The sequence below is a fragment of the Nomascus leucogenys genome, chromosome 14, assembly GCF_006542625.1.
Source record: "Nomascus leucogenys isolate Asia chromosome 14, Asia_NLE_v1, whole genome shotgun sequence".
Taxonomy (NCBI): Eukaryota; Metazoa; Chordata; class Mammalia; order Primates; family Hylobatidae; genus Nomascus; species Nomascus leucogenys.
In genome coordinates, this window is record NC_044394.1 from 76,078,917 (window position 1) to 76,151,005 (window position 72,089).

General features: G+C 39.4%; 2 protein-coding genes and 1 pseudogene across 2 annotated transcripts in view; 1 reads left to right on the forward strand and 2 right to left on the reverse strand.

Moving 5' to 3' along the window:
- The window catches only part of LOC100601602 (uncharacterized protein C2orf78), a 12,603-nt gene extending 9,799 nt beyond the window's left edge, over positions 1-2,804 (reverse strand). Inside the window, exon 1 of the mRNA XM_003282229.3 lies at positions 2,118-2,804. Coding sequence (XP_003282277.2) covers positions 2,118-2,214 — 97 coding nt within the window. The 5' untranslated portion in view covers positions 2,215-2,804. The remainder of the gene's footprint in view (positions 1-2,117) is intronic.
- Positions 2,805-6,418: 3,614 nt separating this feature from the next.
- On the forward strand, positions 6,419-26,490 carry LOC100601947 (annotated as a pseudogene).
- An 11,076-nt stretch (positions 26,491-37,566) lies between these two features.
- On the reverse strand, positions 37,567-44,521 carry LOC100602282 (sulfotransferase 1C1-like). Its single transcript, XM_012503964.2, is given in 5 exon segments — positions 37,567-37,948; positions 38,182-38,362; positions 39,530-39,624; positions 40,575-40,701; positions 44,398-44,521. Coding segments are annotated over 5 exon segments (594 nt in total). The 5' UTR covers positions 44,476-44,521; the 3' UTR covers positions 37,567-37,835.
- Positions 44,522-72,089: the final 27,568 nt, after the last annotated feature.

The following is a 72,089-nucleotide window of genomic DNA, read 5'->3' on the forward strand; positions in this document are numbered from 1 at the left end:
TGCAAATTACATGTCCTCCAGCTCTCTAGGTAACCACTTATTAGTTTCTTGTTTGTAGGAAGCATCATTTCTTTTCTTTTCTTTTGAGATGGAGTCTTGCTCTGTCACACAGACTGGAGTGCAGTGGCAAGATCTCGGCTCACTGCAACCTCTGCCTCCCAGATTCCAGAGATTCTCCTGCCTAAGCCTCCTGAGTAGCTGGGATTACAGGTGCCTGTCACCACACCCAGCTAGTTTTTGTATTTTTAGTAGAGATGGGGTTTCACCATGTTGGCCAGGCTGATCTCGAACTCCTGACCTCAGGTGATCCACCCGCCTCAGTCTCCCAAAGTGCTGGGATTATAGGCGTGAGCCACCGAGCTCAGCCTGGAGGCATCATTTCTAAAACATTATATATATATATATAATATACAAATATATATATATATATAATATATATATTTTATATATATATATTTTATATATATATATATATATATATATATATTCTTTTTGAGACACAGTTTTGCTCTTGTTGCCCATGCTGGAGTGCAATGGCATGATCTAGGCTCACTGCAACCTACATCTCCCAGGTTCAAATGATTCTCCTGCCTCAGCCTCCCAAGTAGCTGGGATTACAGGCAGGTGCCAACATGCCCGGCTAATTTTGTATTTTTAGTAGAGACAGGGTTTCTCCATGTTGGTCAGGCTGGTCTCCAACTGACCTCAGGTGATCAGCCCACCTCGGCCTCCCAAAGTGCTGGGATTACAGGTGTGAGTCATCCTGCCTGGGCTCTAAAGCATATTTCTAAAATGTTTATATTAAAAACTGTCAAGTGTCATCTATGTTCAAAAAGGCAACAGAAAAAAGTAACTGCATGTGACTTCTGATAAGCTGCTTTTCCTAGGGATACTGTATTCTAGCCTGTTTCCTTCCTAGTCCATTGATCTAAGCATTTGCTAAAACCAACTTCATTTTGCCCTATTCTGAATAGATTTCACTCTGTTGTCCTCCTGCTTTTTTTTTTTTCAAATTTAAAATATATTTTTTTCTTTTAAAGTCATTTGGTCATTCTCCTTGGCATATCCCAAGGGGAAGAGGAGGGGACCCTGTCTTTGTGCTTTAATTAAAATACCAAATTCCTTACCCTAGAATACCAGCCTCCTTATAACCCAGAACTCTCTATTTTCTCTTTCCACCTAGTTTAGATAGGAATGTCCAAAATGTGAATATTACTTTTCTTTGCTTGTTTGTTTGTGACAGGGTCTCACTTTGTCACCCAGGCTGAAGTCCAGTGGTGTGAACATGACTCACTGCAGCCTCAACCTCCTGGGCTCAAGCAGTCCTCTGATCCTCCCACCTCAGCCTCCTGAGTAGCTGGCATACCCCCAACCCTGGCTGAGTTTTAAAAAGTTTTTGTAGAGATGGGGTCTTGCCATGTTGCCCAGACTGCCCGGGAAATCCTAGGCCCAAAGCGATCCTCCCACCTCAGGCTCCCATAGCATTGAGACTGCAGGCATGGGCTACCACGCCCAACTGAATATTAAAAACATCACTACGCATCAGTAAACATCACTAAATTTAAAATAGTAAAGTTGAAATATTAGTGAGGGAGATGGCCTCCCAAAGTGCTGAGATTACAGGTGTGAGCCACTGTGCCTGGCTGAATATTATTTAAAACATCACTAAACATCACTAAATTTAATACAGGAAAGTTGAAATATTAGTGGAGGGAGACCATTACACATGAAACATCTCAGAATATATTGCCAGTTTTCTAGGCCACTTCGGTTTTTTCTCTGTTTCGGTTGAAATGAACACTCTCAGAAAGTCTCTGATTTCATTTTCTATACGTCTACCCTTTAAGACTCAGTATTAGAAAAGAAAAGGGCCAGGGGAAATAACCAATCTATTATCCTAATGTAGCAGATGAGGAAACAGAATTTGTGAGAGAAGAAAAGTTATCTAAAGTCACACAGCTAGTAAATGTCAAAGCCAAAACTGAAACGAGGTCTCCAGATTTCTACTTCAATACTTTCCCTGTTATTCCAAGCTGTTTGGGACTATAGGGGGAAAGAAATCTAAATTTAGGGGCAAAGAAATCTCATGAAAACCGTTTTAAAAAGTCTTTCTTTACCTGACATGGTCAGAGAAGAAGAAACATCAACTGCAGATACAAGGGAAGAAGAGACGATACTAGCGGATGTCTGGGTGGCTGAGGCCAACGAGGGCATGTGTCCAGTATGAAGGCCACTGGTAACTGATTACTGGTCACTGGCCACTTGTGATGATACAAATTTACAGGCCACACCCAGGAAGCCCCAAGATGCTACCAGGTGGCGGTAGGTTAGGTGGGAGGATGATGTCACAAAGCAGGCAGTTTAAAGGTCTGCGATAGCCAATAGGGAGGTCAGATTCCCAACAAGACAGGATTGGCTGGCAGAGGTGGTAGGAAAGCTGTTACAGCACCTCTGGGGAGGTGAAATCTGCAAGACAGACATGATAGTCCCACTTTCCCCCAGGCTCTCATGTTAGGGAGATCATCTCAATGTTTGTCATAAATGTTCATTAATATAATTAACTAACATTTATATTTTATACGTTATGTTTCATATTATATAGTAGTATGCATTTATGATTATACAGTACATACACGATATCCTTGGGGAGAAAGGAAAGGGACGTCTAAGTTGAGCAATTACAGTTGTTCTGAAACCATTTCAGTGAATCTGATTAATGAATTTACTGCTGCTTTTTTATTTTATTTTATTTTTTTTGAGATGGAATCTCGCTCTGTCGCCCAGGCTGGAGGGCAGTGGCGTGACCTCGGCTCACTGCAAGCTCCACCTTCCAGGTTCACGCCATTCTCCCGCCTCAGCCTCCTGAGTAGCTGGGACTACAGGTGCCCGCTACTTCAGCCAGCTAATTTTTTGTATTTTTAGTAGAGACAGGGTTTCACCCTTTTAGCCAGGATGGTCTCGATCACCTGACCTCGTGATCTGCCCGCCTCAGCCTCCCAAAGTGCTGGGATTACAGGGGTGAGCCACTGCGCCTGGCCCTACTGCCACTTTCAAGGGCCAAAGGAAGGGATTAAAGAACCCTCTTTTGTAACTTGGTTGAACAGCAAAGTTCGTTGACTGCCCCTTATAGGAGATGATGTGGTCCAAGGCTCTTCTCTTTTAGTTTCCTCTCCTTGAATCCTACCTTCTTTGGGCTGGGCCAGGTTGGACTTGGATCGCTCTGCTGCTCTCCTTTTTTTACCCTTTGATTTTAGGCATTATTTCTGGGCCAAGCCTTGATCTTGCATTTTTACATTCGTGGATATTCCTTCTTGTCAACTTTCAGAGCAGGAGTCTTCTTTCAGTGTCCCGATGTTTGGAAAACGGACTCTGCTCATGAGAAGCAAACACCAGAGAGGTAGAAGACAAGGCTGACTGCAGACCTTCCCTCTTCTAGCCTTTGGTCACAATTCTTTTGCCCACAGTTTGCTACCTCTGGCTCCTTGGGCCACACAGACACCCTGCCATCCTGCTCTTTTATACGTGAGAGGCATTCAGGATACCTTCTTTCTTCTCACATAAGAGGATCCAGTGTGGCAGTTACTGATAGCCTCCTCTCCCTTGCAAACAGCCACTATAGAATCTTGGGCCTTTAGGATTTCCTGTCAGCCATGCTTGGTTGCAAGGGCCAGGCAAAATGAAGAGTTAAAGCATTTAGTGGAGAATAGGAAACAGGCAAGGTGAGGGTACAGGAAAAAAGAGATTTGTGTGGATTTTTTGGTTTCTGTGACAAACAATTCGACACACTTATTTTGTATTAATAGAATAGATAATTTAATATTTTTTATGTAGCTCGTCCAGAACTTCCATTACTTCTGTACACTGAGGAAAATAATCATAATATTCTTTTTCCATTTAGTTTTTTGTCATATTACCTCATTTATGTTATTCACTAGTATGTGTGGTTACTTTCTATAAACCCTATTCTGCCTAGGTCTGGATTTTCTTGTGTCAACCCTAACTGAATTTGTTCTCACCCCAATGTTGTTGACTTTTAGCAAATTGAAAGTGTAAGCCCAATACAGCTTTTCTAGCTTCTGAAAGATTTATGTCACATTGTGTATCTTGTCTTGTCTATAGACATTTGTACATTTGTAGTTTTGGCTACTATACACCTATTGGAATTTTTCATAAATTCCAAAAAAACATTGTATTATTTATTTATTTATTTATTTTGTGATACAGAGTCTCACTCTGTTGCCCAGGCTGGAGTGCAGTGGCACAGTCTTGGCTCATTGCAACCTCTGCCTCCCACATTCAAGCCATTCTCCTGCCTCAGTCTCGGAAGTACCCTGGACTGCAGGTATGAGCCACCACGCCCAGCTAATTTTTGTATTTTTAGTAGAGATAGGATTTTACCATGTTGGCCAGGTTGATCTCAAACTCCTGGCCTCAAGTGACCCGCCCACCTCGGCCTCCCAAAGTGCTGGAATTACAGGCATGAGCCACCATGCCTGGCCACAATATTTTATAATTTAATGTCAAACTTGAATGTGGGCTGGGCACGGGGGCTCACGCCTGTCATCCCAGCACTTTGGGAGGCCAAAGAGGGCAGATGACTTGAGGTCAGGAGTTCAAGACCAGCCTGGACAACTTGGTGAAACCCTGTCTCTACTAAAAATACAAAAATTAGCCAGGCATGGTGGCACATGCCTGTAGTCCCAGCTACTCAAGAGGCTGAGGCAGGAGAATTGCTTGAAACCAGGAGGCAGAGGTTGCAGTGAGCCGATATCACGCACTGCACTCCAGTCTGGGTGACAGAGAGAGACTCCATCTCAACAACAACAACAACAACAAATGATTAAATGTTCCTAATTGTAGGTTTGTTATGTTCTGCTAACCTGTCTTTTTCTTTTTCCAATGAACAATTTATGAATATTGACACATTTTTAGTGATGTGGAAATTTTCAGAATTGTAAATGTTTATGTATTTAAAACTGGTTGGAAAAGTACTGTCTCAAAAATGTTAATAAAGCTAGCAGTCTAGCTTTATTAATATTCATTTATTCAATAGCTCTGACCTTTCTCATCCTTGGTTTACCAAGCTCTAAAATGGTTGCAAAGATTACCAAAAATATATGTAAGTTACTTTCATAAATTAGAAACTAAAAAGTAAAAATTACTTTCAAAAATCTGCCATTGGCCGGGTGCGGTGGCTCAAGCCTGTAATCCCAGCACTTTTGGAGGTCGAGGAGTGCTGATCATGAGGTCAAGAGATCGAGACCATCCTGGCCAACATGGAGAAACCCTGTCTCTACTAAAATACAAAAAATTGTCTGGGAGTGGTGGCATGCACCTGTAGTCCCAGCTACTCGGGAGGCTGAGGCAGGGAGAATTACTTGAACCCGGGAGGTGGAGGTTGCAGTGAGCCGAGATGGCACCACTGCACTCCAGCCTGGTGGCAGAGTGAAACTGGGTCTCAAAAAAAAAAAAAGTCTGCAATCATAATTATTTACAGTTTAATCTGGAATTTAGTACTCTATTCTATTTTCAAAGCTACTATAGGGTATGCTGTCCTTTGTAGTTCCATTTTTAGCAGAATTCAACGTTTTTCTAACGGGTATAGATCTTTATGCTTGAGACTGTGTGGAAACCTTGGACTTGAGCTCCACTCTCAGTAATTTTTGCATTTGCTGAAACTTAAATACATTCTGTCCACCTCTAGCATGATACCTGGTATGTGATAGGAACCCAATAAAAGTTTGGCTTTGATGGGAGTGTATGTTTCTACATTATTTTTGGAGGGCAATTAGGTAGTATCTTTCAAAATTTTAAGTTTGTATGTGTTTCATTCGAGACATTCTACTTCTAGGAATTTAGATATAGTTGTATATCTATATAAGGATGTTCACATTGCAGTATTGTCTGTAACAAGATTTGAAAAGAACCTGAAAACAACTAAAGGTCCATTAATACTGAACTGGCTAAATACATTATGGTACTTTTAATTATGTTACTCATAAGCAATTAAATTGCCTATAGCCATTAAAAAATAGAATCTATGTACGCATAAATTGACTGGGAAAATCAGTGTTCAAGGTATATTGTAGAATATGTACAGTTACTCCTTTTGTATAAAAATAGAGGATATACATATATGTGAAAGTAAATATGTATACACAATATGCAAAATATGAATGTAAGCACTGGTAAATATCTAGAAGAACACACAAGGAACCGGGGCTGGGGGCGGATCGGGCAGAGGGACTTCCCTGTGCCTCACTGTTTGAATTCTGAAGGGTGCATACACGCCTTTATTGATCTGTGCTACTGGCCTCTGGCTAAAGAGGGCGCTGTAGCCAACAAAGCCCTGTTTACAAATCAGGAGTCTCAGTAAGCCAGCGTGGTTACCCATCACGACAGGCGGTGGCACGTGCGCAGTAGCGAGATGCTGGAGCGCGGCGTAGGTGGCTGCCGAATCTCTTCCGGTTTAGGGTCTTATCTTGGCACTGAGGGCGCCGGACTGTCGCTTTTGGCCGGCTTGGCATTGTGTGGGCGGCTTCTTGGAACCCACATGAGCCAGTGGCATCATCCCCGCAGTGGCTGGGGCCGGAGACGCGACTTTTCAGGACGCTCCACAGCCAAGAAGGGTGGAAACCACATCCCCGAAAGGTAGTATGCCTTGGTCCCTTGGTGTGGCCTTTCCAGCTCGTGGCTTCTAGGTCTGGGCTTCATCTTTTGTGGTCTCTGCCTCTCGCTGTTGCCGTCGCAGGCTTGACCTGTCCGCCCCTTGCTTTGAGGCTTTGACCCTCTGCGCCACCCGCTGTAGCTGAAAAGGGCGATGTCTGTGATGTCCCGTGATTTCTCCATATTCTTGTAAAAGGGAGGTTCTGGCCATTGCTCTTAGGTAAAATACGGAAGGATTGCTTTAAGGTGGGACTGTTACTGTTGGGGACGCTCCTTAATTCCCAAAATGGAACCTCCTCAATTCCTTGTTACGTTGGCACGGAAAGTATAATGGTTTGAGTTAGGAACCCAGCAGTAGTAGCGCCCTGAGATCTCACATGGCAAGTTGGTTTGTATTGTTTCCAGAAATCACAAAGAGCATACTTTGTTACTTCCTAACAGGCCTCATTTGAAAGATACTCCTTTATACGTACAAATGATTAATTTTGAGACTTTGCACGTAGGTGCAGTGACTGTTTTTACTCCTTGAGACCATCCTCCACCATCTCATACCTCAATAAATCCTCTTCATTTTATCCACTATCTTTTGACTGTCACTTTCTGTCAGTACCTTAATAGAGGTCTTGCCTGACCTATTACAGTTGGGTTCTAATTAGTGAATCTCCTGTTTTCTTCCAATCCGTTTTTTTTTTTTTTTTTTTTTTGGGATGGATTTTCGCTCTTGTCCGCCAGGCTGGAGTGCAATGGTCCGATCTCGGCTCACTGCAACCTCTGCCTCCCGGATTCAAGTGATTTCTACTCCCTCAGCCTCCCAAGTTGCTGGGATAACAGGCGCCCACCACCACACCCGGCTAATTTTTTTTGTATTTTTAGTAGAGACGGGATTTCACCATGTGGGTCAGGCTGGTCTCGAACTCCTGACCTCAGGTGATCCACCTGCCTCAGCCTCCCAAAGTGCTGGGATTACAGACGTGAGCCACCGGCCTAGCATTATTAAGTGAAGTTTACAGTCCCTCTTCTAGCAGGTTTTCTCTTAAAATATGAACTTGAAGTTTCCTACTAATTGAAATTGATGGCATGAGTCGTATGAAAACTAAAACCGTGAAGTGAAATAGTTGAATTTAAATTTTTTCAGTGAATATGTTTGTATTAATGGCACTTTAGTATCGGGTACTGGGCCAAGTTTAACAGGGATACAGAAGTTCTGGGTATCTCCGGTTTTATATAGGCCTTATTTGAGTTGTACTGTTGTGTTGGCTTGTGTTCGTTTTCGTGATGGGGAAACAGGAGAGGACAGTATAGGTCGTTACTTGGTGGGGTTTAATAAGTGGAGTGGCAAAATGCAAAGCAGAGAGAAGAGAGGACATGTTGTGCGGGCTATGATTCCCATTTTCAAAAAGTCTTATTCTATGCAAGGAAACAAGGCTAACATACAATTTGGCTAATAAAAAATATATCTAATAGGTGGAAAGACTATCTCCCAGTTGGACAGCGGATGCCTGGGACTCGTTTCATTGCTTTCAAAGTTCCTTTGCAAAAGGTAAGCAAAAGTTAATTCAGTATTCTTTCAGGCATCTGAGTTCACCATGCAGAATACTGTTCTTCACTCTATCACATTCCATTTTCTCTTTTTATAGCAAATACTTTGTAATGACCCCTTTACTATCCTGAAATGAAGTTCATAGGTACATACAACCTACTTCATATTTTAAACAAAAATACCAGTGAACACCCTAACTATAATATAAAAAATAAAATAAAAGTAATTTATAATAAAATAATACTTATTGCAATATATAAATGTTTGGACATGACTGCATTAAAAGACATAGAGTAATAGTTGCCTGCGCCATGAATTCAAGAATTACAAATGTAGACTGATCTAGGTGGCTTATATTGCTTTAGTGGTAGGAGTTTCTATAATAGATTTCCAAACAGAGCAAAGTATAATCTTCATTTGGTTGATAAGGTGATTATTATCCTGGAAAATTCAATATATATTGGTATTGTACAAAAAATACTTTGTGTTTATTTGTGAAATGGAGTTAGGTTCTAAGGCCAAGCTAAATATGAACAGCTTTTTATCTATATTAATGTTGAATAGGACATCCAAAAGCCATTCAGGATGTGGGACACATTTGTAGGACTGTCTTGAATTTGGCAAGTTGTTTAGAATTTGTAACCCTTACCCACTGAATGCCAGTGGGACTCCTTTCCTTCCATGGTCACAATCAAAAATATCCCCTGGATCATCAAGGTCAGGATTTCAGTGGGGAAAATCTGAAGATTGTGTTTTTGTTTAAACTAGGAAAGGAATAGGAGCGATAGGAGGGGAACGCTTTTGACAGCCATAAAAAAGATGAGAAGGTGAAGACAAATAATTGTTTTCTAGATTCCATGTCTTTCTTATTAGACTTCCCCAGCATAGCTCAGATTAGTATCAGGAGAAGCCTACTTGAAACGTTTTGGGAATTTACTTAATTTGTGACTCATAGATCAGATTTCCTTTTTTAACTGCTGTGTCAGCTTCTCTGCATGTCTGAGCTTAAAAATGAGTCATTTCAGGCCAGGCCTGTTGGATCATGTTTGTAATCCCGTACTTTGGGAGGCAAGGTGGGTGTATTGCTTGAGCCCAGGAGTTTTAGACCAGCCTGGGCAACATTGCAAAACCGTGTCTACAAAAAATACAAAAATTAACCAGGCGTGGTGGTGTGTGCTTGTAGTCTCAGCTGCTCAGGAGGCTGAAGTGGGAGGATCGATTGAGCCCAGGAGGTCAAGGCTGCAGTGAGCCGTGGTCATGCCACTGTACTCCAGCCTGGGCAACAGAGCAAGACCCTGTCTCCAAAAAGAAGGTGTTGGAGACACAGGGAATTTTTAGGGAAGTGAAACTATTCTGTGTGATACTGTAAGGGTGGATACATGTTGTTATATATTGATCAAAACCTATAAAAGGGCTTCACATATATTAACACATTTCACAACAATCCTGTGCTGATGAAGTAGCAGTAGTACTAGTATCTCTTATTGAGTGCTTATTCTGCACTAAGCTCAGAGGATAGATGGTTACATCTAATAAATTATTTTGTAGATAATCAAACAGGCTCAGAAAAGGAAGAATCAAAACTTGAACTTAGTTCTTTCTCTCATTTTTTTTGTGGCAAAATATATATAACATAATACGTACATACAATGCATAACATAGAATGAATCATGCACACCTAACCTCTAGACTTTGGTGATAACGATGTATCAGAGTTGGTTCTTCATTTGTAACAAATGGACCACACGGGTATGGAATGTGGATAGTGGGGGAGTCTGGGTGGGGAGGGGAAGGCAAAGTACATGTGGGAACCGTCTGTCCTTTTGGCTCAGTTTTCCTGTGAACCTAAAACTGCTCTGAAAACTAGTCTGTTTTGTTTTTTTTTTGAGATGGCATCTCGCTCTGTCGCCCAGGCTGGAGTGCAGTGGTGTGATCTTGGCTCACTGTAAGCTCTCCCTCCTGGGTTCATGCCATTCTCCTTCCTCCGCCTCCTGAGTAGCTGTAACTACAGGTGCCCGCCACCACGCCTGGCTAATTTTTTTGTGTTTTTAGTAGAGACGGGGTTTCACCGTGTTAGCCAGGATGGTCTCGATCTCCTGACCTCATGATCCTCCTGCCTCGGCCTCCCAAAGTTCTGGGATTATAGGCGTGAGCCATTGCACCCAGGCAAACTAGTCTATTTTTTAAAAAGTACATTGCTGGCACCTGAGTAGCCAGACAGATTGAAGGAACAGAGCATAAAGTTCAAAAATAAACCACATACATAAAAGAATATTCAGCAATGAAAGCCATCCTTTATATGTGTAGACATGTAAGAAATGTTTATTTGTGAGGCCAAGACGGGAGGGTTGCTTGAGCTCAGGAGTTTGAGATCAGCCTGGGCTACATGGCAAGACGGCAAGACCCTATCTCTTTTTTTTTTTAATTAAAAAAAAATTTTTTTTTTGAGACAGAGTCTCGCTGTGTCACCCAGGCTGGAGTGCAGTGGTGTGATCTTGGCTCACTGCAAGCTCTGCCTGCCGGGTTCACGCCGTTCTCCTGCCTCAGCCTCCCGGTAGATGGGACTACAGGCGCCCGCCACCACCCCTGGCTAATTTTTTGTATTTTTAGTAGAGACGGGGTTTCACAGTGTTAGCCAGGATGGTCTCGATCTCCTGACCTTGTGATCTTCCCGCCTTGGCCTCCCAAAGTGCTGGGATTACAGGCGTGAACCACGGCGCCCAGCTGACCCTCTTTAAAAAAAAAAAAAAAAAAAAAAAAAACGGCCAGGTGTGGTGGTTCATGCCTGTAGTCCCAGCTACTTGGGAGGCTGAGGTGGGAGGATTGCTTGAGCCCAGGAGGTGGAGGCTGCAATGAGTCATGTTTGTGTCACTGCACTCCAGCCTGGATGACAGAGCAACACCCTGTTTCAAAAAAAAAAAAAAGAAAGAAAAGAAATATTTATAAGCACTAAATATGATAAGCACTCTACCTGGAGCTGGAGATACAGTGGTGAATAAAATCTGGGAGTTTACAGTCTGATTAGGAGACCAACATGAAACAAATACAGAAGTACATACATAGAAGTGCGCTTATTTTTTTTCTTTCTGACCACTCTGGAAGAAAGGATTGTTATAATATACCTTCTATGGTCCAGGAGAATGGAAACTTTCCTTTGAATCTCGTTGTATGTTAGCATCACAGGACTTGAATAAATGCCTAATGTAGTACAGGATTTTAAGCACATATTTGCTCTTATTTCTTTCTCTCTGACAGAGTTTTGAAAAGAAACTTGCTCCAGAAGAATGCTTTTCCCCTTTGGATCTTTTTAACAAAATCCGAGAATAAAATGAAGAACTTGGACTGATTATTGATTTAACATATACTCAACACTATTATAAACCAGAAGTAAGTGGAACCCTTCATTAAAAAGAACTTTCTTCATTCTGATCCTAAAATAATTTATAGTAATTCAGTAATCATCTTGTGCTAATATGAAGCTTGGCCTTCTTTGATGGGTAGTAAGTTTAAAAGAGAACCAAGTTATTTCTCTAATTACATGTTTTTAATTGCTGTCTTAAATGAAATCGAAGACATGAATTGAACTAAAATATTTGGCAGTAGGCTCTGTGTGTGCCTAAGAAATTCTATAAGCTTCCATCTTCTATATTTTGAAAATGAAGTAAACTTATTAATACTAGCAGTGGCTTGAAGGAAAGAAAGGAATATCCAGTATTTCTTAGCACTTATTTTAACCCGTTGCCTAAGCATGTGTAAGCATCATGTAAAAGAAAGTTCTCTAAGTTTATGATTTCTTTTCCCAGTATCTGTTGATACAATACAGAGATTCATATATTCTGTTGGCCCCATTTAGCATCTCAGTGCGAAAGAATGATCCTTCTTCTGACCAGTTCCATGGCTTTTGGAAACAGTAACACCTAATGTTTGTTAATATTTGTACAGCAGTTTGCCATTTAAAAAGTACTTTCAGCCGGGTGCAGAGACTCACACCTGTAATCCCAGCACTTTGGGAGGCCAAGGCGGGTGGATCACCTGAGGTCAGGAGTTTGAGACCAGCCTGGCCAACATGGTGAAACCCTGTCTCTATTAAAAATACAAAAAAAAGTTAGCCAGGTGTGGGTGGTGCACACCTCTAATCCCAGCTACTGGGGCGGCTGAGGAAGGAGAATCGCTTGAACCTGGGAAGCAGAGGTTGCAGTGAGCCAAGATCATGCCACTGCATGACAGCCTGGGCGTCAGAGCAAGACTCCATCTCAAAAAAAAAAAAAGTACTTTCACATGTATTAACTTAGTTAATCCTCTCAACAATCTTGTGCTGATAAAGTAGCAATTGTGCTAATATCTCCTATTGAATGCTTTTTCTTCGCTAAGCTCAGAGGATTAAATGGTTACAATTAATACATAATTTTACAGAAGATAAAACAGGCTCAAAAAAGGATGACTTAAAACTTGAATTTAGTTATTTCTCTTTTTTTTTAATTGAAGCACAAATTGAGGCCCTATCTTTGGAGAGTTGGAACTTCTTAGATGGTCCCCCGAGTCCTTTTGACACAACTCTAGTAACCTTTGATCACTCTTTTTTTGCTATTTATATGAAAAAAAATTCCAGGCTTATCTCGTACATTTCCTGCCCTTTTCCCAAGGAGCTTCGATTCCTTTCTGGTGGGAATGTTATTTAAAGATCAGAGTCTGAGTGCTAGAGGTGCTCAGTGCTCCTAGGCTCATTGTTACTAGTCTTTTTCTGTGGATGGTGCTAAGAAATATGTTTGTTTTTAAAATACATCATGAGTTCATGCTGATACTTTCCATTTGAACTCGGAACTTCAGTTCTAAAAGAACTGAAAGCAAGGATTTAAACAAATACTTGTACACCAGTGTTCACAGCAGCATTTTTCACAATGGCCAAAAGGTGTCCATCAGTAGGTGAATGGATACACAGAACATTATATGCACACAATGGAATATTATTCAGCCATAAAAAAGAATAAAATTAATACATGCTACAACACGGATGAACCTTAAAAACATGCTTAGTGAAATAAACCAGACACAGAAGGACAAATATATGATTCCACTTGTATGAACTACCCAGAATAGACAAATTCACAGAGACAGAAAACAGACTAAAGGATCTATGAGGTGGGGAGAAAAGGGAATTATGGTTTAATGGTCAGAGTCTTTTTGTCGAGGATGATGAAAAAGTTTTGGGTATAGACAGTGGTGATGGTTACACAATACTGTGAATGTAATGCCACTGAACTATACACTTATGGATGGTTAAAATGATTTTGACTTAGCCTCTTCTGTCTTTTATCTGTATCTACTTTTGTCCCACCCCAAGAATATCAGTTCTCAATAGTGCCTGGAATTCCCTCTATCTCACAATTCAAATCCAAGTTCTTCTGACTCTATTCTCTACTCTTCTACTTAAATCGTAGCTGCTTTATGAAGGCACTGGCCCTTGAATTGTAAAATATTAAATGGAACTGTTTATATAATTTATAGTTAAATATGCATTCATTCACATGGAATTTGCTTTCAGTTTTGTATACCTAGTGACTATCTATTTTGTAGTTTTATTGAAAATCAAGTGATACTTCCTGGTTGAAGCAGTGTTAGAAAAAATGGCTCTTTTATCACAATTGCATATACTGATATTGGCGTATTAAGTTTGTTATAATCTCTTGGCTTATATTCTGGGTCCCCTAATTACTCTTTAATTATTTCTCTACGAGTGAAATAATACACATCTTTTATGGTTTTGCTTTATAGGATTTGCCAGAAACTATTCCTTACTTAAAAATTTTTACGGTTGGACATCAAGTGCCTGATGATGAGACTATTTTTAAATTCAAACATGCTGTTAATGGGTTTTTGAAAGAAAATAAAGATAATGGTGAGTTTTTATTCTTACCTGAACTGTGGTGTGCATTATGAATGGGGTTGGGGATTTTTGGTATTTTTTATAGTTTTAACCTTAGACCTGTTGTATTTAATGATGCTAAGGTGATGAAAATGTCAGATGGTGCTAATAGGGTAAGATGTTTTTCCTTTTGTTGATCACAAATAATTTAACTTTGGAATGTTAAATTAGTTTTAGTGCAAAATATGAACTGAACTAGCTCATCTTTCTTTTTTAATTTGAATGGGAAATATATAATAAAATTAAAATGTTATTTTTGTCTTATATATTGGTTAAGAAGTGAGAGGTAGAAGAAAAGATTAAAAAACTCTGAGTCTTAGAGTTATGTGAAAGAGACAAGAAAGGGCAAAGATTAAGAATGGGACAGACCCCTAGAAGCAAAACAAGAAAGAGTGCACCAGTGGAATTGCCCCTTTGTCATATGTATTTAAGATACACGTATACATATGTAACAAACCTGCACATTGTGCACATGTACCCTAAAACTTAAAGTATAATAAAAAAAAAAGATATTTCTGCTGTTTTTCCGCTTTGAGTACAGATGGGGAAGGATACCACCACCTCTTATTCTTCACACGGGAGAACTTAAGCCAAAGGCTGGTGCTTTCTTGTTCCTGCTTTAAGATTTACCTTACTCTTTTGAAAATAGAACTTAACAGCTTCTTTATCTTAAGGATCCAGTTGCCTTTTTCTGGCATCTCTCTGCCAGAAAGAACATGATATTTGCCATATTTTAAGACTGAAGAAGCGGCCGGGCGTGGTGGCTCAAGCCTGTAATCCCAGCACTTTGGGAGGCCGAGGCGGGCGGATCACGAGGTCAGGAGATCGAGACCATCCTGGCTAACACGGTGAAACCCCGTCTCTACTAAAAATACAAAAAAATTAGCCGGGCGTGTTGGCGGGCGCCTGTAGTCCCAGCTACTTGGGAGGCTGAGGCAGGAGAATGGCATGAACCCGGGAGGCGGAGCTTGCAGTGAGCCGAGATCACACCACTGCACTCCAGCCTGGGGGACAGAGCAAGACTCCATCTCAAAAAAAAAAAAAGACTGAAGAAGCTTTTATCTTTGGAAAGCCGCTGACACCCACAGGACGGAGGCTTCATTTGCCTTCTTTCCAAATTTAGCTTGAGGAGTGTACACTTTATTACATAAATCTGACAGTTAATACTCCTTTTTAAAAAATGTGATGGAGTAGTGGAGAAAGAATAGAGACAGAGGTGGGAAGATAGGGAATGGAAGGTGAGAGATAGAGACTGGATCAGTGGGTTTGAAGATAAAATTTCAAATTGTAACCCACTCACTCACTTAATGTGGACACTAGCTTTTAATTATGTTAAACCTTGTACACAGATCTTCCCTTGTACTTTAACTTTAAAACTTGAGAGGTTTGGCTTTCTCATTTGTATAAGCTGTTGTCACAGAAATACTACCTTTTCAGATATGAGGGTACTGCTGATGGCCTGTTCACTGCTTCTAGGCTCTTTTGTGTAAAAGTTTTATATAGCATTTCATCTGTTCTGTGAGGGCTAGGAGGTCCTTATGAATACATGAGAACACATTTTTAAATCTTAGTTGTTCACATGTTACACTGATTGTAGTCAATTGGATAGACTGAACTCCATGTTGGTCTTCTGCCTGAGTTGTGCTGACTAAGTCTTGCAGTACTCACTGCCATTGCAGGCTTGGGACCTTGTTTGTAATCAGTTTTGGCTACCTCTGCTGTAATCCCTTCTCACAGATACCAGGCTCATTGTTAAAAGAGGACACTACACTCTCCACTCTCTCCTAGAACTAGTAGGGACTGAGAAAATAAATTGATTCAGTAAACACTGAGATCCTTTTAGATTTGTTGTTAGAGCACGAAGACACAGAGGTGATAGCAGTCTTTGTTTTTTATTATAGCAGTTCACAGTTACCTAGGAAAATAAACATGTAGTGCATGTGGTTTAAGATGTGGGTTAGGCCAGGCGTGGTGGCTCACGCCTGTAATCACAGCACTTTGGGAGGCCCAGGCGGGCGGATCACGAGGTCAGGAGATCGAGACTATCCTGGCTAACACGGTGAAACCCCATCTCTACTAAAAATACAAAAAATTAGCCGGACGTAGTGGCGGGCACCTGTAGTCCAAGCTACTCGGGAGGCTGAGGCAGGAGAATGGTGTGAACCCGGGAGGCGGAACTTTCAGTGAGCAGAGATGGCACCACTGCACTCCAGCCTGGGGGACAGAGCGAGACTCCGTCTCAAAAAAAAAAAAAAAAAAAAAGATGTGGGTTAATTATAGAACAAAAAAGCCCGGCACGGTGGCTCACGCCTGTAATCCCAGCACTTTGGGAGGCCGAGGCGGGCAGATCATGAGGTCAGGAGATCGATACCATCCTGGCTAACATGGTGAAACCCCATCTCTACTAAAAATACAAAAAAAATAAAAATAAAAATTACCCTGGCATGGTGGCGGGTGCCTGTAGTCCCAGCTACTCGGGAGGCTGCAGCAGGAGAATGGTGTGAACCTGGGAGGCGAAACTTGCAGTGAGCCGAGATTGCGCCACTGCACTCCAGCCTGGGCAACAGAGCGAGACTCTGTCTCAAAAAAAAAACAAAAAAAAACCACAAAAGACAGTGCATCATAATAAAAGAATAAATTAAGTACAGTGAGAATATAGAGGAGAGATTGAGGAAGGCCTGACAGGAGACAACATTTGAGCTGCAGGGACGAGAATTTTGCCAGGATGAGAAAAGGGCAGCCCAGTTTTGGGGATTAGGCACAAAAGGCACAGGGCCTAAAGCCATGGGGAGGCAGCCTCTTGTGTGACTAGAAGATAATGTGAAAAGGCATGGAATTCATATGTTCATTTGCAACAAATAATTATATAACCTATGTTGAAGTCACTTTTCTAGAAAGTGGAAATAGAACAAAGTCCTTGCCCTTATATACTTTACATTCTAGTGGGGGAGAGAAACAAGCAAATAAATACATGGAATATATATGGTGATAAGTGCTTTGGAGAATAACAAAACACGATAAAGGGATGAGGGAAGAGGTGAGTGATCAGGAAGGCCTCTTTATGAAGATGTCATTTGAGCAGAACCTTAAAGGAAGTAATGAACCAAGCCATTGGGTGTCTGGGGAGGAGCGTCCTAAGGCAGAGGGAACAGCAGGTGCAAAGTCCCTGAGGCATAACTATGCTAGGCATGTTTGAGGAATGTTAAAGAGCCCAGTGTGGCTGGAGTGGAGTGAGTGAGGGTAAGAGCAGGAGAAACGGGATCAGAGAGGTTGGGGTTGGGCAGAAGGGAGGTGGATCATATCAGCCCTTGTAAATCATAGTTAGGATCATTGTGGACTTAGATCGGTTGGAAAGGCAGATTGATATCAGTTTATGAAGGATTCTAAATGCCATGCTAAATTTGGGCTTCATGCTATGCTAAATTGAGATTTTTAAGCAAACCAACCCAGCCAGGCTTATGTTTTAGAAATATAACATCTGCCTTATGGAGGATCAGTTGAGATAGAGGTAGGGAGATTAGTTCTTTGTAGTAATCTAGGCTGGCAAAGATGAGTGCCTTCTTTTTTGAGATGGAGTCTCACTCTGTCGCCAAGGCTGGAGTGCAGTGGCACTATGTTGGCACACTGCAGCCTCCGTCTCCTGCGTTCAAGCAATTCTCCTGCCTCAGCCTCCCGAGTAGCTGGGATTACAGGCACCCACCACCACACCTGGCTAGTTTTTACATTTTAGTAGAGATGGGGTTTCACCATATTGGCCAGGCTGGTCTCGAACTCCTGACCTCAGGTGATCCACCCACCTCGGCCTCCCAAAGGGCTGGGATTGCAGGTGTGAGCCACCACGTCCGGCAGAGTGCCTTCTTTTTTCTTTTCTTTCTTTCTTTTTTTTTTTTTTTTGAGTAGTTGGGATTACAGGCTCCCACCACAATACCCAGCTAATTTTTTGTACTTTTAGTAGAGACGTGTTCTCACCATGTTGGCCAGGTTGGAAAGTGCTGGGATTACAGGCGTGAGCCACCACACCTGGCTGATGAGTGTCTTCTTTACCAGACGCTACCTAGTCACGGACACAGATTTTGCAAAGATAAACTACACGTTTTTTAATTTAATTCCTCATGTAATTTTTTAAAAAGATGGACTAAGAAATACTGTGATGTAATGGGAAAAATCTTAGACTTGATTCTAGTCTTGTACTGCTTGCCTGCTTTGACTTACATCCAAGCCTTGCCTTTTCATTGTAAAATGTGAATAGTGCTATTCACCTGAGTACTTCACAGGGCAAGTAGACCTGTGGTATGTGTGGAGCACCGAACAAGAGAAGGAGTAGAAGCTCTTCGGGAACTCAAGAGTACTATGGAAACTGTCCTTAATATTCAATATCAAGAGTGAAGGCCTTTTATTTGTTTCATTCAGAAACAAATTTCATTCTTCTCTTAGCCTGTTGTTGCTTTCACTCCCTTTTTGTATAATTAAATCAGTTGCTGATGGGCATTCTGTTTTAAGATAGATGGGTTTGTCTCATTGCAGTTTTAGCTGTTAGTGTCTGACCAGGCCTGCAGTTGACATCATTGAGTCTAATTAGGACTATGCAAAGTTTCCCAGAAGCAGTGAATTTTGGCTTTCTGTTAGATGATTCTTCATAGTATGTTCCTAGAAAAAACAATTCCTCTTAAGAGTTATTCATTTTCAGGGCAGTGATAATGTTATACACTTGTTTATCTACTTTAGTTACTTAATCCTGTATTTTCTTTTTATAGACAAACTTATTGGTGTCCATCGTACCCATGGTTTAAACAGGACTGGCTACCTCATTTGCAGGTAAGTTGCCAACCCCAGAGGCAGACCATTTTAAAGTTGTTTTTGTCTGTTTACAATGGTAATGTAAGCTTGTTGTAAAAAATGGAACCGGTATAGAAATACATGAAGTAGAAGGCAGTCTTGCTCCCCACCCAGAGATTACCACCATTAATAATTTAGTACACGTCTTTTCAGACTCTAAAAATGCAGATTCAAGCATACATGTTATTGAATAGTATAATAGTTAGACATTCTGTTTTTTTAATTTAATACGTGATAGACATCGTTCTTTGAAAATACTTGGACTCCTTATTCTTTTTTTTTTTTTTTTTTGAGACGGAGTCTCGCTCTGTTGCCCAGGCTGGAGTGCAGTGGCACGATCTCGGCTCACTCCAAGTTCTGCCTCCCAGGTTCACGCGGTTCTCCTGCCTCAGCCTCCCATGTAGCTGGGACTACAGGCGGCCTGCCACCATGCCCGGCTAATTTTTTGTATTTTTAGTAGAGATGGGGTTTCACCGTGTTAGCCAGGATGATCTTGATCTCCTGACCTTGTGATCCATCCGCCTCAGCCTCCCAAAGTGCTGGGATTACAGGAGTGAGCCACCGCGCCTGGCTGGACTCCTTGTTCTTTTTAAGGGCTGCATTGTTCTTTGCACACCGATGAACACAAAAGTCAGAAGTTTTTGATATTATAAAACATTGAAGTAGTGAACATTTCTATGTAAATATTTTTGAATACATATCCCATAGCCCCGGAGGTAATTTCACTCAAAATAGAATTTCTGAATCAAATAGTATGTGTCCTTATGCTTTTTATGGATGTTGCCACACTGTACTGAGTTATGTTTGTTCATTCAGAAAATATCTCCTGAGCATCTATTATGCGTAGGCCCTGTGCTGGGTGTTAGCAAAGAGACTTGAGCTGCCCTTTGTGCATCCTAACAGTCTAGGGAGGGAGTAGATATTAAAGAATCACACAAATGCCTATAGAATTACAACTCTGACAAGTGCTGAGAAGGGGAGTGACGTGATACAATGAGAGCATATAATAGGGAGGATTTGACTTCAACAAGAGGACTAGAGGTTTCTGTGGGGAGGTCTGAGCAAATATATGAAGTATGAGTGGGTGTTAACCAGGTAGGGATGTTGTGGAGAGAATTCTGAACATAAGGATCAGCAGAGACCATATAACAGGAAAACATATACTGTGTTGGAGGAACTGGCTAGGGAGACTGGGCCATGGGGGTAGTACGGCATTAAAATGGAGCTGGAAATATGGATAGGAGCTAAAACCATGCAGAGATATGTTTAAGGTTTTAGTCACTACGTTAAGAGCAATAGAAAACCATTGAATTTTTTTTGTTGGGGATGAGTGTGGGGAACATTCAAATTTGTATTTTCAACCTATCATTTTGCTGCTGAGTGGAGAATACACTGCAGAGGGAAAGAGGCAGAAGCAGGGAGACAAGTTGGGAGGTGTTTGTAGGAATTGAGGCATAATGGTGGATTGGACCAGGGCATGGTGGCCATTTTGGTAGAAAGATACAGATATACTCTATAGAAATATTTAGGTAATATTGTTGTCAGGAGTTGGTGGTGAATTGAAGATGAGAGTATGGAAGAAATGGCTGACAGTGATGGTGACTCCCAAGTTTCTGGCCCATTCTGTTGGTTATACAGTATTTTTTAGATATAATGTTAATATTTTTCCCAGTTTGTCTTTTGTTTGTTGTTGGTTTCTGATAAATACTCTGTCATATTAAGGAAGTGTCTATTTTTAGTGTATAAAGCATTTTGATAAAAAATGATTCTGCATTTTCTTTCCTTTTGTTTATTAAATTACATTAATGTAAATAAATATATAAATAGATTTTGTGGAGTTGAGTCATCCTTGCATTCTTGAAAAACGTCTTTTTGTGGTCATGGTATGTCATTCTTTAATAACTGCTGGATTTGATGTGCTGATATTTTCTTAGGATTTTTATATCTATAAGTTGAAATTGGACCTTTTTTGAAAAAACTTGATTTTTTTCTTTTCGTATATAAATGACCCAAATTATGTTGTTTTATTAGATATTTGATTGACGTAGAAGGCGTGAGGCCTGATGATGCAGTTGAATGTAAGTATGAGGGTTGTCACTATTTTTCCCTTTTTATTAAAGTTAAAGGTGGAAATGTAGAAGAATTTCTCAAATTTTGGAAAAAAAGAAGTTTGTAATTTGTTTGTTCCAATATAAGATAGTCTTGCCAAAAGTCTATAGATGTATGTGGAAGTAGTGAGATATAACAGCTTGAATAGTGAATTTCAGCTTAATTTGCTTTTTCTGGAAAGATTTGCTCTTCGTACAGTTATTTCTAACAGTTTATCCTCTCCTCCGTATTCCATAGGTGCCGGGGACATTGCTTAGAAAGACAAAACTGCATTGAAGACCTTCAGAATGGTCCTATCAGAAAGTAAGTCTTATGTTATATATGTGAGATTTGTGGATCAGGGAGATCTCTGTTTATATAATTTAAGTTGCATATGTTCATTCTTCTGGTAGCTTGTTTATTTGTTGGGAGGAGACGTAAACAAATAGGAATGGGAGAAGGAAGAAATTGTTATTTTCATATGCCAAAATATAGTCACTAAATTGACTACTAAATCTGGAAACCAGTAATATTGTGTGGAAATATTCTCTTTAAGGAATTGGAATTCCAGTGTACCCAGGTCAAGTGGTTTTGAAGACTCAGCACATCTCATGCAACCAGTCCACAATAAGCCTGTTAAACAAGGACCTAGGTATAATCTACATCAGATCCAGGGTCACTCAGCTCCTTGACATTTCCACACCCAGACCCAAAATTTGCAACAATCAGTCAGGTACCTCTCTCTGCTTTCCCTTTTCTAGAATTGAGATAGAAATTAATACTATAGTTAATGAAAACACATTATGATACTGATGAGGAATTCTGTGTTTTTGTTTTTTTTTTTGGAGACAGAGTCTTGCTCTGTCATCCAGGCTGGAGTACAATGACGCGATCTCGGCTCACTGCAACCTTCACCTCACAGGTTCAAGCAATTCTCCTGCCTTAGCCTCCCAAGTAGCTGGGACTACAGGCACCCGCCACCACGCACGGCTAATTTTTTGTATTTTTAGTAGAGATGGGGTTTCACCGTGTTAGACGGGATGGTCTTGATCTCCTGACCCTGTGATCTACCCCCTTCAGCTTCCCAAAGTGCTGGGATTATAGGCGTGAGCCACCGTGCCTGGCCGATAAGGAATTCTTGCGGTTCGGTTTGAACCAGGAGATATTATTTTGCTCTGTATTTTGCATTTAGCACTGGAAAATCAGTTACAGGACAGGGAATATGTGACTTTTCAGAGGCAATTCGGAAAGGGACTTAGAAATTTTCATTGATTTTAAACTTAAGCCAAGAGTTTGATGTGGCTATCAAAAAGGATCTTATATTCTTAGGCTACATTAATGTAGTATAGTTTTTAGAATAAGGAAGATTGTTATTTGAGGAGTTGATATGAATTATAAGAAAAATAATAAAATCCTAATAGAGAAATTGCAAAGGATCTGAACAGATAAAACAACAAAAGTATTTTCACTTGGAAAATGGGGAAAACCTCAGTATGGTTAAAGTGGTACATTAGTATGAGTTCTCCAGAATGATAGAACCAGTAGGATGGATGGATGGATGGATGGATGATGGATGGGTAGATGGGTGGGTGGATGGGAGGAGGAGCTTTTTTATTCGGGGTATCAGCTTATGCACTTATGAAAGCTGAGAAGTTTCATAGTAGGCTGTCTGCAAACTGGAGAACCAGGGAAGCTGGTAGCATTCAGTCCAACTCAGAAAGCCTCAGAACCACGGCAGCCAGTGGAGTAACTCTCAATCCAAGGCTGAAGGCCTGGGAATCTGGTAAGGGTTGGAGGACACTGGTATGAGTCCTCAAGTCCAAAGGCCGTGAAGCCTGGAGTTCTGATGTCTGAGAGTAGGAGAAGGTAAGGTATTCCAGCTCCAGGAGAGAGCACAATTTGCCTTTCCTCTGCCTTTTTGTTGTATCCAGGCCCCCAGCCTACTGGATGGTACCTACCCATCCTGAGGGTGGATCCTCCCACTCAGTCCACCCACTCACACACCAGTATCCTCTGGACACACCGTCACAGACGCTCCCAGAAATAATACTTTACCAGCTATCTATATATCTCTTAACCCAGTCAAGTTGACACCTAAAATTAACTATCACAAATAGCAAGGCATTATTCTTTGACTATTTGACTATTAATTTAGCAACAGTTTTGTTTGCTTGTTTTTTTTTTTTTTTTTGGAGATGGAGTCTTACCCTGTTGGCCAGACTGGAGTGCAGTGGTGCAGTCTTGGCTCACTGCAACCTCCACATCCCAGGTTCAAGCAATTCTCCTGCTTCAGCCTCCCGAGTAGCTGGGATTACCGGCACTGCCACCACGCCCAGCTAATTTTTGTATTTTAGTAGAAATGGGGGTTTTACCATGTTGGCCAGGCTGGTCTTGAACTCCTGACCTCAGGTGATCCGCCTGCCTCAGCCTCCCAAAGTGCTGGGATTACAGGCATGAACCATCTTGCCCAGCCAGTTTAGCAACAGTTTTTGATAAGCACTCCATTGTAGTGGTTGTCAGGCTGGACCTGGATTTGCATCTTGGCTTTGTTACTCGCCTGCTTTGTGATCTTGGATAAGATACTTAGCCTATCTACATTTCCTTTTTCCCATCAGTCAGATATTTTAATAATACATACCCCATAGTGGTTGGTATTGACAGTTAACATGAATTTAAACAGTTTAGCACATTGTAAACACTTTGAAAAATAGATTGCCATTTTTAAGCCAGGTGCATTGGCTCACACCTGTAATCCCAGCACTTAGGGAGGCTGAGGTGGGAGGACTGCTTGGGCCCAGGAGTTTGAGACCACCCTGGGCAACATGCTGGAATCCTGTTTTTATTAAAAAAGGGAAAAAAAACTTAAAAAAAATTGACATTTTTAAAAGATGTAAACAAACATTTCAAAAATATGTCGCTTGCGGCACTGAAAATTGGTATAAGCCTTTTGAAGCACAATTTCAAGAGCCATAAAAATACTTTACCTAGTAATTTCATTCTGAGACTAAGGAAATACTTCAAAATACAGAAAAAGCTATATTTACTTAATCATTTGGCACATTTCTCAAACTCCTTTCCATGTGTCAGATGCTGGGCTAGCTCAGGATACAGTAGTATATGTTTTGCATGTTAATCCCAGCATTATTTGTGGTTGTGGAAAAACTTGTAGCTGCTGTATTTCTAACAGTGGAGAATGTATCTAAATAATTACATCCATACTATAACATTTTATAAAGCCATCGAAAGTGTTAGCTCATTTATGATAAGTGAAAATAATAGGCTGTGATTCAACAGTCAGAAAAAGATGCTGGGGAAAAGAACAAAAGGAAATACTAACTAATTGAATTATAGTAAGTGGGATTGAGGGCTGTGTAGCGGGGGTTAGTTTTTCTTTTCTCAGATTTCCAAATTTTCTTTATTTTTTTTTTTCAAGACGGAGTTTCGCTATTGTTGCCCAAGCTGGAGTGTAATGGTGTGATCTTGGCTCACCACAGCCTCCACCTCCCGGGTTCAAACGATTTTCCTGCCTCAGCCTCCTGAGTAGCTGGGATTACAGGCTCCCACCACCACACCTGGCTAACTTTGTATTTTTAGTAGAGATGGGGTTTCTTCATGTTGGTCAGGCTGGTCTCAAACTCCCGACTTCAGGTGATCCGCCTGCCTTGGCCTCCCAAAGTGCTGGGATTACAGGTGTGAGCCACCACGCCCAGCCCCAAATTTTCTTTTGTATAATTACATGAGATTTTCTGGTCTTGCTTTTGAAACAAGTAAATTTAAATCCTAATTTTTCTAATTTGTTGCATATACCATCATTAAAGTTTTTCACACTTTATAATTAATTTATGTATGTTTGTTTATAAAGTGGAAGCAGCTATCTGTTTTCAGTACTAAATAGCTTATTCTGTCTTATGTCAACCCTGCCAGACTTTGGGAGAGAAAGTATTTGATTAGAATAGTATGGGCATGCACTTATCTCTGTAGGGAAAGGTGGAAAGGCTTCTGGGAATCCACGGTGTGCCAGGGCATCGTAGGTAATTGAAATGTATTTTCTTAATTTAGCTTCATAACAGCTCGTGAAGGTGAAAAGTATTATTAGCCCCATTTTATAAAGAACTTAGGGAAATAACAATGAAGTATTTTATCTACTAAGGTCACACAGGTAGGAAACAGTAGAATATATATTATTTTATAAATGTATAAATTTAAAACATTTTATGAAAATATAAATTTAAAATAAATAAAAATTATTGCATTAATCCTAGTAATGGCTTATTACTTTTTGTTTTGCTTTAAGAAAATTTTCAGAGAATCCACATGTTTACCAGAGACGCCATCTCCCTCCTCCTGGTCCCCCTGGAGAGGACTGTTCACACAGGAGGTACTCTTGGAATGTGAAGCCCAATGCCAGTCGGGCAGCCGAGGATAGAAGAAGGTGGTATCCTTACAATTACTCCAGACTCTCCTATCCAGCCTGTTGGGAATGGACCCAGTGATACAAACCTGTCCTGGAATTCTACCTGGAGACCAGAGCTGGCCTGAAGATTACTGGTATGACTTTAATTAGTTCAGGTTTAATCAGGTTTCTTTATTGTTCCCTTACGTATTCAAGCTTAAGGAAAAATTGCATTGCTGTTTACTTCTTTGCTGATAAATTTGCAGTAATTACTGTGTTGTAGGAAAAACAATCTGTTATTCCAGTCTTGAATTTTTCTAAAAGAAGACAATATTTTAGAACTGAAGCATTAAGAACTTCCCTTGCAAATTATTTTTAAAATTCTACCTTGTTTATCTATGTATTTCTTTCTGACTAGACTTGTGATATGCGTGTGTTTATGTACAGAAATTTTTAGTGTTTTTGTTATGTTCTGTTATTGACCCAAAGGCCATCTTTATTTTCTATAACTGTTCAAAATTTATATTAAAATCTGCTTAGGAGATAATTTCTTTAGAACCTAGTTACTACCTGTAATTAATTGTGGTATTTTTGTGATTAGATATTACTTTCTTTGGCAGTCAGTTGTGGGATTTGACCAACTTCCTTTGACTGAATTGTCAGATATACCGTCTCACACAGGAGTGGATGCACTTTTAGGGATTGTCAATTGAGCAAGAGAGACTGACTGATAAACCAGATTGCTGGTTTATTCAATTATAGTGAGTAATTTACCTGGCAGGGTAATTGCCATCAACTGGGTAGAACTATCCAGAAAACTTGAAAACTTTTATAAAGGTGATGAACAGAGTAGAATATGTCCATTTAAAGGCTGTGGATATCTGGCAAGACTACTGTGTTATTGCTCTGTTGTTGAATATAACCTCCTGGGATCTTTCTCCAGTTGCCTCTCCTCTTAAGTGGAGTTGTGGTTTACCTTTTTTTTTTTTTTTTTTTTTTGAGACAGGGTCTTGCTCTGTCACCCAGACTGGAGTGCAGTGGTGCCATCTAGGCTCACTGCAACCTCCGCCTCCTGGCTCAAGTGATCCTCCCACCTCAGCTTCGCTAGTAGCTGGGACTACAGGTGTGGACTACAATGCCTGGCCAATTTTTTGTATTTTTTTTTTATAGAGACCAGGTTTTGCCATGTTGCCCAGGCTGGTCTCAAACTCCCTAGCTCAAGCGAATCCACTCACCTCAGCCTCCCAAAGTGTTGGGATTATAGCCATGAGCCACTGTGCCTGGCCTACCTTCACTTTTTCCAAGTTGTCTCTCCTGCTGCTATACCTGTGGAACACGCAGACCGATCATTGGGGAGGGTAATTATTTTTAGTTGCAGAGGAAGCCAGAAACCTTTGATGGCTCAAAGAAATGTCTCATCGTCATAACACATAGTAAGCCTCAGTAAATACTTGATGAATACTTGAGCAACCTGGCTTCATTTTAAAATTATTTTTATTAATTAATTAATTAATTTTTAAATTTTTGGTAGAGATAAGGTCTCACTTTGTTACCCAGATTGGTCTTGAACTCCTGAGCTCAAGCGATCCTCCTGCCTTGGCCTCCCAAAGTGCTGGGATTACTGGCATGAGCCACCATGCCCAGCCATTGGCTTCATTTTTTAAAGCATCTGATTTTGAGGATTTGTGTCATTGAATGTCTGATGCTGCACGTGATAGTTATTTTCTCTTCTCTCATGTATGAACAACATCTGGACCCTGATCTTAAGGAGCTACTGTAGCTCAGCTGTTCTTGGCTGTACCTGATTAGCTCAGTCAGGTTGCTGTTGTAGAACCCCAAAAGTTAGGTTCATGTACCTGGTGCACAGTAAGCCAAACACTGACATATTAATGCTTAGAAAGGTTTATTCAATTTGGCCGAAGTATGAGGGCGGGAGAAGCAGATTCTCAAATATGACCTTCCTTTGCACATAATTGGGGGCTTTCCCTGATGTTCAAAGCTGCTCGTGTCCCTTGGCCAGTCAAACTTCTGGATGCCATCAAGGAGGTCAGTGTGACCTAAGGATCATTGTTCTTTAAAAGAAAAACAAGTACATTAATCTTGCAAGCAGCCCCTGGGGGTTAGGATATACAGTTAATCACTTGTTAGTGACTACCCTCTACCAAAATGACTATGTGCAAGCAATCCTGCCTGGAGGAAGCTAAGGACGGAGAAAGAAAAATAAGTAAAATAAACACCTGATGATTTTTATAATACAGGCTGGGTTACAGTATCCCCACTGACACTGTTCTTTTCCTCAATCTTGAGTTTGGGTGTTGACGCAGTTTAACTACTTCCCGCTGGCAAGGGGCATTCCTAGGGGGCTGAGGAATGGAACTTATTTACCTGCTGTTGAAAATATTCACATGTCCCGGGACTTAGGCAATTTTGTTGTAACATTGTTGAACAGGGTGTCAGGAGCTTCAGAAGGGCGATCTTGCAATCCCACATACATAGTGCCACAGCAGTATAATCCACAGGCAAGGAGTATTCCTGTTTCTATAGTCATAGCTAGAATTACTAGTAATTTTTTCCACCAAGAGGGTACTGACCGGAAGTATGAAGACAATTATTGGTTTAGTGACATCATGAGGTTGGACACAGCATTCAGTTTGTACATGTCTTGAAGGGCCAGGGTGATGTTTCCTGAATTGTCTGGAATGTATACATAGCATTCAGTTTTCATTATGGCACAAGTTCTCCTTGTGCAGCCGTGAAGACATCAAGGGCCATGTGGTTCTACAAAACTGCTTTTTTCATCATAGTCATCTGAGAGGTGACTAAAGAGATGCCTTTGAATGCATCCTTCAGCACATGCTGGGTATAATTTGTTAGGATCTCAACATGTCAGATAACATTTTCTAAACTAACTTGGGGAACAAAAATGGAGAGGGGATGGTCATACCAGTGGAAAACTGACTTGGTCCATTGGTGCAACACATTTGGGAAATTTCCAGATTGTCCGTTGGTTTTTTGCCAAATGGCCCTGGACCTGTGGGAATCCCAGAGCATATTGTCCTGTCCAGCCAACGGGTAATCAGGGCCAAAGATTAGTCCCACATAGCCATTGCACTCCATATGAAGCTAGCCATTGAATTCCTGGCCTGTGTCCCATCGGTAGCAAACCAGTCAGTTTGTTGCAGCCCTGGAGTATGTTCACATTGGTGGGGGGAGCATCCAGCCCATATTCTTAGTGATATTTGGCCAGTTATCGTAAGAATGCTGGTTTTGTTTTGTTCCCAACATAAAGGGGCAATTTGATTTATGTGGCCAGTGGCATGATAAGGGTAGGGGAGCACAGTCATTCAAAGATAATCATCCCAAGCTTGATAAAAACCTTCCTCAGCATAGTGGCTGTTAATAGTCAAAATTTGGGGGGCTGCCGAGGGAAATTCCTTCAGGAGAGGAGGAGGAGTGTATTCAAAAGTTTGTTGAACAGTCTGACTTATAGTAAAAGATTTTCTGTGACCTGGGTTGTGAAGGGTTATATTAATGCCAGGCCATAGCCTTACATTTCCTTGTGTTAGCCCACCAGAGACCTGATTTTCTTTGGAATAGTTTTTCATAAAAATTTGTTACTGTACTCAGTTGTTTCCTTGTAAGAGCAAGACCCACCAAGGTAATACCAAAGTGCTAGAGATAGGTAACAGCCCTCAAACCCTACGAGCTTCTGTAGGCTATCTGCATAATGCGCCCATTGTAGGAAAAGATTGGTTTCAGCAGCCACTGTAAGCCATATAGTACTGTGGTGCTTAGCAAGAAGGCTTTACTTATCTGTGGATGTTTTCTTAAAAAGCAGCTTCAGGTTTTTAGTTGGTTCACATGTCCTTTCAGGTCTATTAACCTGATAGGTCAGGCTGAGCGGGGGCAATTTTTATCCAGGTATAATGTACCCACGGTTTAACTCCTGCCCAGTTGATGAATGCGTGGTCAGAAGGACCTCACAGGGTCTTACCCTTTGAGGGGCTAGTTGGTGATCCAGTCCAGTCTCCCTCCAGGTTTTAAGTAGGGCTTGGTCTCTAGCCTAGAAGGGGTGAAGTGGCCTGTCCGTGGGGAAGAAGCAAACTCATGAACAGAAGTCGGTATTTCATTTAGCAACTTTAAATAGTGTCTAATAGCTCCTTCCCTTTCTAAGAATTTATAGCCTGATCTTAGCCCCAAGGTGGCTAGGAAAGGTCTCTCATACATAATTTCTAAAGGGCTCAACTAGAGCCTGTTTCAGGGAATGACCCAAATCGTCAGCAGGACAGAAGGTAGTACTTTGTCTCAAGTTAGATTAGTTTCCTGGCACACGTTAGCAGCAGTTGCTTTTAGTTTTTTTTTGAGACGGTCTTACTCTGTCGCCCAGGCTGGAGTGGAGTGGCATGATCGCAGCTCACTGCAACCTCTACCTCCCGGGTTCAAGCAATTCATGTGCCTCAACCTCCCAAGCAGCTGGGACTACGGGCATGCGCCTCCATGTCCAGCTAATTTTTTGTATTTTTAGTAGAGACGGGGTTTGCCGTGTTGGCCAGGCTGGTCTCGAACTCCTGGGCTCAAATAATCCGCCTGCCTTGGCCTCCAAAAGTGCTGAGATTATAGGCGTTAGCCAGCACACCTGGCTTAATTGTTCTTTAAATAGTTTGATTCAGTTTTTTAGTCTTTCCAGTGGGCTGTGGCTGTGCTGCATGAAGTTTCCATTCAATGTCTAGGACTTGAGACACTTCCTGTACTACCCGAGAGATGAACACCGTACCATGGTCACTCTGGATCGTCAAAGGGAGTTCATACTGGGGAATTATCTCTTTAGTATAGTGTGGGCCACTTCAGCTCCCTTTCTGTTCAGATAAGGTATGCCTCTATCCATCCTGTAAATGTGTCTACAAGAAACAGAAAGATGTTTTTTGTACAAAAAGATGCCTGTAGCCTCCAGGCGCCCGTGGCATTGTGGTGAAATTAACTTTCCAGTCCTTGCATGGAGAGTCTCCTCGATGTTGTACCCCTGAACAGGGGTGGGGTCCAGTTTTAGGGCAGTTTGGGCACAAAGCATGCATTGATGGATCACATTTTGAATGACCCATTGTATGTCGGGGCCAATCAAGAACTCACATGCCATTGAAGGGTTGCGTCTTTTCTGTAATGGATGCTTTGATGAAACTGGCTCACTATATCTTTAAGGAAGGCACTGGGAACCAATACGATACCTTCCGGATTACGTTTCCAGCCTGGATGGGCCAGGGCCGGGATGTGAATCCCCATTCCTTGGCTCACTTTAAATCTCCTTTGGTATAGCAAGGTTGGAACTTGGTGAGATCAATGTGAGTTATTAGTGGGGCTAAGAAAGCCTCAGAGTCCAATGTTTTTGTGGCTTGCTTGGCTGCCAGGTCAGCACGTTGATTTCCTTTGACTATTCGGGAGTCTCCTTTTTGATGGCTGGGACAGTGGATGATAGCCACTATTAGAGGGGGCATTTACTGATTTTTTTTTTTTTTTTTTAGATAGAGTCTCGCTCTGTTGCTCAGGCTAGAGTGCAGTGGCACAATCTCGGCTCACTACAACTTCTGCCTCCCGGGTTCAAGTGATTCTCCTGCCTCAGCCTCCCAAGTAGCTGGGACTACAGGCACGTGTCACCATCCCTGGCTAATTTTTGTATTTTTTAGTAGAGACGAGGTTTCACCATGTTGTCCAGGCTGGTCTTGAACTCCTGACCTCAGGTAGTTCACCCGACTCAGCCTCCCAAAGTGCTGGGATTATAGGCATACCTTTTACAGATTCTAATAAGGCCAAAATATCAGAAGTATATTTGATTTCCTTATTTTTGCTAGTCAAAAGACCTCTCTCTACATAGCTCCGTGGGCATGTGCCGCCAAGAAAACATATTGGGAGTCTATATAAATATTCATAATTTTTTTCTTACTCAATTGGAGGGCGTGCATAAGGGCACCTTGGCCCACTGAGCTGAGGTGCCTAGCAATAAGGCCTTGGCTTCCTTAATTCCTTGTAAGGTAATGACCTCAAATTCAGCATGATGATGTCCACGGTCCGTGAAGCTGCTTGTATCTGTGAACAGTCCTAGTTGGGAGTGCAGCAGGGGCTGATCTGCCAGGTCTGGTTGCCTTGGAAAGACCTGCCCATTAATTGGAAGGCAATTTTGTATGGGCCCTGGCTCCTTCTCTGGAGGTATTAAGGTAGCAGAGTTAAGAATCGAGAACACCTTTAACTTCATCTCTGGATTGTCAAGGAGGATGGATGGCTTGGTGTTTTCCCAACCTTTCAGACGTCAGCCAATATCCACCTTTTTGATCTAAGAGACAGGAGATGTGATGCAGTGTGTGGACAGTGATGAGCTGAGCTACAGTTAGCTTTTCAGCCTCCCAGAAGAGGTTGCAAGTTGCAGCCACTGCTTGGAGGCAGGGGGACCAACCCTTGCCACCTGGTCAAACTGTTTAGAGAAAAAGGCAATCAGTCTTCAGTCAGTTCCCAAGCTTTGAGTTAGGACACCCAAGCCCATGGCTTGTTTTTTGTGCACAACTAAATTAGAGGGCTTTTTTAAATCTGGAAGGCCCAGCACAGAGGCAGTCTTTAACTTTTCTTTGACTTTATTTTATTTATTTATTTTGACATGGAGTTTCGTTCTTGTCACTCAGGTTGGAGTGCAGTGGCGTGATCTCAGCTCACTGCAACCTCTGCCTCCTGGATTCTCCAGCCTCAACCTCCCGAGTAGCTGGGATTACAGGCACCCATCACCATGCCCGGCTAATTTTTGTATTTTTTAGTAGATACAGGGTTTCGCCATGTAGGCCAGGCTGGTCTCGAACTCCTGACCTCAAGTGATCCGACTGCCTCAGCCTCCCAAAGTGCTGGGATTACAGGCATGAGCCACCATGCTCAGCCTCTTTGACTTTTAATTTTGGCATTCTGAAGTCCAGATCAGGGACTCAGGTTTTTTTCCTTTTAGGGCCTCATAAAGGGATTTTACTGTAAGTCCAGAATTCAAAATCCAAATTCAACAGAATCCCATCATTCCTAGAAACTGTTGCAGTTGTTTACAGGAGATGGGGACAGCTACGCAGGTGATTGCCTCTAGGTGGCCTGGGGGAAGGTTTCTGTGCCCCTTAGTCAGTTCAGACCCTAAGTATTTTACTATCTTTTGGCAGATCTGGGCTTTCTTTTTGGAAACCCAGTAGCCTGTTTCCACTAGGAAATTCAGTATTTGAATGGTATTTTCAAGGAAAGCTCTGAAGGTCTTGCAACAAAGATTTCATCCACATATTGTAAAAGCGTTCCGTCAGCCAGAGGTCCTTAAGTTCCATGCCAAAAATTTCCCAAAGATTGTGGGGGAATTTTTAAATCCTTGAGATAACACTAACAGTATTGCTGATTGACCTGTGTCCCAGCCTCAGAGATTCAAATTCAAAGAACTCTTATGTCTCCTTGTCTAATACACAAGAAGGCATCTTTCCAGTCCAAATCTGTAAACCAACCTAGTTCTCCTGATAAAGTGATCAGCACGCTATAGGGGTTAGTTACCATAGGTTGTATGTCCTAGACTGTTTCATTACTGGCCCTAAGTCTTGTACAAACTGTAGTTGTCTTTTTTTTTTTTTTTGGGAGACGAGTCTTGCTCTGTCGCCCAGCCTGGAGTGCAGTGGCATGATCTCAGCTCACTGCAAGCTCTGCCTCCCGGGTTCAAGCCATTCTCCTGCCTCAGCCTCCTGAGTAGCTGGGACTACAGGCGCCCACCACCACGCCTGGCTAATTTTTTTGTATTTTCAGTAGAGATGGGGTTTCACCGTGTTAGCCAGGATGGTCTTGATCTCCTGACCTCCTGATCCGCCCACCTCAGCCTCACAAAGTGCTGGGATTACAGGCGTGAGCCACCGCGCCTGTTCGAAACTGTAGTTGTCTTAATGAGACTTGCATGATGGTAAGATGTAGGGACCAGCCCCACAGGGTCGGTGGGTTTTTCTCCCCGTGTGCGGAGATGAGAGATTGTAGAAATAAAGACACAAGACAAAGAGATAAAAGACAGTTGGGCCTGGGGGACCACTACCACCAAGATGCAGAGACCAGTAGTAACCCCGAATGCCTGGCTGCGCTGTTATTTATTGCATACAAGGCAAAAGGGGCAGGGTAAAGAGTGTGAGTCATCTCTAGTGATTGATAAGGTCACGTGAGTCACGTTTCCACTGGACAGGGGGCCCTTCCCTGCCTGGCAGCCGAGGCAGAGGGAGGGAGAGGGAGAGAGAGACAGCTTATGCCATTATTTCTGCATATCAGAGACTTTTAGTACTTTCATTAATTTTGCTCCTGTTATCTAAAAGGCAGAGCCAGGTGTACAGGATGGAACTTGAAAGCAGACTAGGAGCTTGATCACTGAAGCACAGCATCACAGGGAGACAGGGTCAGGCCCTCCACAAGAGGTGGAGGAGTAGAGTCTTCTCTAAACTCCCCCAGGGAAAGGGAGACTCCCTTTCCCGGTCTGCTAAGTAGCCGGTGTTTTTCCTTGACACTGACGCTACCTCTATACCACGGTCCGCTTGGCAATGGGCATCTTCCCAGACGCTGGCATTACCACTGGACCAAGGAGTCCTCTGGTGGCCCTGTCTGGGCATAACAGAAGGCTCGCACTCTGTCTTCTGGTCACTTCTCACTATGTCCCTTTGGTTCCTATCTCTGTATGGCCTGGTTTTTCCTAGGTTATGATTATAGAGCGAGGATTATTACAATATTGGAGTAAAGAGTAATTGCTACAAAGTAATGATTAATGATAGTCATATATAATCATGTCTATGATTTAGATCTAGTATAACTCTTGTTGTTTTATATGTTTTATTATACTGGAACAGCTCGTGCCCTTGGTCTCTTGCCTCAGCACCTGGGTGGCTTGCCGCCCACAGTAAAACAGGAATGTTAAAGGGAGAATTACAGGACCAAATCAGTCCTTGTGCCAAAAAAGCCTTCCAAGAGTGGTTGAATACCCTTTCATGCCACTTTCTTTAATGTGTCTCTCTTTTAATTTAATTTTTATGGGTTTGGCTGTGACCAGTCTCCCTGGCTTCCCTTGGGCCCAAACATCTCTCCTTACCTGCATGAGCATTTCTTCTGGAATGTCCTGAACCTGTTCGTTTTCTGGTTGGAGCAGGAGTATTTGAAACCTGCAAACTTGTTCAGAAGGAATCATTATATCTAGGCATCTGGGGGGAAAGACAAGTTGAGCATACAATTTGGCAAGCAAATCCCAGCCCAGGAGGGGCACTGGGCATTAAGCATGTACAAGAAACTATGCCCTAGGCTGGTCTCTCCTAAATGGTAACCTAAGGATTGTAGAAAAGGGTAATGGTGTCTCCCAATATCCGTGTAACAGTAATGGTTTTTCCCAAAGTTGGAGAGAGACAATTGTTAATTACTTAATATGTGGCACTGTGTCAACTAAAAAGTCAATCATTCTGTTCCTCACTGTCAATTTTATCTAGGAATCCTGTGGGGATATAGCCACTGGTTGCTCCAAGTCTAAGGGAGTCCCTGGGACACATCAGTCTCCATCTAAATATTATTCTCTCTCCTCATCTGATTTTGAGGGAGACTGCACTTGCCAGCTGCTTTGGTCAATTTGGGACAGCCCTTTTTCCAGTTGACTGGTGGTTTCTGACTGGTTGAGTCCTCAGTGTAACTGAGTTGGGTCTTGGTTTGCTTCCACAGGAACCTAGGACACTGGAGGCACTCAGGTCTGATGGCCTCCCAGGTGATCATTTTAACAACACCTAGAAAGGGTTAATGATTTTCATTCCAGCCCCTAACACTCCTCTCTGTCATTTGTTTCCTGGCATTCCCCATACTTGAGTTTATATGGACTAAAACTTGCCTCAGATGTTTTGAAGTTCCCTTAACAGCAAAACCCACACTAGATTATTAGGAGTAAAATGAGGAAAAGGGCAGTGGAACATAGTCTTTGGGGCTGCATAGGGAGCTCGGTCCACTCCACTGAGGGCAGGCCCTGTGGGAGATGTGATGAGGCTGGGCAGGATGCAGGGGGTGTCAGCCTGGTACCTACAGGCCAAAGAAATCCCAGAAGCCTCGTGACAGGGGTGGAGGGCAGAGCTGGGCTTTACTCAGCTTTGGGGAAGGGCAGTTTCTGCTGGGGGCTCCCTCCTGCTCACAGACATCTCCAAGACGCTCTAATGCAGAGACCCTCTCTGGGAAGAGCTGCCTTTCTAAGTGGATTCCCATCAGGCTTTGTTGTTTTTCTTTTTCTAAGTAGGCCATTAGAAAAGTTTTGGAATTTCTTATGTAATCAGAAAGAATCCATAGAACAGCCAAGCTGTTCCAAGTGCTAAGAGGAAGTGAGTGAGTGCAAGACAAAGTCTGCAGAGAAGACTTTCGCAATCTGCGTGACTCCTGCAGTGTGTGGGGAGCTAGCCAGGGGCCGGGGGATCCTGATTTAACCGTGTCTGCATGACCTGTTTGTGGGGGGCATCCCTCTCTCCCTGCTTCTTAGTCTTCTCATCTGAAAAGTAAGATTGTTGAATTATGTGATCTTTCTGACTCTTGTAATTCTCACTCTAAAATTTTATGAGTCTAACTTCTCATTGCTGCTTTTTATTTTCTTCTAAGTGAAAGGTTCCAAAGTAAATTGAACATTTACAATTTGATCTTCTATGACTGTGGTATATTTAGGAGTCTCTCTCTCTCTCTCTCTCTCTCTCTGTAAGTATGTAATAAGTGATCAGAACACAAGATTGTCTAGGATACATGGATGGTCATCTTCATCATGTTTATTTTATGCAGCTAGACCAAAGATATTTTAAGATTGAATTAAACCATTAATTCTTCTTCACAGTACTTTTAGCATTGTTTAAAAGGACATAGCAGAGCTTTGTAAAAGAGGAGTCTGGAAGTATTTTCTGTGGCTGAAATTTATAGAGAATATAAGAATGGGATATATTTTTACAATTAAAGTAAAAAAATTAGTTTATAAAGAGAGAAAAGCAAGTTTTGCCTAGTCATAAACTCTAGACCTATTGCCTATATTCTGATCAATACTGCCCATATATCCAGTTTCTATCATAGCCACAAAGGGAGTCATTATGTGATTATGTGCTTGCTATCTAAATTGTTAGGCAGCTCTTAGAACATGAACCCAAGACATTTGGTGTGGGTGTTCCTGATAAAAATTTATTTGCTATTGAATCATGCTGGTTCAGTTCACCATATCTTTCCTCAGTGCAGGCTGGAACTCTGCCGAAATACTATACTGGGATATTTGTTATGTGGTTAATGATTTGCATGCTTACCCTAGAGAGGGAATGATGAAAGAATGCAAAGGGGTATACTTTGTTACTGGGTGGAGTAGATAATTTTTTGTGTTGTATGGTTTAATGATAAGTTAATCACCTATCCCACAAAATGTACCTTCCTGAAATTAAAAAAATAATAATACATGGATCGTTGTATAGCTTGTATAAAATGATGGCAGATATTTTCTTGGTACAGGTTTTAACAAAAAGAAGGAAAAGAACGTAATCATTAGTGTAGCTGAAGATCTTGGCAATGCTGACAGTTTTGCTAAGCGCCCTTTAAAAAAAAGCATAAAAAATGATTTTCCACAGAGATGTGAAATTTAAGCTTTTCTTAACATCCATGAGTTACCGAATATTTTATTTTATTTTTCCCTTGAGCTCACTGAAGACTTCCTCTCTCTCTCTCGGAAGTCCATCTGAAAGATAAAATCTTTCTCTGCTTTCCAACCTTGTGTTGGCCACGGAAGTAGGCTGAGTTTCTTGTTCATCTTGTGTTCCTTATCGCTCTCCTGTGGCCTTTCTCTTTGGTTATGCGACCATTTCAGCTTGAAGCCACCTGAGCCAGACCCAGCTCACAGCATTCCATCCTTCATGCCACCCCCTGCACCTCCTAATCTAATATCTTCAAGAGTAGGACTATCCTCTGCTCATTCCTGACCTTTATAAAAATAAAAACCAGTTCCCCCTCACATTCTCCTTAGTGCCCACTTCTCATCCTCATTCTTCTCTTGCTCACTTTCTCTTACATTGAAATTCTACTCTTATTTACCTCTTTATTTATTTCACTATTGTAAACTAGTGATGGAACTAAATTGCCTTTATTTTGCCTTAGGACAGGGGGTACATTATGTGGTTGGTGTCTAAATGAGGGATCATGTATCTTAATTAAAAACTCTACCCAGGATTTGGTTACATTTTGATGAAGTATTATCATAGTGGCATAGGATCTACAGCTAGTGTATAACAGCTCCAGACTGGAGGAAGGGTGTCTTTGTTTTAAGTGTTCTTGATCATGAGGCTCAAATGGCAAAAATCTGGTAAGAAAGTCCAGGACAGACTCCCTGACTGCTCTCAGATCTCTGTGCGGAAGGTTAGGCTGCTTCCTGCCATATTCTTCTGGTAGTCCTTGTCAAATTCTTCATTTTGAGCCACAGTAAAATAGTTCTTCCAGTCTCCAGGCATCCCTGAAACAAGGCAAAATCTCAATGATTGCTGCAGTAGTATAGGGAGAGGTAAGCATGCACCCTTAGGACCCCACCAAGAATGGGGAGAAACAGGCAACTTGCCTCTCAAAGGTTGTACAGTGGTGCTGCTGGAAAGAATAAATAATGGAGCATGAAACATTACTGGAAAATCTAAGCAGACCATGGGGACCACAGAGTTCCATTTGACATCTTAGACTACAAACCTTATCTACCTTTCCTCATAAAAGGGGAGATGGAGTGGTCCATAATGCTGGTGGGCAAAGTGGTATAGTTGGCCATTGGGTTTTGCTTCATTACATCAAAGGAGGTGTGATAGACGATTTTATTCAGAATTTCCTCTGATATGTCTTTTTCTAGGAACTTCAGTATCTTCTCAATTTCCCACTTTGGGTCCTATATGTGGAACAGTCACACGAAACAAATTATGTTGGGTCTTCCCTTGGGGATGATGTTCCATTTGGACAGTATTTGGAGAGAAATGAGTTAAAGGATCATTTGAACACATTTTAAAAATATTTCTCAAGTGACTCCTAGTGCCAGGCACTGTACTGTCCCAGATACTGTAGCAACACAAAGATGAGGGCTGTCCCTGCCCTCAAGAGGCTTACCTTGAAGGAAAGGAATTAAACATAAACACAATCAATCGCAAGGCTGGCTGAGAAAGTACATGCTGCCTGCATACAGACAGAGTGCCAGGAGATTTGGTGGGAAGGAGCAATGATATCTCCTGGGGGAGAACAGGGAAGGCTGTGTGAAGGAGGAACAATGTTGGTGGTGAAGCATAGTATAACTAACTCTAGTATTTGGACTACAACAGATGGCAAAAAGAACCTACGAACTTAACAGAAGGTCACTAAGAGGAGGAATAAAAGGAATCTCAAGTTGACCCAGAAGTATAAATCCTTATTTCTTGGATCTTTTTGATCAAAGAGATACAGAAAGAGAGAAAGCTATAGCTTTTGATTAAATTTCTGAGGACATCTCAGATGCTAATTTTGTAATTCTAGGATGCTGATGCACTGGGTCATGAGAGTGAATTTGTGCAGCCATTCATACACCATGGTTTGAAATTCAGAAATCAGTCCACTGTCCCAATATGTAGGACTAATCCTACCAGTGTTTATATGGATTAAACTTTGCTTTATGACGTGGGGTTGAGGTGTGCAAGAGGGAGAAGGAAGCTAAATTTCTTGAACACAACTATGTACACTTTACAAATATGATAGTGTAAATCCTTACAATGATCTCATGAGATAGATATGATACCATTTTGTAGATAAAGGTATCTGGCTTGTAAGTGTCAGGATCCAACAGATTGATTCAACTATAAAGGATATGCTATTTCCTGAGGAAGAAGAATATTTTGAAAACTGAATTAAAGCAAAGCAGATTTAGAATACCGAAAAAGTAGAGCTTTTGAGGATAAAACTGAGTTGCAAACAGTGTCATGGACTTGCACTGAAGGCTCTTCTGCAGGAAAGCCCATGCACTAGGGTTCTAAATAGGGATTGATGTATCCTAGGATGTGGGAGGATCTGATGGAGAGGGCACTGCCCTCACTTCCTTCATGTCCCCGTAGAAGAGGTAGAGAATGCGGTGCTGGTCTTTTGCATCCCACCATCCCTTTACGTGGTCATACCAGGAACCCCACAGCACTGAGGGGAAGGAGAGAGAGATGTCAATGCAAGCATGAAACTTGTAAAACGAACATGAATATTTCAAATAAAAGGGGACATTTAATAAATACAACCAGAAGACAAAGACCTTGGGCAGAATTCTTATTTGCAGAAGGCAGTGATTTTTTTTTTAAAGTACGGTGATGATAAAAAGTATTCTGGATCCCTTGGCTTATATTTCCAACCTTGAACTTATTACTCCATGAAAGATTGTCTTGTGGCCAGGGATTCAACACCTTTATTTTCCTTGCATCGTCACATAGTGCATTGGTTAATATTATGCAATAAATATTGTTTCTGAACAGGCTGATTTTAAAAAGAAGACTTTCACTGTGAAAAATTTGTAAGTACTGGGTATTTGGGCACCTTCACTCTCTTCGATGGTAAATAGAAGGAAGAGAGGCTCACTGGGTATTTTCTGTTGTCTCTGCCAACTCACTTTCCATCCTCTTGTGCTCTGCTTTGTGCCCAGCAAAGCGACCTGCATGGACTGTGTCAATGATCTCCTTTGCCCTCAGGATTATAGCCAGACTGTGTCAGCAAGAGGCATAGGAAGGCATTTAGAGACAGAAGGAGAGAACGACATTGTGTTTATTTCCCTGATGCCCTTCCTGTTGGCTCACTGCTTCCCCCACCAAAGGCTTTAGCTCTTGTCAAGGGGTCCTCTTTTGTCTCTGGAGAGATATGACTCCCTGCTGGTACTCTCCCCAGAATACTGTACTAGCCCTTGTCAGTTTCCTTAAACTCTGCTCATAGCCTTGTAAATAGTCTCTTTGTTAGAGTCTTCCCAGATGACCCAGTTTAAGTGTGCCATCTACTTCCTCATAAGACCTTGATGGATACAGCCGTTCAATGAAAATTATCTTCCTTTCTGCTGTCAGCAGGTGAATGAATAAGGAAATATGAACTCACAGTTTTCTTCCACTCACCTTTTCCAGCTTTGAATGTCTCAACATATTCCTCCTATGTACCAGGGTCAGGCAACATTTTATTCATTCTTGAGAAATGATAGTAGGAGACCAGACAGTCCTTGGCATTTCTAGCCACATAGATAATCTGGAATCAGCCAGCAAGAGGAATGAGAGGCAGAGAGAAAACAAGACAGAAATATCATTATTCAGTGTAAAGGACCATAATCTTAGAAAGCCTCTTTGTAGAATCTTGGACTCTCCTATTTGAATAATTGAATGTTCATGCATTTTCTATGATCAAAGATGACTATCTCTTCCATTTGTCTAGGTGCAGTTCCAATTTGTAGCTGTGGTCTTAGCATGATCATTAAGAGCACCCCTTTTCTCTGATAGAAGTGTCCTGTTTGCATGGTGCATACTACATTCACCCTAACTGTGATATTTCTGGAGGTTAAGGAGGCTATCCATGTTGTCTTCATCCATTTAGGGTTCTATAACAAAATACCACATGCTGGGTGGCTCATAAACAACAAAAATTTATTTCTCACAGTTCTACAGGCTGGAGAATCTAAGATAAAGGTGCTGACAGATTTGGTATATGGTGATGATCTGCTGCCTCAAGATAGCCATGTGTTATAATCATGAATCCCATTCATGAGGGTTCCCCACTCATGGCCTAATCTCCTTTCAGAGGTCCCACCTCCTAATATTATCACTGTCGGGGTTAAGATTTCACATATGAATTTTGAAGGGACAAATGCAGACGATAGCATGTGGTATATTTTTCAGTGTGTGAAGGTTCCTCTTGGCTTTCACTAAGCAGGGAATCTAAACTAGGTTCTAGGCTAGGAGGAGCTAAAGCAACTAGCCATTTGGTTTAATTTCCATGATATGAATCCCAGCCTTACCGATAAATTATCACTCCTACATTCATTTGCTGATGAGGATGAAGGACCCTTGAGGCAGTGCTAAGTCCATCTTTGGAGCTGTGTGTGATGGTCTTCTCATAGGGCAGGCATGGTCTGGTGAGAAGGAGCTGACTTCTTGGCTTCTTGTCCTGGTGACCCCACCTCCCCTCATTACTCTGGCTCCCATCCCATCCTACCCTGCCATATGCAATCTTAGCAGGGCTGGGGAGGAACCATTCTCAGTGGTTTCTCAAGAATTTTTGTCCTGTGTCTCACTATGGAACTTCTGTGTCCAACACAACCAATCATCCAGCCCTATTTTACTCTAAGTGAATTGCCCTAGGTTCTTGCTTTTTCCATCTTTGCTCACTCAGGTGAACACAGTCCTGGCATGACTCTGTTTTTCTGCCCCCTTTCCTGCTGCTGGCTTTCTATCCAGCATTTATGAAAGCATTTATGGTGTCAAAAAGTATGATGCAAGTGCAAAGTCTTATTATTATGTACATATATTTTGTGTAATATTCCTTAATGCTTAAATTGCTTATTGCCTTCTAGGCCTAAATGGAAGTGGGAAGTCCTAGGCTAAACAGGGAACATATTCAGATGTACATTAGGTGTGGGGTCCAATATCAAATAAAATTTCTGAGAACTTCTTTATTTATCTGTATTAATTTCCAATTGCTGCTGTAACAAATTACCACAAATGGCTTAAAACAATGTAGATTTATTCTCTCACTGTTCTGAAGGCCCAACTTCACTGGGCTAAAGTCAAGGTGTCAGCAAGGCTGGTTCTTTTAATGGCTCTGGGGAGAATTCATTTTCTTGTTTTTAGAATCTAGAGGCCACCTGTACTCCTTGGCTCTTGACCCCTTCCTTGAATCACTCCAAATTGTTGCTTCAGTTGTCACAGCCCCTATTTCCTCCTTTGATATGCTTGTTTCCATCTTTTAAATACCCTTGTGCTGATATTTAAGACCAAGACAATCCAAGATAATCTCTCCATCTCAAGATCCTTAACTTAGTCACATCTGTGTAGTGCATTTTGCAATATATGGTAATATTCCCAGGTGCTGGTGATTAGATGTAGGTATCTTGGAGTGACTATTATTCAGCCTACCATGCCATCATAAAATGAAAAACTTGGACTAAGCTCCCTATAGTCTTTTCCTACTCAAATAATTCACACCAAGTCTAAGTGGATAAATGGAAGTGCTGCCACTGAGATGTTTACATTATTTAGAAGACCTGATTTTACAAAAAGATGTTAGTATGATGACTAACCAAGTGTTAGTGTGTCTTCTGACAATGAGTCTACAAGATTTGGAAGTAATATTGGTTCTTGAGGAATGAAATTAACATACAATTAGTGAAAGTATTTATCTGTGAGAATAAACCAAGAAGTTTTCACAAATCCAGGTGATCTGGGTATGATCTCAGAGAAGCAAATCAGCAAATCAGGGAAGCAAAGCAAGCAGATACTTGGAAAACTATTCAATTGTATTGTACCTTATTTGGAGACGGAAGCTGGACAAAATAAAGAGCTAGTGAGTCATGGAAGCTCAGAAAAAAGAGGATGTCAAAAGCAATCAGTCGCATCGTGTATCTGAGCACTGCACCAAGGAGAGATAGTCTTGGTTAGACTTGACCGTTATGGTTTCCTTGGTAAATTCAGTCTAGAAGGTTGAAAGACTGTGCAGCTGTCATAGCTGAAAAACACTTCTTAACATCAACAGACTCTCTCAGCAATCTTCAGATAACTGTGTTTACAAAGAAGCTTGCCCACAAGGAGATGATATGTCGGTCTAGCTGATACAAGCATTTGGTTCTGCTGAATGGCTATACTTTTCATTGCAAATGAATAGGTCGATATTTTGTTTATATTACACATTTCATTAATTTAAGACAAACTTATAAAGCAGAAATCAAAAGGAAACCCCGCTACATTCAATGTACACTGCATTTATAGGATCTGAATTAGAAGGTGTCAAAATAAAAATATATTTTTTGAAAATGAAGGAAATAAAGGTCTATCAGTACCTAGGATCTTGCTTCACGAGATATGCTTTCTGAGAGTCTGTTGATCTCTCAGTTGGTATTAAGGGTGGGCCAAACCAAAATAAGACAAAATCATATTTCTCATCCTGAAAAGAAGAGAAGCAGATTTTGGATACCGAGGTGTACATAATCTCATCAGGGCAGCCAGATGGTGGCCATGAACATGGGCTGTTCAGATCTCTGAATATGGAAAGTAAGTGATGGATGGCCTCAGCTGCTGTACGCTGAACCCACTACCATGCTCTTTATAAGACCACATTTCCAAACGGCTGCTCTTGGCTAGTGAGTAAGCACAGCAGGCATGCTAAGGCAGGCCCAGTCTATGAGATATGGGACTCTCTGATGGTTGACTTTGGCTAGAGGACTCCCCATCAGCTTGGATGAATCTTGCTCATGGCTGCACCGTAGTCTGAGTCTTCAACTCTCCTTCCTTGCATCTCCTTCATAGGGGTCAGACTTGCATCATGGTCTTATTGCTCTCTCTCCATCCTTATTTGTCTTACTCCTCTTTTCACAGGTTTTCCTTCAAATAATTCTCTTTCAGGTCTGACTCTGCCAGCTCCTTAGAGGACACAATCTAAGAGATCAGCCTTCCTCAGGAAATACCTGATTTGTTTTATTGATCACCTTCTTTGAATGTGGCTTAGATGGCAGACAATCAGAATAATTTTGTCTGAAAATTTCCCAATATGTACCCAAAAATAATATTTTAAAGGGAGATGAATCCAGAATGGAGTGTGTGGGAATGTGGGGTAATGCCACCATCTGCCCTATGGCTCCACTGGCTATTTTTCTTTTAGTGTCTTTGACTGTTTCTACTTAGAGACATTATTTGGCCATGCCAATCAAACCCGGTTTGAAGAGTTGGCTCTTCTTACCTTTGAATTTTCTTTCCAGAAGGAAGGTGGTAGCATCTGAACAGGCAGATGAGTCTTCAGAGTTCTAGGAGAAGGCATTTTGTTAGCCAGATCCAGACCTGGGAAATAAGGCCACACAATTCAGCCAAACATTTCTCATCAGCTGCATAGATTCGATATTAGTACTGTGCCAATCATTTGAAATCAGATTGACCCAATAGTCAGCTCTCTGTCTAAAATAATAATTTTTATGCCTATGTTTCCTTTCTGGTGGCAAATTTACTGCTTGTTCTGGTAGAGGAAAGCACTGATGAAATATTGAAAACTGTGGAGGCACATTACTTCCCTTGTTGGGCATTGGTGTGTGCTTGTGTGGGTAGATAAAGATGTTTGAGGTTGGTGAGAACAGCTCTATAATAGCCCCAGTAGCTCTAAAGCATGCAAGATTTTCTTCCAACTTTTACTTTCAAGGCCAAGAACCACAACAGCCATCAGACATGTGCAAGCATTGTGCTGGGAAATATTTTTAGTTGAAAAACTGCCTTATAGTGATCAAGTCATTTTTACAAGTTAGTAAATGTGAAAAAGCCAGGATTAGAAATCAGTCTATAAGTGTGGAGAGTCAAGGAAGAGAAACTTTGTGAAAAACATTAGAGAGGTAAGAAAGATTTAGATAAAGCAGAGACAAAGTATTCCTGGAAATAGAAAGTCCAATACTAACTGCTAAAATGCTGAATATAGGCTGGATGTAGCCATGTGCAGCACCAACTTCAGGGGAGAGGTTTGCAAGTAAAGCATAAGTGTCAGTAATGGAGAAGATAGCTTCTGATGGAGAATGAGATATATAAGGAAAGGGAAGTTCTCCTTGGAGGCACAGCAGTAAAGGGATAGAAGGAAGCAAGAGGGAGAAAATTAAAGTAAAAATTTTGCATAAAAGAGAGAAAAAGCATGCCAATTTCTTCTCCTCCCCCCAACCAGTACTAAATATTTATAAACAAAACTGCTCAGAAGAAGGCAGAACTGACAGAAGAGGATGTTTTTGAACTAGAAACTATGTTCATAAAGTATATAAAAATAGGAAAAAAACACAGATTTCACTGACACAAAGCTATTAAAAAGATCAAAGTGTCAAAAAAAATCAAATCCCCACAAAATCAACTACAAAGCTGAAAATGAAAATGCAACATTTTAAACTAAATTAAATATCTTGAAACAAACATTTGAGAATATGAAAATAAAATCTGAAATCAGAAGTACAAAAAGTAAGGACAGACGTGGACAAAAAAGGAAAGTGAAAAAGATTTGATTGAACTCAACAAAGAAGTAGAAGAAAAAGGCAAAATAGCATTACAAATTAAATTATAAAGTGGATAATGGGGAATAGATTTAAATGAAAATATAAATGCTATTGAAGAAAAGCACTGAAACAAGACAATGACACAAGAAAAAGAAAGAAGTAAAAAGTTTCAGAGAGCAAGTGGCTGACGTTGAAGACAGGTGAAGGAGGTCTAACATTAGTAGAAATTGGAGTCCCTGAGAAGAAAATGAAAACAGTGGAATAAAACTGGTATTTAAACCTGCAATCTGAAGTAGTTTTCTGGAGAAAAAGACTGGAATTTATATGTTAACCATGGGGTATCAGGAAAGTTGATTCATAATGATCAATTCTGAAATATATGGTAAAATTATTGTATTTTATGATTAAAAAAATTTATGCCTCATGCAAAAGATGAAATAATCCTTAAGGTCAATAGAACCAAACTGGCATCAGACTCCTGCAAACATCATAAAAAGCAAGGAAACTGTTGATCAGCATTTTAAGGAAATTAAGGACAGAAAATGTGAACAAAAGATGTTATCCCCAGGCAGGCTGTGCTTTAAGTATCAAGGATAGACAAAAAAAAAAAAAAGGTTTAAATGTGCAAGGACTAGGGAATACAGTACACATGTGCTTTTCCTGTTCAATTAGCTAGAATAGGTTCCATTCAATCAATAAATGACTTGGAAATCTTTGCAAAAAGGATTGATGGTGAATATTTCAGATTATATTATATTACAACTAAATTAATGAGGGTAGATCAAGAGTAGAAGAATAATGTGTAAACCTTATAGGTTCCCACAAAGTAGTAATAATACAACTTAATATTTGAAATATGATTATTTGCTGTTGTATAATTAATAGGGAGAGTCACAGGATTCCTTTGAAACCAGCAAATCAGATAGTAAAATGTTAAGTAAGAGAAAGGAGGAATTAAGGTTTTGTAAAGGGTGATAATATACAAGTAACCACTACAAAAAAAAAATACAAACTTTTCTAAATACCAAACACACCATCAAAACAAACAATCCCCCACTTTTTTAAAACAAAAAGGAAAATAAAAAGGATACACTAATAGGGAAAGAAACACAGTAAATATTACTTATTACCACAGTAATTTGAACAAATGATGATATGACATAATTGTGACCAAACATATCAGTCATATCAATAAATGTGAGTGGCTTAAATAACCTATTAATATTTTTCAAATTGGCTCATAAAAGAAAACCTAACTATATGCATTGTACAAGTGAATACCCAGAAACATAATAATTAATATAAGGTAAAAATAAAAGAATGGATAAAGATATAAAACACAATGAAAACTATAAGAAAGCAAGGATTATGGAGAGCAAGACAATGAATAGAAGGCTCCACTGATCATGCCACCTCTCTGCCCCCTCTGCCGTGCAAGGAATGCCACCTTAATAACTATCTACACCAAGGAAGCACCTTCATAAGAACCAAAAATCAGATGAGCACTCACAGTACTTGGTTTTAACTTTGCATCCCTGAAAGAGGCACTGAAGAGGTTAAAAATAAACAAAAACAAAACATGACTCTTGAATTGCCAACAACACCCCTCCTTCACCCCACGAAGTGGCAGTGTGGTGCTGAGAGCGTTTCTGTGCACTGGGGTAGGGAGAGCACAGCAATTGTGAGGCATTGAACTCAGTGCTGTATTCTTACAGCAGAAAGCAAAATCGGACCAAACTCAGCCGGCGCCTGCCCACAGAGGGAGCATGTAAACCAGCCCTAATCAGAGGGGAATCACTGATTCCAGTGGTTGGAATTTGAGTTCCTACAAGCCTTGCCACTGAGGTCCGAAGTGCTTTGGGGCTGTAAATAAACTCAAAAGGCAGTCTAGGCCACAAGGACTGCCACTCCTAGGAGAGTCCTAGTGCTGAACTGGGCTCAGAGACAATGGACTGGTCAGGGTATATGACTTACTGAGACACCAGCTGGTGTGGGTAAGCAAGTGCTGGCATCATCCCTACCCTATTTCCAGGCCGCCCAGCTCATAGGTCCAAACGAGATCTGTTACTTCCATTTGAGGAGAGAAGTGGGAAGAGTAGGGTGGAGTTTGTCTTGCATCTTGGATACCAGCTCAGTCACAGCAGGATAGGGCACAGGTCAGAGTTTTGAGGACTCCCTTCTAGGACCTAGCTCCCAGACATTTCTAGACACATTTTGGGCCAGAAGGGAATCCGCTGTCTTAAAGGGAAGGATCTTTAAGAATGAGTCCTGGCCAGGCACGGTGGCTCACACCTGTAATCCTAGCACTTTGGGAGACTGAGGCAAGCAGATCACGAGGTCTGGAGTTCGAGACCAGCCTGGCCAATATGGAGAAACCCCATCTCCACTAAAAATACAAAAATTAACCGGGTGTGGTGGCACGCGCATGTAATCTCAGCTATTTGGGAGGCTGAGGCAGGAGGATGGCTTGAACCTGGGAGGTGGAGGTTGTAATGAGCCAAGATCACACCATTGCACTCCAGACTGGTTGATAGAGTGAGACTCTGTCTCAAAAAAAATAAAAAAAAATGAGTCCTGGCAGCATTCATCACCTCCTAATTGAAAAGTCCTTGGGCCCTGAATAACCAGCAGCAATATTCAGGTACCATGTTGAGGGCCTTGAGTGAGACCTTGAGACATGCTGGCTTCAGGTACCAGCTTGGCCACAGTGGGGTACGGCACCAAGTAGGCTGTTGGAGACTCTAATTCCAGAACTTGGCTCTTGGATGACATTTCTGGACCTTCCCTGGGGCAGAGGGGAGACCACTTCCCTGATGGGTGTGTCCCAGGCCAGGCAACATTCACCACAAGTTGACTGAGGAGCCTTTGGGCCTTAAGGGAACATCAGTGGTAGTCTGGCAGTATTCCCTATGGGCCTGTGGTGGCGGTGGCCATGGGATGAGGCTCTCTGCCTTTGGAAAGCAGAAGGAAGAGAGGGCAGGACTACATCTTGTGATTTGAATGCCGGTTTAGTCACAGTACAATAGAACACCAGGTGGACTTCTAAGGTTTTCGACTGTAGTCTCTGGCCCCAGATGGCACCTCTGGAGCATGTGGGAACTCATGATGAAAACCCTCATAAAACTGGGTATAGAAGAAACATACCTCAACATAATAAAAGCCATATATGACAGACCCACAGCTAGTATCATACTGAATGGGGAAAAACTGAAAGCCTTTGCTCTAAAATCTGGAACATGACAAGGATGCCCACTGTCACCACAGTTATTCAATACAGTACTAGGAGTCTTAGCTAGAACAATCAGAGAAGAGAAGGAAATAAAAGACATCCAAATTAGAAAGGAAGAAGTTAAATTATCCTTGTTTGCAGATGATATAATCTTATATTTGGAAAATCCTAAAGACCCCACAGAAGAACTATTAGAGCTGATAAAAAAATTTGGTAACACAGCAGGATACAAAATCAACATACAAAAATAAGTAGCATTTCTGACAACGGTGAATGATCTGAAAAAGAAATTTTAGAAGTACTCCTGATTATAATAACTACAAATAAAATTAAATACCTAGGAATTTATCAAAGAACTGAAAGATCTTTATAATGAAAACTACAAAACACTGATGAAAGAAGTTGAAGAAGACACCAAAAAATGGAAAGATATTCCGTGTCCCTGAATTGGAAGAATCAATATTGTTAAAATGATCATACTAGCCAAAGCAATCTATATATACAATGTAATCTCTATCAAAATACTGATGACATGTTTTCACAGAAATAGAATAAACAATCCTAAAATTTACATGGAACCACAGAAGACCCAGAATAGCCAAGGCTATCCTAAGCAAAATGAACAAAACTGGAGGAATCACATTACCTGACTTCAAAAAACCAATGCACCATGGTACTATCATAAAAACAGACACACAGATCAATGGAATGGAATAGAGAACCCAGAAACAAATCCACACTCTTACACTGAACCATTTTTGACAAAGGTGCCAAGAATATACACTGGGGAAAGGACAGTCTCTTCAAAAAATGGTGCTTGGGAAAACTGGGTATCAATAAGCAGAAAAATTAAACTAGACTTCTATCTCTTACTGTATACAAAAATCAAAATGAATTAAAGACTTAAACCTAAGACCTCAAACTATGAAACTACTACAAGAAAACATTGGGAAAACTCTTCAGGACATTGGTCTGGGCAAAAGTATCTTGAGTAATACCCCACAAGCACAGGCAACAAAAGCAAAAATGGACGAATGGGATCATATCAAGTTAAAAAGGTCCTGCCCAGCAAAAAATACAATCGACAAAGTGAAGAGACAATCCACAAATGGGAGAAAATATTTGCAAACTACCCATTTGACAAGGGATTAATAACCAGAATATATAAGGAGCTTAAACAACTGTATGGGAAAAAATCCAATAATCCAATCAAAAAATGAGTAAAAGATTTGAATAGACATTTCTGAAAAGAAGACAAACAAATGGCAAACAGGCATATGAAAAGGTGTACAACGTCACTGATCATCAGAGAAATCCAAATTAAAACTACAATGAAATATCATCTCATCCTAGCAAAAACGGTTTATATCCAAAAGACAGGCAATAAACAATGCTGGTGAGGATGCAGAGAAATGGGAACTTTTTTACACTGTTCTTGGCAATGTAAATTAGTACAACCATTATAAAGAACACTTTGGAGATTCCTCAAAAAGCTAAATATAGAGCTGCCATAGGATCCAGCAATCCCACTGCTGGGTATACACCCAAAAGACAGGAAATCAGTATATCAAAGAGATATTTGCAATCTCATGTTTGTTGTAACACTGTTCACAATTGCCAAGATTTGGAAGCAAGCTAAGTCTCCATCACATGAATGGATAGACACATTTTGGGCCAGAAGGGAATTTGCTGTCTTAAAGGGAGTATTATTCAGCCATAAAAAAAGATCCTGTCATTTGCAACAACGTGGATGGAACTGGAGATCATTGTATTAAACGAAATAAGCCAGGCACAAAAATACAAACATTGCATATTCTCACTAAAAATCTAAATTGAACTCATGGAGATGGTTACCAGAAGCTGGGAATGGTAGTGTGGGTGTGTGTGGGGGATGTGGCGATGGTTAATGGGTACAAAAATTAGTTAGAAAGAATTAATAAGACCTACTATTTGTTAGCACAACAGAGTGACTATAGTCAATAATAATTTAATTGTAAATTTAAAAATAACTAGAAGAGTATAGTTGGATTGTTTATAACACAAAGCATAAATGCCTGAGGAGATGGATATCCCACTCTCCATGATGTAATTATTATGCACTGTATGCCTGTATTAAGATATCTCATGTATCCTGTAAATATATACATTTACTATGAACCTACAAATGTTAAAAATTAAAAAAAGAAAGCAAAGACTGTGATGCTATAAGATAAATTAGGATTCAACCCCAAATATGTATGACACAAAGAAGAAACTTCATAATGTGAAAGATTCCATTATACTAATAAAATATAGTAGCCATGGATATCTATGTACCACATAATCAAGTAACCACTTATGCAAAACAGAAACCACAGCAGATGCAAACAGAACACATTAATAATAGGATATTTTAACTTTCAGTGCAAAATAAGTCAACTGGAAAAAAAGAGAAGAATACAAAGTGTTTAAACAATATAATATATTAAATCTTTTGGGTAATAGAGAATATACTTTCTTCTCAAGCAAACATAGAAAATTCACAAAATAATTATATATTAAGGCACAAGTAAAACATCAGTAGATTTCATAGCATTGGCATTTTACAAACAATAGTCTCTTATCACAATGCAATAAAACTAGAAATCAAACACAAAGACAAACACCAAAGAAGCATTTTCATCTGGAAATTAGAAACTTCTACTAAACAACACTGGTATAAAATTACAAAAATTCTGAAAAATGTAGTGAAATTAAATGTAACAAAACACTACATATTAAAAACAAGTTCATTTAACACGATGATCAGACAAAAATTGATAGCCCTAAACAAAGAATGAATTTAAATACATGAATTGAATCCCAAGTCAAAAAATATTTGACTAAATGCAACAGCGGTTTATTATTAAAAACTCTGAGAAAACAAGGAGTAAAAAGAAATTTCTTCACTCTGATAAATGATATCTAAAAAAAATCTGCATCTAATATTATACTTAATGGTGAAAGAGCAAATCCTTTTCCACTAAGATCAGAGACAAGGCAAGAATGTTTGCTCTAATTATTTCTATTCAACACTGCACTGGAGACTCCAGATGATAGTGAAGTAAGGCGAGAAAAAAGAAATAATAGAAATCAAGACTAGAAAGCAAGAAGTAAAATTGTCTTCATTCAAAGAAGACATCATTGTCTGTGTAGAAAATCCACTATCCAATCGAAAAGTACAAAAAATCTAGAACTAATAAGTCAAGTTGCAAGATACAAGGGCCAACAAAAAATCAACATATTTCAACATATCAGCAACATATAAATAAAAATTAAAATACAATATTAAAATATATTTTAATAAAATAATAAAAATCCTTATTAAATTTGACTAAAGATGTGACAGGCATAATGAAAGCTGTAAATCATTACTGAGTGATATTTAAAACATTCTAAATAATTGGAGACATAAAGCACTTTTATAGGCCAGAAAAGCCAATTTTGGCTTTACTTCCAACTATGTGGTCAATTTTGGAATAGGTGTGGTGTGGTGCTGAAAAAAAGTATATTCTGTTGATTTGGGGTGGAGAGTTCTGTAGATGTCTATTAGGTCCACTTTGTGTAGAGCTGAGTTCAATCCCTGGATATCCTTGTTAACTTTCTGTCCCGTTGATCTGTCTAATGTTGACAGTGGGGTGTTAAAATCTCCCATTATTATTGTGTGGGAGTTTAAGTCCCTTTGTAGGTCACTCAGGACTTGCTTTATGAATCTGAGTGCTCCTGTGTTGGGTGCATTTATATTTAGGATAGTTAGCTCTTCTTGTTGAATTGATCCCTTTACCATTATGTAATGGCCTTCTTTGTCCCTTTTGATCTTTGTTGGTTTAAAGTCTATTTTATCAGAGACTAGGATTGCAACCCCTGCCTTTTTTTGTTTTCCATTTGCTTGATAGATCTTCCTCCATCCCTTTATTTTGAGTCTATGTGTGTCTCTGCACGTGAGATGGGTTTCCTGAATACAGCACAATGATGGGTCCTGACTCCTTATCCAGTTTGCCAGTCTGTGTCTTTTAATTGGAGCATTTAGCCCATTTACATTTAACATTAATATTGTTATGTGTGAATCTGATCCTGACATTATGATGTTAGTTGGTTATTTTGCTCGTTAGTTGATGCAGTTTCTTCCTAGCCTCGATGGTCTTTACAATTTGGCATGTTTTTGCAGGGGCTGGTACCGGTTGTTCCTTTCCATGTTTAGTGCTTCCTTCAGGAGCTCTTTTAGGGCAGGCCTGGTGGTGACAAAATCACTCAGCGTTTGCTTGTCTGTAAAGTATTTTATTTCTCCTTCACCTATGAAGCTTAGTTTGGCTGGATATGAAATTCTGGGTTGAAAATTCTTTTCTTTAAGAATGTTGAATATCGGCCCCCACTCTCTTCTGGCTTGTAGAGTTTCTGCTGAGAGGTCAGCTGTTAGTCTGATGGGCTTCCCTTTGTGGGTAACCCGACCTTTCTCTCTGGCTGCCCTCAATGTTTTATCTTTCATTTCAACTTTGGTGAATCTGACAATTATGTGTCTTGCAGTTGCTCTTCTTGAGGAGTATCTTTGTGGCATTCTCTGTATTTCCTGAATTTGAATGTTGGCCTGCCTTGCTAGATTGGGGAAGTTCTCCTAGATAATATCCTGCAGGGTGTTTTCCAACTTGGTTCCATTCTCCCCGTCACTTTCAGGTATGCCAATCCAATGTAGATTTGGTCTTTTCACATAGTCCCATATTTCTTGGAGGCTTTGTTCACTTCTTTTTATTCTTTTTTCTCTAAACTTCTCTTCTTGCTTCATTTCATTCATTTGATCTTCCATCACTGATACCCTTCCTCCCAGTTGATCAAATCAGCTACTGAGGCTTGTGCATTTGTCATGTAATTCTGATGTTGTGGTTTTCAGCTCCATCAGGTCCTTTAAGGACTATTCTGCATTGGTTATTCTAGTTAGCCATTTGTCTAATTTTTTTCCAAGGTTTTTAACTTCTTTGCCATGGGTTCGAACTTCTTCCTTTAACTCGGAGTAGTTTGATTTTCTGAAGCCTTCTACTCTCTACTCGTCAAAGTCATTCTCCATCCAGCTTTGTCCATTGCTGGTGAAGAGTTGCATTCCTTTGGAGGAGGAAAGGCTCTCTGATTTTTAGAGTTTCCAGTTTTTCTGCTCTGTTTTATCCCCATCTTTGTGGTATTATCTACCTTTGGTCTATGATGATGGTGACGTACAGATGGGATTTTGGTGTGGATGTCCTTTCTGTTTGTTAGTTTGCCTTCTAACAGTCAGGACCCTCAGCTGCAGGTCTGTTGGAGTTTGCTGGAGGTCCACTCCAGACGCTGTTTGCCTGGGTATCAGCAGCGTAGGCTGCAGAACAGCGGATATTGGTGAGCAGCAAATGTTGCTGCCTGATCGTTCCTCTGGAAGTTTTGTCTGAGAGGAGTACCCGGCCATGTGAGGTGTCTGTCTTCCCCTACAGGGGGATGCCTCCCAGTTAGGCTACTCGGGGGTCAGGGACCCACTTGAGGAGGCAGTCTGTCCATTCTCAGATCTCAAGTTGTGTCCTGGGAGAACCACTACTCTCTTCAAAGCTGTCAGACATGGACATTTAAGTCTGCAAAGGTTTCTGCTGCCTTTTGTTTGGCTATGCCCTGCCACCAGAGGTGGAGTCTACAGTGGCAGGCAGGCCTCCTTGAGCTGCGGTGGACTCCACCCAGTTCGAGCTTCCTGGCCGCTTTGTTTACCTACTGAAGCTTCGGCAATGGCAGGCGCCCCTCCCCCAGGCTCACTTCTGCCTTGCAGTTTGATCTCAGACTGCTGTGCTAGCAATGAGTGAGGCTCTGTGGGTGTAGGACCCTCTGAACCAGTTGCAGATTATAATATCCTGGGGTGCCATTTGCTAAGACCATTGGAAAAGCGCAGTATTTGGGTGGGAGTGACCTGATTTTCCAGGTGCCATCTGTCACTCCTTCCTTTGACTAGGAAAGGGAATTCCCTGACCTCTCATGCTTCCTGGGTGAGGCAATGCCTCGCCCTGCTTTGGCTCATGTTTGATGGGCTGCACCCACTGTCCTGCACCCACTGTCTGACACTCCTCAGTGAAATGAACCCAGTACCTCAGTTGGAAATGCAGAAATCACCATCTTCTGCATCGCTCACACTGGGAGCTGTAGACTGGAGCTGTTCCTATTTGGCCATCTTGGCTCCACCCCCAATTTCATGTTTTTAAAGGCTAAATAGTACTCTATTATGTATACACACCAAATATTTGTATACATTCACCCACAGATAGGCACTACAGTTGTTTCCATATTGTGGCTCTTGTGACTAATGCTGCAATCAATATGGGAGGGTAGCTATCTCTTCAATGCACTGATTTCATTTCTTTGGATATATACCCAGTAGTGGCAGAGCTGTGAAACCCACCGAATAGTCCCATAGGCAATTTTTTGGATAAATGTAAAAATTGACCTTTCTGGTCTTAAAGTTTGAAACTTACATTCATTTTTTCTGCATTCCTTCCCCAGGAAATGACCATCAGGCCTCTAAACAAAAGTATCAAAGAACTGAAACTCATCCATCACCACATCCAGACAATGCAATGCAGGCTTTGTTATTCATCATGATTGTTTTCTTGCCCCTCTCTAGTACCTGTTTTCTTACATATTGTTACATGTCTTCCCTGCTATATAACCCTCTAGTTGTAGTTGGTCAGGGAAATTGATTTGAGACTGATATCCCACCTCCTTGGTTGCAGCACCCTATTAAATCCTTCTTCCTGGCACTACTCATTGTCCTAATCATTGGCTTTCTGTGTGGTAAGCTGCAGGACCTACACTGAACCCCTGGCATTTTAGTAATCTGTGGATCATTAGTGATTGTATTTTTAGTTTTTTGAAGAGCCTTCATATTGTTTTTCCAAAGTGGCTGTACTAATTTACAATGCCACTGATGTTGTACAAGGGTTCTCTTTTTTCTATACCCTCCCCACACTTGTTATTTGTTGTCTTTTTGATAATAGATAATCTAAAATGTGTGAGATGATATTTTATTGTGGATTTAATTTGCATTTCTCTGATGATTGGAGAGGTTCAGCACTTTTTCCTATATCTGTAGTTCATTTGTATGTATTCTTTTGAGAAATTTCTATTTAGATCATTTGCCCATTTTTAATTAGGGTTATTTGTTTTTTGTTGTTGTTATTGAGTTGTATGAGTTCCTTGTGTATTTTAAATATTGGCCTCTAATCCAATCTATGATTTGCAAATATTTTCTCCCAGGTTGTGGGTGGTCTTTTCAATCTGTTAATAGTTTCCTTTGATGTGTAGAAAGCTTTCAGATCAATGCAGTGACATTTGTCTGTTTTTGTCCATTACAGTGATTTCACATAGTTCCAGACTTATGCCATGGAGCTTTACCACTATGTTTATGTTCTCCTCTAGTAGTTTTACAGTTTCAGCTCATATGTTTTAAGTCTTTAGCCCATTTTGAGTTGATTTCTGTATAAGGAATAAGAAAATAGTTCCCTTTTATTCTTCTGCATATGGATATCCAATCTTCCCAACACCATTTATCAAAGAGACTCTTCTTTTCCCATTGTGTGTTACTGGCACTTTTTTCAAAAATTAATAGACTGTAATTGTGGGTGTTTATTTCTGAACTCTCTATCCTAGTTCATTGGATGATGTATCTGTTTTATGCCAGCACCATGCTGTTTTGATGACTATAGCTTTGTAAAGTATTTTGGAATCTGGTGGTGTGATGCCTCTACCTTTGTTCTTTTTGCTCAAGATGGCTTTGGCAATTTGTGGCCTTTTGTGGTTTCATATGAATTTTATAACTTCTCTATTTCTGTGAAGAATGACTGTGAGACTTTGATTGAGATTGCATAGAGTCTATAAATGGCTTTGGGTAGTACAGAAATTTTAAAAATATTCTTTCAACCCATTAACACAGAAAAACTTTCAGTTTATTTGTGTCATCTTCAATTTCTTTCATCAATGTTTTACCATTTTCAGTATATAGATCTTTCACATTCTTGGTTAAATTTATTACTAAGTATTTTATTTTATATTTGGTGCTATTGTAAATTGGATTATTTTCTTATTTTTTGAAAAGATAGTTCATTGTTAGTGTATAGAAATGCAACCGGTTTTTGTAAGCTGAATTTGTTTCCTGCAACTTCACTGAATTTCTTTAGCTGTTCTAAGAGATTTGGGGAGGAGTCTTTAGAATTTGCTCTATATGAGATCATATCATTAGCAAACAGAACACTTCACTTCTTCCTTTTCTATTTGCATGACTTTCTTTGTTTTTCTTGCTTAATTGTTCTGGCTGGAACTTTTAGTACTATGCTAAACATAGTGGTGAGAAGAGGCATCTTTGTCCTCTTTTTGATTTTAGAGGAAAAGCCTTCAACTTTTCACCATTGATTATGATCTTAGCTGTGGGCTTATTGTATATAGCCTTTATCATGTTGAGAAACATTCCTTTTATACCTAATTTACTGTTAGTTTTTTTAATCATGAAAAGATGTTAAATTTAGTCAAATGCTTTTTGTGTGTGTTGATTGAGATATTGATATGTTTTTGTCCTTCACTGTGTTATTAAATTATGTTGCATCTATTGATTTGTATACGTTAAATCATCCTTGCATCCCAGGGATAAATCCCACTTGATTATGGCAAATGATCTTTTTAATGTACTTTTGAATGTATTTTGCCTGTATTTTGTTGACAATATTTTTATTTGTGTTTATTAGGAATAATAGTCTGTAGTTTTCTTTTCTTATAGTGTTTTTCTTTGGCTTTGGCATTGGGATAATTCTGGCCTTGTAAATTGAGTTTGGAAGTGCTTCCTCCACTTCAGGTTTTGCAAAGGTTTGAATAGGATTGGTATTAGTTATTCTTTAAATGTTTGGTAGAATTGAGCCATAAAGGTATGAGGTCTTTGGGTTTTCTTTGATGGGAGACTTAGTTGATTATGCAATCTCCTTCCTCATTATTGGTCTGTTCAAATTTTCTATTTTATTGTGTTTTAGTCTTGCTAGGTTATGTTTCTAGGAATTTACCCATTTCTATCAGGTTATTTAATTTGTTGATGTATAGTTGTTTATAGTAATCTTATGATTATTTGTATTTCTATGTTATCAGTTGTAATGTCTCCTATTTCATTTCTGATTTTATTGAGGCCTCTCTTAGTTTGTGTAGCTAAAGGTTTGTCAATATTGTTTAGCTTTTCAAAAAACCAACTCATAGATTCATCATTATCTTTAAGTGTTTTAATGTCTCTATTTTATTTATTTTTGCTCTGGTCTTTGTTATTTCTTTCCTTGTGCTAACTTTGGGCTTAGTTTATTCTTTTTTTATTCCCCTAATTCCTTGAGGTGTAACACTGGGTTGTTTGAGATATTTCTTTCCTTCTTCTTTTTTAAATAGTATTATTTTTAGAGGCAAAGACTTACAACATAGCCCACACTGGGTTTGAACTCAGGCTCAATTGATCCTCCCTCTGAGTAGGAGAGAGTACAGGCATGCAGCATTGCACATGGGATTGTTTTTTATTTTCTTTAGGAATAAAAAAAAGAATTGCTGTAAGTTTCCTTCTTAGAACTGTTTTTGCTGTACCCCATAAATTTTGATATGTTGTGTTCTATTTTTAAGTGCCAAAGATATTTTTAATTTTTGCCTATAATTTCTTCTTTGGCCCAATACTTGTTCTAGAGCACATTGTTTAATGTCCACATGTTTGTTAATTTCCCATGATTCATCCTGTTATTGAATTCTAGTCTCAAAGCATCATGGTTGTAAAAGATACATAACATGATTTAATCTTCCTAAATTTGTTAAGACTTGTTTTGTGCCTAATATATGAACTAACTTGGAGAATGATAGGTGTATACTTGATAATAACGTGTATTCTGTTGCTGTTGGGTGGAAAACTCTGTGTACATCTGTTAGATACATTTGCTCTATAGTTGAAATCCAGTGTTTCCTTATTGATTTTCTGACTGAATAATCTACTCTTTTAAGTTGGGAACTGAAATCCCCTACTATTACTGTGTTGCAATCTATATCTTTTTTCAGATCTCTTAATGCTTGTTTTATATATTTAGGAGCTCCCAATTTGGGGTGTATGTTTCTGTATAATTCTTATATCCCCTTGATGAGTTAATTGCTTTATCACTATATAATAACCTTCTTTGTTTCTTTTATCAGTTTTTGACATAAAGTCTGTTTTATCTGAAATAATAGATGTAGCTACCCCTGCTTTTTCTTTCCATGTGCCTGGAATATCTTTTAAAAAATATTTTATTTTATTTTTATTTTAGATCCAGAAGGTACATGTGTGGGTTTGTTATGTGGATATATTGCATGATGCAGATGTTTTGGTTACCAATGGTCCTGTCACCCAAGTAGAGAACATAGTATCCACTAGGTAGTTTTTCAACTTTTGTTTACCTTCCCCCTTCTCCCTTTGTGGAATCCCTAGTGTCTATTGTTGCCATATTTATGTTCATGTATACCCAATGTTTAGCTCCCACTTATAAGTGAGAACATGCAATATTTGGTTTTATGTTTCTGCATTAATTCATTTTGGATAATGCCTCTAGCTGCATTCAGTTGTTGCAAAGCATAAGATTTCATTCATTTTTATAACTATGTAGTATTCTATGATGTGTATGTACCACATTTCCTTTATTCTGTTGACCATTGATTGGCACTTAGGTTGATTTAATGTTTTTGCTATTGTGAATGGTGCTGTGATGAACATATATGAGTGCATATGTCTTTTTGGTAGAATAATTTATTTTCCTTTGAGTGTATACTCAGCACTGGGATTGCTGGGTTGACTGATATTTCTGTTTGTAGTTATTTGAGAAATCTTCAAACTCCATTCCACAGTGGCTGAACTAATTTTTATTCCCACCAACAATGTATAAACGTTCCCATTTCTCCACAACCTTGACAACAACCCTTTTTTTTTGACTTTTTATAAAAACCATTATGACTGGTGTGAGATGGTATCTCATTGTGGTTTAACTTAAATCTCTCTGGTGACTAGTGATGTTGAGAATTTTTTTATGTGTTTGTTGCCTGCTTCTGTGTCTTCTTTTGAGAAGTGTCTGTTCATTCCCTTTGCCACTTTTTCTTGGGCTTATTTGTTCTTATCTCATTGATTTTAGTTTCTTATAGTTCCTAGATATTAGTCCTTTGTCAAATGCATATTTTGCAAATATTTTCTCTCATTTTGTTGGTTGCCTGTTTATTCTGTTGATAGTTTCTTTTGCTGTGCAGAAGCTCTTTCATTTAGTTAATTCTTATTTCTCTATTTTGATTTTGTTTCATTTGCTTTGGGGGTCTTCATCATAAAATATTTGCCAAGGCCAGTGTCTACAAGAGTATTTACTAGGTTTTCTTCTAGGAGTTTTATAGTTTGAGGTCTTATATTTAAGCCTGTAATCTGTCTTGAGTTAGTTTTTTTTTTTTTTTCCAGAGTATTGTCTTGTCACCCAGGCTGGAGAGCAGTGTTGTAATCATATCTCACAACAATGTTGAATTGCTTGGCTGAAGCATGTTTCATGCCTCAGCTTCTGAAGTAGCTATGACAACAGGCACATACCACCATGCCCAGCTATTTTTTCTAACTTTTGATAGAGATGGGGTCTCATTATGTTGTCCAGGCTGGTCTCAAATTCTTGGGCTTAAGTGATCCTCCTGCCTCAGCCCCTCAAAGCGTTGGAATTACAGACATGAGCCATTACGCTTAACCTTGAGTTAATTTTTGCATGTGGTGCAATATGGTGAGAGGTAGAGATCCAGTTTCATTGTTGTGCATATAATTAGCTCATTTTCTTATTCCCATTTCCAGAATAGGATATCCTTTCCTCATTTATTTTTGTTGACTTTGTGGAAGATCAGTTTGTGGTAGGTGTGTGGCTTTATTTCTGGGTTCTCTGTGCTGTTTCATTGTTCTTTGTGTCTTTTTTTGTACCGGAATCATTCTGCTGTTTTGTTTACTGTAGCCTTGTAGCATAGTTTGAAGTCAGGTAATGTGATGCCTCTGACTGCGTTCTTTTTGCTTAGTATTGCTTTGGGTATTCAGGGTCTTTTTTGTTCCTTATGGATTTTAGAATAGTTGTTTCTAATTCTGTGAAAAATAGTGTTGGTAATTTGATAGGAATAGCATTGAATCTACAGATTTCTTTGGGCAATATGGACTTTTTAATGATATTTATTCTTCCAACCCACAAGCACATAATACTATTCTATTTGTTTGTGTTGTCTCTGACTTTATTCAAAAGTGTTTTGTAGTTTTTCTTGTAGAGGTCTTACTTCTCCTTGTTTAGATGTATTCTCAGTTTGTGTGTGTGTGTGTGTGTGTGTGTCTATTGTAAATGGTATTTAATTCTTGATTTGGTTTCAGCTGAATGTGATTCGTGTGTAGAAATGCTACTGAATTTTGTATCCTGAGGCTTTGCTCAAGTCACTTATCTAGGAGTCTTTTGGCAGAATCTTTAGGCTTCTCTAGGTGTAGAATCATAATGTAAGTGAAGAGAGATAATTTGACTTCCTATTTTCCTATTTTGATTATTTTATTTTCTTCTTCTTCCTCATTGCTCTGGCTAGGGCTTCAACTATGTTGAATAGTGGACATCCTTATCTTGGTCTAATTTTTAGGGAGGAAGTTTCCAGGTTTTGCCCATTCATTATGTTGTTGGCTATGATTTTGTCATAGATGGGTCTTATTATTTTGAGATATGTTCCTTTGATGGGTAGTTTCTTGAGGATTTTTATCATTGACAGAATGTTAGATTTTATTACTTTTTTATATATCTATTGAGATGATCATATTTTTTATTTTTAATTCTGTTTATGTGGTGAATCACATTTACTGATTTGTGTATATTGAACCCTCCTTGCATCCCAGGAATAAAGCCCATTTGATCATTGTGAATTAACTATTTTACATGCTGCTGAATTTGGCTTGCTATTATTTTGTTGAGGATTTTTGCATCCATATTCATCAGGAGTATTGGCCTGTCGTTTTCTTTTTTGGTTGTGTCTGCCAGAATTTGGTATCAGAATGATACTCATTTTGTAGACTGAGTTAGGGAGCAGTCCCTCTTCTTCAATTTTCAGTAGTTTCAGCAGGATTTATATCACTGCTTTTTTGAAGGTCTAGTAGAATTTGACTGTGAATCCATCTGATGCTGAGTTTTTGTTGGTTTTTTATTACTGATTCAATTTCCTTACTTATTATTGGTCTGTTCAGGATTTCTGTGTCTTCCTGGTTCAGCTTTGGAAGGTTGTGTGTTTTTAGGAATGTAGCCATTTCCTCCAGTTTTTCTAGTCTGTGTGCAAAGAGATGTTTATAGTAGTCTCTGAGGATGTTTTTCATTTCTGTGGGATTAGTTGTGATATCATCTTTGTTATTTCTGATTGTGCTTATTTGGATCATCTCTTCTTCTTCATTAATTTTAGTAGTCTGTTAACCTTTTTAAAAATTCTTTTATAGAGCCAACTGTCTGTGTAATTGTTCCTTTGTATGGTTTTTTGCGTCTAAATGAAATTTTGATCCTACTCTGATTTTCATTATTTCTGTTCTTCGGCTAGCTTTGAGCTTACATAGTTCTTTGTTTTTCCAGTTCTTTAGGTGGAGATTAGGTTGTTAATTTGAAATCTTTCTATCCTCTTGATGTAGGTGTTTAGTGCTATAAACTATCCTCTTAAAACTGCCTTTGCTGCATTCTCAGTGGTTTTGCTATGTTATGTCTGTATTTTCACTTGTCTCAAATAATTTTTTGTTTTCTGCCTTAATTGTGTTGTTCACCCAAAGTCATTCATGAGCAAGATTTTAAGTTTCCATGTGTTTGTATGGTTTTGAGAGTTCCTCTTGGTATTGACTTTTTTTTTTAGTTCCACTTTAGTCTGAGAAGATGGTCGATACGATTTTAATTTTTTTGAGTGTATTGAGATTTGCTTTATGACAAAGCATATGGTCCATTTTAGAGTATGTTCTGTGTGCAGATGAGAAGAATGTATATTCTTTGGTTATTAGGTGCAGTATTCTGTAGATGTCTATTAGATCTAATTGGTCAAGTGCCATATTTAAGTCCAGAATGTGTAGTTTTCTGTCTTCATGATCTCCCTAATGATGGCAGCTGGTTGTTGAAATTCTCCACTATTATTGTTTAGCTATCAAATTCTTTCCTGATGTCTGTAAGTATTTGCTTATAAATCCGCATGTACCAATGTTGGCTATGTATATATTTAGGACAATGAAATCTTCCTGTTGTACCAAACATTCTAACATTATTGAATGCCCTTCTTTGTCCTTTTTTACTGTTGTTGGCTTTAAGTCTATTCTATTTGATAAAAGAATAGCAACCTCTGCTCTCTTTTGTTTCTCATTGGTGTGATAGATATTTCTTCATCTCTTTACTTTGAGCCTATATGTGTCATTACATGTGAGACAGGTCTCATGAAGACAACAGAAGGGTGAATCTTGTTTTTGTAACCAACTTGCACTCAATATCTTTTAAGTGGAGTGGTTAGGCCATTTATATTAAGGGTTAATTTTCATATATGAGGTTTTGTTCCTGTCATAGTGTTGTTGGTAACTGCTCCGTAGTCTTGATGGTGTGCTTGCTTTATAGTGTCCACGGCTATGTGCTTGGATGTGCTTTCGTAGCAAATATCATCATTTTGTTTCCACATTTAGAACTCCCCTAAGCATCTCTTGTAGGGCCAGTCCTATGGTGATGAATTCTCTTAGCATTTGCTTGTCTGGAAAAGACATTTTTCTCCTTCATTTATTAGGCTTAGTTTTGCAGAATATAAAATTCTTGGCTGGCATTTTTTTCACTTAAGAATGCTAAAAATGAGCCCCCAGTCTCTTCTGCATTGTCAAGGTTCTGCTCAGAAACACACTGATCATCTGATGGGTTTCCCTTTATAAGTAATATGACCCTTTTCTTTAGCTTCCTTTAAGATTTTTTCTTTCAGGTTGATCTTGGGTAGTTTGATAAATGTATGTCTTAAGATGGCTGTCTTGTATAGTATCTTACAGGAGTTCTCTGGGTTTCTTCTACCTACATGTTGATGTCTCTAGAATGATTGGGGAAATTTCTGTAAATTATATCCTCAATTATGTCTTTCAAGTTGCTTACTTTCCTTTCTCTCTCTAGAATGCCAATAAGTCATAATTTGGTAACTTCACTTAATCCCATATTAATTGAAGTCTTCTTTACTTAAACTTTTTTTTCTTTATTTTTGTCTGACCGGGTTGATTTGAAGGACCAGTCTTCAAGCTCAATATTTTTTTCTTCTGCTTGGTCTAGTCTGTTGTTAAGACTTCAAATGATAGTTTGAAATATTTTTTAAAATTTGAACTTCTTAATTCCAGCAGTTCTGTTTATTCATTTTTTAAATACAGTTAGGTGCTTCAAATCTTTGATCATTTTTCTGGCTTCTTTGTGTTACATTTCAACTTTGTCTTGGATCTCATTGTATTTGTTTTCATCCATATTGTGGATTCTATATGTGTCATTTTAGACATTTCATTCTGGATAGGATCTATTGCTGAGTAGTTAGTGAGATCCTTTAGTATGTCTGAAGAACAAAGACAAGATTCAAAGTTTTATAAAAAGGAGGAATGTTACATAGTGTTCTGAAAGAAAGTTCATTGGCACTAGTAAGATTTTTGGGAGCTGGCAAGCTCTGGTTGGTAAGTGACAATGTTGGGTAAAACTACCCTTAGAATCACAGCAGGCTGTTTCAGCAGCCATTGGATTAAACTGGCTTCAGGTTACAGCACACAGCTTTGGTTCCAGGCTTGCAAAGAGTTACATTCTTGGAGTAAAGTTTTATTCCCTGGGCGATTTCCCACCTGTCCTGTGGACTCTGTTTTAGTTGGTATGACAGGAATTTCCCTTGTGACTAATGATATTGAGTATCACACTATTCTATAGGAATGCTATGAATTAACAAAAAATTTAAAATATGCTCTGCTTTTAATTTATTTTTTAGACACATAATATATTATGATATTTGGTAATTACTTTGCCTGAGTTATTGTTTTTTTTTTTTTTTTTTTTGAGACAGTGTTTGGCTCTATCACCTAGGCTGTAGTGCAGTGGCAGGATCTTGCCTCACTGCAATCTAGCTTCCTGGCTCAAGCCAGCCTCCCACCTCAGCCTCCTGAGTAGCTGGGACTACAGGCATGCACCACTGCATCCAGCTAAATTTTTTTATTTTTTGTAGAGACAGGGTTTCACTACGTTGCTCAGACAGATCTTGAACTCATGAGCTCAAGCGATCTGCTCACCTTGGCCTCCCAAAGTGCTGGGATTACAGGCTAGAGCCACCACACTGGGCCTTGCCTGAGTTTTAATGTTTTCATCGGTACCTACCCTCATTACATATTTTTATTTAATGTTTATTATATGTATCTTTAATACTATATAACATTATATATATTTTATGAGGAATCTGTTTAATTTAGGCCAATTTGTGTGTTTGGAAAGGAGTAAAATGTCTTTAAAATTATCTCAGCATTTAATCAATATACACATGACCCCTGTAGCTATATTTTCAAAAAATCCCTCTCCCTTAATCTAAAGAAGATAGGAATAGTAGAAATTCAGGCAGAATTTCTACTATTGGGGAATTGGTGAAGAAATGCCCCAAAATTAGATTAGAAAATGGAATTTGGCAGATTTTTATAGATTACTAAAAGCAAATGATGCCACAGATTTAAATAAGAGTAGAAAATGATTTAATGTGGTCAATAGAGATATAAAATATTCAGTAAAAAATTAAAAAGGAAACTTTGTTTTATTTTATTCATTTTTACCAGAAGACATCTCATAGCTCTAAAACACATGTATAGTCCTGAATAATTTACAGTATTTACCTTAAACTGTTTCCAGAGAGCTGAGTTATTTGCTATCCAAAAAGAACTACTGATACCCCTAATAATTAGCGAACACTTAAAAAATACTTAATACTGATGAAGATTCATTTAGATGTTCAAGAATTGTTGATGGAATGTAAAATTGGCATACATTTTTAAAAATAATTGAGCCATGTGTGACCATGAGTTTAAGCTAATTGACCCAATAATTATATGTCTGAAAACAAATATTAATTCATTTTGAGACCACAGTTTATATACAAAGATGTTTATTGCATTGTTAAATTAAACTGGCAAAACTGAAAAATTATCTCATTGTTAGAAATTGTTAAATGAGTCATAGCACATATTTATGATGCAATATTAATCAGGCACTAAAATTACATGTACAAATAATTATTGATAAAATATATGAGATTATAAGTCATTATTAAGAAGTTTTTATGTTCCAATCACTAAATAAACATTTTACATGGGTTAGCGCCAATAAGCCTATTAAGAAACCTATGACGTTAGTGTTATCAGTATTCATATTTTATAGATAAGGAAACAGGGGTACAGTGGTGGTAAGTAATCTGCAGCTAATAAGAGGTATAGTAGGGATTTGAGCTCATTTTTGTGATTGGAGTGCTTGGATTTAACCACTGTGACATTTTGCTTCTCTCTAGATCAGGGACATAAGTGTCTTATTCAAAGTAATAAGGCTGATAATTATTAAAACCAGGAACTGTGTCTGAAACAGCAAATTCAAAGATAAGATTCTACAATCTGGTTGCTTATGTATGGCATCTCAAAAATCTCAGATAAAGGGAAATCTGAGAAATCTGATGGGGGATTGTAACATCTTTAAATATGTTAGAAATCATAAACATGGAAGAAGGAGGGGACAGTCTTGAGTATTATTATTATTATTATTATTATTATTAGAGATCATCTTGCTTGGTAGTCCAGGCTGGAGTGCAGTGGCGCTATCTGATCTCTGCCCACCTCAACCTCGCCTCCTTGGCTCAAGTGATCCTCCCACCTCAGCCTCTGGAGTATCTGGGACCACAGGCCCCCATGCCCGGCTACGTTTTTGTATTTTTTGTAGGGACGGGGTCTCGCTATGTTGCCCAGGCTGGTCTCAACCTCTTGAGCTCAAGGTGATCTGCCTGCCTGGGACTACAGGGGTGAGCCACTGGGCTCAGTCTTGAGTACCTTCTAAGAGCAAAATTACCACATGTAGATCAAAATTTTAAATGAATTTTAATGAACTGTTTTCAATTCAGAAATTTGCACAACTAGAGCCATCTAGTTATTAGATAGGAAGTCTTGAAAAGAAGTGTAATGGAAACATTTTGGCCAGATGTAAAAAAGACTCTCTTTTAGAAATACTGTGCTAAGAATTTCTGCATGAGATAAAAGTTTCTTTTAAATACCAGGAGTCTGCCAAAATGTCAGGATTCTTCAGAATTTTAACCTAGGCATAAACCATTAGAAACAAAGAATATTTGTAAAGCAATTGACATTGTAACTATTTGCCATTAAAGGCAAAATGCCTCCTAATTTTGTAAACATGCATATCAAAATATGTATGTATATAGCATATAATAAGTAAAGAAATAAGATATTAGTTCTAAATATGTATAGAAATAACTACATGTATCTTTTAGCAACAGGTGGCATCCCTCAAGGGTGTCAGTAAATTGCAATCTAGTCTGGCCTGTTTTGTATGGTCAGTGTACTAAGAATGATTTTCATATTTTTAATGGGTTGCTAAAATAAGACAAACCAAAACAAAGGAGAATATGCAATAGAGACTATATGTGCTCTAAAATGCTTAAAATATTTACCCTTCAACCTTTATAAAAAACATTACTGATTCTTGCTTTACATTAAATAATTTGATATCACATAATGACTTAATTTTTTTCTCTGCAAGATTAAACAATATTTTGTTGTCAAAATTTATTTGTCTATAATGGCCAACAGAATTGTAAAATAACAATTTGGACACTAGAGGGAGACTTTAAATTTTTCTTTTTGATTTTCAGACACAGAATGTTCAAGTGAATACACTCATATTAAACTTGAGATAAATTCAGATTGATTTGGTGTTATCTTTTCTAAGACAAGACATCACAGATGGTGCCGGTAATGAAAATTTTCCTTGAGTCTGCTTTCCAGCAACAATGGTATGTTTTTCTAATCTGGCTAATGGCGTTGTACCAGATTCCTCTTATGCCCCTCAGACCCACTTATCCTCCCCCATCTCTCATTCTAGCTCTGTCTGGGCTCTGCTGGTCTTTCTACAGGTGCCATCTAGCAGTCCTTCACCTCCTGCCCACAACACACACTCAGCCGTCTTTCCCAGAAATGCCCAGGTGTGTGTAGCCCCAAAGTATGGGGAGTTCATATTCTAAAAGTTGTTTTTGTATTTGCCTCCTCTGAGGGACAGCCACCGCATGGTCCTTACATGGCTTTTTCAGGTATACTTCCATTTACTGAGCAAGGGCTCAGTGTCCACAGTTAGCAAAGGCCGGGTGCGTAATGTGTCCTTGTCTTGGCTCCCCTGCCTCTTCTGTTTTACTAGCTTTGTTCCTTACTTCAGGTATGTGGGAGTGTGCTTCTAATAAAATAATGGTTCATAAGCTATGTTAGGCTCAGCTTTTTGAGAAAGTCAAGCTAAGAGAAGTAATGAAGGAGAAAAGAAAAACTCAGCTTCATTGTTCTGGAATCCATCTGGTTGCCTGGATTTTGATGTTAGAACACTTGAGATGTTTCCTTATTTTTCCACATGCTGGGGAAACGTGCACTATGCTTGAAATGTACATTCTAAACATAACCACTTAGGTAAAAAAATAAGAAAATCAAGTTAACATCCACATAACCCAAATGAATCCACCACCAATTACTGCTAACTCTTTCTTTGCTTTTTTTTTTTTTTTCTGGGAATTTCTCACATATTTCCAGAAGAATTATCTATGATTATAAAACAGGATCTTTCTCTCTGGCCAAAGGTACCCTAAAAAGCTGAGCCAATCAGAGCTCTTTCTCAGGAATTTGGATTTTTAGTTGACTGCAGCTCAGTTTGCACCTATTCTGTGGCTCAGATAGGATGCAAGCACACTTTTATATCACCCCAAAAAACAGCACTTTTATTATTAAAGTGGAGCCTATCTTTTCATCAGTGAACAAGTGGCATTATATATTGCTTCCAATATGGAAAATGTAAATTTTTGTTATCTGTTTACTAGTCTTTCATTTAAAAAAATCCCTTGACAAGTTTTTACACATAGTATTGTTACTAATATTTTAAAAGACTTTACTGAAGAATAGCAGACAAACAGAAATGCATGCTAATTATAAGAATACAACTGATTACATTTCACAAAGTGAAGAAATCTTTGCAACCAGTACCCAGATTAAGAAAAATAACATCACTCTCTACCAGGAAGTACCCCTTATGTTCCCTTCCTGACCTACTCCCTTCTTCTCCTGACATCAAGGACAGTCACTACTGTGATTTCAAACAGTATTCTTTTTTTGAACTTTAAATGGAATCATACAGTGTGTACCCTTTTGTGTCTGGCTTCTTTTGTTCAGTTTGTCTCTGTGATTCATCCAATTTGTATGCAGTTGTATTTCATTCTTTCTCATTACTTAATAGAATTCCATAGGGTAAATAAACCTTTATTTGCTTTTACTTTATTCAACTATTGAAAGGAAGTTTCTAGTTTTCGGTTGGTTGTGTGCAGTTAGCAGACATTGCAAAAATGTTTCTCAAAGTGGCTGTGCCAATTTATAAACCCCTAAGATGTGTAAGAGAGTTTTATAGGTATGTTGTGACACTATATTGTGGTTCCGCTTTTTATTTCCATAATGATTAATGAAATCAAGCACCTATTTATTTATTTATTTATTTATTTATTTATTTGAGATGGAGTCTCACTCTGCCACCCTGGCTGGAGTGCAGTGGCCCAATCTCAGCGCACTGCAACCTCTGCCTCCCAGGTTCAAGTGATTCTCCTGCCTCAGCCTCCCAAGTAGCTGGGACTACAGGCTCACACCACCACACCCAGCTAATTTTTGTATTTTTAGTAGAGACGGGGTTTCACCATATTGGCCATGCTGGTCTTGAACTCCTGACCTTGTGATCCGCCTGCCTCGGCCTCCCAAAGTGCTTGGATTACAGGCATGAGCCACTGCTCCGGGCCTCAAGCATCTTTTTATATGTTGAGTGGCCATTTGGATATTTTCTTTTGTGAAACAGTTTTTTACAGTGTTTTCTTCTTTTTGACTTGTAGAAGTTACTTACATATTCTGGGTGTTTTTCCATTGTGAATTGTGATTATTTCAAATGTCTTCTCCCAATGCATAGACCTGACATTTCACTCCTTTAATTGTACCTTTTGAGAGACAGATCGATTATTGTCCAGTCTATCAATGTTTTTCTTAGCAACTGCAGCTTTTTTGTTGTGCTTGAAAAATCTTTGCTCATTCCGAGGTCACGCGGATGTTCTCTTATGTTTTCTTCTGGTAGTTTAATTGTTCTACTATTCATACTCAGATCTCCAATCTATCTGGAGTCCACTTTTCTATCAACTGTGAAGTAGGAATCAATGTTGACATTTTTCATGTGAAGGTGTAATTGACCCAGGACTATTATTTGAAGAGACGTTTCTTTTCTCTTTGCACTACAATTTACCTCCACCATAATAAGGTGTGGGGATGTGTTTCTAGATTTTCTGTTTAGTTCCTTTGGTTTATTTGTCTCTGCTACTGCCCACAGCACACAACCTTAATTACTATATCTTTGTGCTAGATCTTAATTTGGGGTAGTATAAGTCCTTTGGCTTTGTTCTTCATAATTGCCTTGACCATTTTTAGTTTTGCATTTCTGTGCAAAATTTTGAATCAGTTTGTCAAGTTCAAACATACATACACACAACTTTTCTGGGACTTGGTTTGAGACCCTGTATTTAGAGTGTGGACTCTAAAGATTATTTTTGAAAGAATGTAAATCTTTATTAAGTCTTCTGATATGCAAACATGATATATACCTCTATTTAGATTAACATAATAATGCAGAGATTTTATATGATATCTTTTGTTAGATTTATTTCTGGATATTGTCGTATTTTTTATTTCCAAAATATACATTCCTTTTGTGTGTTTTTGGTACACGAGGATACACTTACTTTTACATCTTTTCGTACTTTAGAACCTCTGTTAATTTGTTTATTAGTTGCAATATGCCTGTAAATTCTTTCAGATTTTCTACATGTACAATGTGATGTATGCAAATAATGATTTTTCCCCTTCATCTTTATAATTCTTATTTCATTCTCTTACTTCAAAACATTGATTCATTCTTCACTTCTAAGTAGAAGAGAAATTGTTAAAGTGGGTGTCTTTATCTTCACCTTCATCTCAACATTTCACCATTAATAATTTTTTTTTAATTAAAAAAATCTTTACCAGTTTGAGAAAGTCCTCTTTTATTCACAGTTTGGCAAGAAAGCTTGGATAACTGGCTAGCCATATGCAGAAGAAAGCATCTAGACTCCTACCTCTCACCGTATAAACAAACTAACTCAAGATGGATTAAATCTTTAGATGTAAGACCTCAAACTATACAAATCCTAGAAGAAAACCTAGGACATACCATTCTGGACATATTCAGGACTAAGTTCTCAAAAGCAATTGCAACATAACCAAAAGTTGATAAGTGGGATCTAATTAAACAAAAGACCTTCTGCACGGCAAAAGAAACTATCGACAATGTATACAGATAACCTACAGAAAGGGAAAAAATATTTGCAACCTACACCTAATAAAGTTCTAATATCAAAAATCCACAAGAAACTTAGACAATTCAACAAGAAAAAATGGATAACCTCACTAAAAAGAGGGCAAAGGACATAAACAGACACTTGTCAAAAGAAGACATATAAGCAGCCAATGAGCATATGAAAAAATGCTCAATGTCATTAATTATCAGAGAGATGCATGTCAAAGCACAATAAGGTACTATTGCACACCAATCAGAATGGCTATTATTAAAAAGTCAAAAAACAACAGATGCTGGAAAGGATGTGGAGAAAAAAGAACACTTATACACTGTTAATGGGAATGTAAATTAGTTCAGCCATTGTGGAAAGCAGGGTGGTGATTTCTCAAAGAATATAAAACAAAGCTACCATCTGACCCAACAATTCCATTACTGGGTATGTACTCAAAGGAAAATAAATCATTCTGTAAAAAGACACAAGTGCTCATCTGTCCATCACAACACT